Below are 72,089 nucleotides of genomic sequence, written 5' to 3'. Positions count from 1 at the left end.
GCCTTGTTCATTGTTTTCGTGTGCTCCATTCATTCCGATAGGATTCTAGTCCTATCCTCTGGTGCTCCCACTGAGTTCTCTTCTCCCACCGCTCGAGATGTCTTCGAGTACCGGCACCGGCGACGCAGAGACGCCACCCACAAGTTATTCCAATGAGGAATTAACACAGCTCTTACTCGATATGAAAATCAGGTATGCAAACCAGGACAAGAAAACCAGCTCTTACTCGATATGAAAATCAGGTCCTTTAATTTTTATTTTTAATTGTACGTATTTAATTTTGAATTCCTACTCCTGATAAATAGTTCAAAAATACCTGATAGAGATATTCACTTGCATGATTGATTAGTACGTAGAAATAAGATGTGACAAGATTTATACGTTTTTACTTTTCAACTATGTAGCAAGAATCAGTGAGAAATGATAGCATCCGTTATACATATTGCTACACTTAAAACGTTTAGTGATGATACCTTTACTTTTAATTGGGGGGGTGAGGAAATTAAATACTCTATATGTACACTATTTAAAAAATTAATTTAACTTGAGACTTACTTTTTAAAAATCGTTAGACTTTGCGAAGAAAAGTGAAATAAAAGAGTTAGTGGATGTAGATCTCATTTTTGTTTCGGAGTATTAGTTTTAATAGATTGTGAATGAAAAAAGTTAATGGAATATGAGAACCAAAAGTGAAAAATATAAATAAAATTTTAAATTGTGAACATTCCCGACTGGCAAAATGAATTTTAAATCATGGACGGAGGAGTAAGAAATATAAACACACTTAGGAATAATGTGGGAAAACGATCACTGCACATGCTTCTGTTAACTAGTTGTTCACATGGTATGTTTGACTATTTAGAAACTATAGTATTCTTCTCATCTTTTAAAAGTATGAACTTTTTATGAGGCGCGAATTTTAATGTACAATTACTAAAATAAGAGAGATACGAAAAGAAAAAAGTGTATGAAATTATATGGAGAATGAGTTGTACCTCATCAGAGAGGAAAAATGTTTTCTGAATTGAAAAGTTCATGATTTTAATAGATAGACTAAAAAGAATATATTTAAGAGATAGAGAGAAATAGCATTTTAAATTGAGTCATACTACTATATTTTCAAAATTCGAAAATAGACGTGTTGCGATTAGGTTTACCTAAGTCAATTACAAACAAAAAAAAAAACTATAGCACTCTGTTTAAAATTTCCAAATACTCTCATTAAAAATTCCAACACTCTTATAATAAACTACGTACACGAAATTTAAAACTAGTAGTATCTAATTAGCTTGTTCAATTTTCGCAAATTTCAAGGTCAAGCGCAAATGGCAAATTATTTCATATTTCATGTGGCCTTACATAATAGTACTAGTAGTACTTAGCCTGATTAAATAATTGTTGTACAAAATTAAATGCAACGTACTAATATGTGAGCTCATGGACCTGTATGCATTCTTCAAAGTGCACTTCAATTTTTATAGTATAATTAAAGAAATGAAAAGTCAATAGAACAAAATTGATGACGTCAAAATTGTAAATATTAATAGGCTTGGTGACATCGAAGCTATATAGTTTTGTATATCCTGAAGTCAGGAAATTAGTCTAGAATTAAAGAGCAAATATATAGAAAATGGAAAATGTTTTAAAATTGATGAATAAATTAATATTACATCTATCCCTTAAAAGTAGAAATTATTTCCATTTTTGTCCGTCCCTTATAAATAGAAACTTTTTAAATTTTCTAATTTAGGAAATAGACCTCACAATCCACTGACACTACTCTCATTCTTTTTTCTCTTCATCTCTCTTACTTTATCAGTTCATCTTATTTATTTTACCAATTGTGCATTAATACATGTGTCGTTTTAAAGGTTTCTGTTTTTAAAGAATGAAAGTAGTATTTAATACTCTCTCCGTCCCAATAAATATGAAACGGTTTTTTTTTGGCACGTGATTTTATGTAGTGTTGTTTTGTGAATTAGTGAAGAGAGTAAGCAAGAAAGAGGAAAAAAGCGTTTCATTTTTTATGGGATAACCTAAAAAAGAAAACATTTCATAATGAGATAGATGGAGTACATATGTACATAAAGGGATGGGTTTGTGTTAAAATGACAACACCATTTAAGATGACACTGTACCACCAAGGATAACCCTTAGATTTAGGAGCAGATTCAGCCTTAGCCTGCTACGTGGCAGACTTGCTTGCCTATGTATCGTAGATTACTTGATTATCTATGATTTCATATCACAAATTGTTTGAAACCATATGTTGAGTTGTTTGCTTATATATCGCCGAATGATTGCCTATGTTTCGCATATTGCTTGCATAGATTGTCATTTTAACTATGGTGTCACCATGCTCTGATTTCGTATCTCATATTGTTTGGAATAATATGCCGAATTGTTTGCCTATGTATCACATATTGCTTGCATATGTATTGCAGATTGTATGTTACTTGTTATCACGTTGTCATTTAAAAAGTGATGTCACACTAATGCATCCCGGGATGCTATAGGGATGTATTTAAGTATATAACAGTATCATATATAATAATGGTGCCTAAAACTGGATCGCTAGACTTAGGGCATGGAGCGCTGAGATTAACTTTTGAATTTTAAAGAATATGAGTACTTATCCACACTTATTTGTAAATTGATTCACTTTGATATATATATATATATAGTGATTCGTGTTGAATATATGTACTAATCTCATTGTGTGTACCTTGATTCATGCTTATTCATGTAAAAATTCGCGTTGATTTGTGTAGAGATCAATGTTGATTTGTATACTAATGCATGCTTACATGTATAATGATTCATATTTAAATCTATATACCAATATCATGCGCACTTATATACTAATCCATGCTGATTTATACACTCCGTACCAAATTTTGTATAATTTCTATACAGTTACATATTTTCGTTCTTTCATATTTATGTATAAAACGTTCATCTGAACATATACAATTAAAATTTTGTTGAATCCTTATAAAATTCTCTTTTATTTGATTATGTTAAAATATATTCCATCTGTCCCCTATTAATTGACACCGGTTGACTTGACACAAATTTGAAGAAATATAATGAAAAGTGGGTGAAAAAGTTAGTAGAATGTACGGCTTACTTTTATATATCAATTTTATAATGAATGAGTAGAACGTTGGGTCTATTACTAAAAGTAGTAAAAAGTAAACATATCAGTTAATTGTGGATATAAAAAAGGGTAAAAATAAAAGTGGATTCTTAATTATAAAGTAATCAAAAGGGTAAAAACGCACACATAATGAGAACATAGAGAGTGTCTATTTCTAATGATGCTTAATAAGATTACATATAATATTAATAAGATCACTAAAATATTATGTATATAGTTTTAGGGCACTGATATGACCGTGCAACCGATTATGGACTTTTGTTTCTATTCAAATGTATCTAGCTGCTCAAACGTCGGCTTCCCCTCATTTTGTCGAGTTTTCACACTCCAAAGTCACAATCATTCAAATGTAACTAGGACACGTAACTTTATGAAGTGCCGATCTACCTCCACATGTTTCGTCCTATCGTGTTGAACCGGGTTCTCGGAGATACTTATAGCTGCCTTATTATCACAGAACAATTTGCAAGGGTGGACCGAGCGAAGATCCAATTCTGTCATGAGTCTCCGCAACCATAGAATCTCAGTTAATCCACTCTTGATTCCTCTGAATTCAGCCTCTGCACTTGAGAGCGCTACCACCTTCTGTTTCTTGCTTCTCCATGTAACAAGGTTACCTCCTACAAAGGTAAAATATCCTGCAGTTGGCTTCCGATCATTCGGGTTTCCTGCCCAATCTGCATCAGTGAAACCATGTATCTCCCGATGTCCGTGTTTTCCGAACACAAGTCCATGCTCCGTTGTTCCCTTCAGATACCGAACAATTCTCAAAACTGCTTCCCAATGTTTCTCCTGTGGTGCGTGCATAAACTGGCTTATTACTCCAACTGCATACGCAATATCTGGTCGAGTATGAGATAAATAAATGAGCTTCCCAACTAACCTCTGATATCTCCCCCTGTCGGCCAAGTTAGCTCCCTCCCTTATCTGTAATCCGTGATTCTGCACCATTGGAGTATCTGCTGGCTTGCAGTCGATCATTCCTATTTCTGCGAGCAAATCTAGTATATACTTTCTCTAACTTATAAAGATTCCCTTTTTCGACCTTAGTACCTCTATTCCTAAGAAGTATTTAAGAAGACCAAGGTCTTTCATCTCAAACTCATGAAACAAATTCTTCCTTAGTTCGGCTATTTCCTCCTCGTCATCTCCAGTAATGATCATGTCGTCTACATATATGATTAAGCACGTGATCTTTCCATTCCTTTTCTTGAGAAACAGAGTATGATCTGAGTTACTCTGTCTGTACTCATACTTCTTCATTACTTCTGTGAATCTCCCAAACCAAGCTCGTGGTGACTGTTTCAGTCCATATAATGTCTTCTTGAGCTGACAGACTTCCCCATCAGAAAACTCTTCTGTGAACCCTGGCGGTGGCTCCATGTATACCGGTTTTGACAACTCCCCGTGTAGAAAAGCATTTGTCACATCGAACTGGTGAAGAGGCCAGTCCTTGTTGGCTGCGATGGAGAATAGTACTCTCACGTTATTAATTTTGGCGACTGGTGAGAATGTTTCAGCATAATCCACACCATAGGTCTGGGTGTATCCCTCCGCTACAAGTCGTGCCTTATATCTCTCGACAGTTCCATCTGGCTTTCGCTTAATTGTGAACACCCATCTGCATCCGACGGTTCTAGCTCCCTCGGGAAGTTTCTCCTTAACCCACGTACTGTTTTTCATCAATGCCTTCATTTCAACAAGCATTGCTTCCCTCCATTTTTTATGCTTCATTGCTTCTTCTACTGACTGTGGTATTTCCTCTTCTTCGTACAGTGCAGCTTCAAAAGCTCGAGCCATTTTAGTCAGGTTGCCCTGAACAAAGTTTGCACCTCCTTACCGACTCTTCTTCCCTATCTTCTCAGGGGAGTATCTCTTTGGTGGAATTCCCCTTGTACTTCTGTGAGGGAGTACATATCTCCCCGTGTCTCCATCCACAGTGTTATCTTCTTCTTGGAGATCTGTATCTACTAGATTAGTAATAACCGGACTTTCAATAGCACAAGGTTCAGGAACTACCTCGGATACCATCATAGAGGGATTGCTTGGGGGCGGATGAGATGACTCTTGTGGTGAGGCTGGCTCGGTGGCAGTGACTGTCACTGGATCTGTTGGACCCCCAATCGAGGAGCTTGGCAACGACACAACCCAACTTAGATAGTCCTCGGTATTGGAATTATCTAGGTCCTTCTCCCCCTGACTACTAAGGTGGGTATCATAGAAGAATTCGGTTTCAAGGAAGTTACAGTTCATAGTGGTGATAATTTTACGAGTGTGGGGATCGAAACATCTGTATCCTTTTTGGTTTACCCCATACCCTACAAAGACACATTTGGTTGCACAGGGGGACAATTTGGTTCTCTCGTGTTTAGGGATATGGGTGTAGACGGAACAGCCAAAAACTTTGGGCTGGAGGTTCAAGTGTTCGGGTATCTTGGCCTGTTTGGAGAGTGCATCAAGAGGGGTTTTCATGTTCAAAATCTTGGTAGGAAGACGGTTCATGAGGTAGACAGATGTAGCAATTGCTTCTGGCCAAAAGGATTTGGGAACTTTAGAGTCAATCATCATAGCTCGAGTCATTTCTAGGATTGTCCTATTTTTCCGTTTTGCTACCCCATTTTGTTCAGGTGTATAAGCACAAGAGGTTTGGTGAATTATACCTTTTTCCTTGCAAAACTGGGTCATATCACTGTTAACAAATTCCCGCCCATTATCTGACCTAAGGGTTTTAATAGTGGTTTGGAATTGTGTTTGGACCAATTTGAAGAAAGAACTAAATCTATCAAACACATCAGATTTGTTTTTCAAGAAATATATCCACGTCATTCTAGTGCAGTCATCAATAAAAATCACAAAGTATCGAAAACCATTCCCACCAACAATTGGTGCAGTTTGTAGGTTTAAATGACTGTCTGTGGCTCTTGGCCAAAACACAAGTTTCACAAGAAAAATCAGAAGGAATTGAAAGGTTCGGATAAAGTAATTTAAAGTAACCAGGAGAAGGGTGTCCTAGTCTTCGGTGCCAGAGCCAAGTTTCCTGTTTCGTGGATCCGTGAGCCAACATTGCACTGCCGGTTTGAGCTATCTCGTCCACGTAGTAGAGTCCATGCTTCTCAGTGCCACGCCCAAGAATCCTCCTCGTCAGAATATCCTGCAAAATGCAAAAGTCGGGTTGCATTAGAAGTGTGCAATTTAGTTCTTTAGTCACGTGACTAATAGACATCAATCTCTGGGATAACGTGGGAACATATAAACAATTTGTGAGCCGGAGAGTAGGTGATATTTCAATAGTGCCTGCCCCCATAATGGTGATAAATTCCCCACTCGCAGTCTTAATATAGGATTTAGTAACATCATGCAAGTCAACAAAATCACTCCGATAAGGTGTCATAGTGTCAGTTGCCCCGCAATCAAATATCCAACCAGTTGTACTTGTATTACTAGAAACATGAAACGCAGCGGAAATATCTCTTAGGGGTGCAAATTGATTAACATGCACAAAATTGGGGCAGTTATATAAATTCTGGGTATCTGGTGTTTTCAAATTCCATAAAATTGGGGGGCCTGATTTGAATAGAGTGGGGTTTATTTTTAAATTTCGAAAACTTGAGGGCTGGGGGACCAAAATCATATATGAAATTGATTCTAGGGTTTGGCTCAGAGCCAAACCCGTTACCTCTCCCGCCGCCAATCGGTTCCGTCCACTCTGCGAAATTCCCGGCGCCCCGTATGTTGTTGCCGGCCGGCGGACTCGCCTGATGCTTCCCAGATCTTGTCCCGTCGTTTCCCCATGGTTGTCGGTCTCGATTCGTCGCAGTGCTCCGTCACTGTTCACCCCGACAGCCATTTTCGCCTGAGCTTGGGCAGCCCTAGCCTTCTGTCTGTCCTCCCACCATTCCGGTAACCTAATCGCTTAAAGCAGGTCTCCCATGTGTGTTTTTGCTTCCCACAGTGGGAGCACCACAATTTCGAAGTATCTGGGTGATTTCCCGTCGGTCGGCTAGTGGCTGCGGAGCGCGGTGGTGGCTGGCTGTTGCGGTGTGTCGGGCGGTTGCTCTGTGCGGCGAGACCGTGGCCAATTTCACTCCCAAATGATGAATCGGTGTTTCCACCGTTGGCTTCTCCGGTGGGTGAGGGCGACGTCGGTGGCATGATGCGACGTCGAGCCGCCTCCGTTTTCACCCACCCATATGCCGCTTCTACTGATGGGGCTGGGTCTTCCTTGAGGATATCACGCCGGATCGAGTCATACTCTTGATTCAATCCGGTCAAGAACTTGATTAGTCGTTTCGAGTTCGAATGGGTTCGAAATTGATCGATCTCCTTGTCACAGCAGTCGATAGGTTGTTTCTGACAGCGATCTATATTGATCCATAGCCCATGAATCCTTCGATAGTATGTTTCTAGGTCGAGGTTGCCTTGTTTGATGTTGATTGCCTTTTCTTCTAGGTCGTAGATGAGGTAGCGGTCTGCCTTGTTTTCGAACGTGACCGCGAGGATGTCCCACAAAGCCTTCGACGTGAGGTGGTGTGCGAAATCGGCGACAATTTCATTCTCGATGTTGTCGACGATCCACGAGAACACCACAAGGTCGTTCTCCTCCCACTCGTCGAACCCCTTGCTGCCCGATTCTGGTGGTTCGTTCCTGATGTAGGAGTAAGCTCCTCTTCCCCCAATCTTGACTTTCATTAGTCGAGACCATAGGGGGTAATTCTTGCCATTCAATTTGAATGCTACGGTGATGCTCTTGCAGTTTCGTAGACTCTTTGTCTGATCTGGATTGGGTTTCTCCTCCTCCATGTCTGACATGTTTTGATGCAGGTTTCTGGATTTGGTTTTTGGTCGGAAAGTCGGGAATTGGTATTGGTAGGTTTCTGGGCTTGATTCTGGTCGGAAAGTCGAGAATTGGTATTGGCAATGATGAAAATTTTCTGAGCCTAGGATCGTTATTCCTGCTCTGAGGCCATGTAGAAATCGGTATAGGGTAATTTCATTCTATTGTATTCACTAAATTGTATTACATAGTTACACCTTTATAGGCTAATTCCATCCTATACAAGGTAAACCTAATTTACAATTAAGGCACTTCTATTCTTGGCAAGATATACTCTAAATCAATTACATATCAATTCCTGATTTTAGGGAATATTATTCTAACATCGACCACTTTGGGTATGCACCGATAGATCCGTCCATGACCACACACACATAATGAGAATATTATATACCTTAAGACAGATCAAACTATTTACAAGTTTCTTAACAAGTCATACTATTAACCATTTTAATTTAATAATATTCATTAAATATTGAATATCAAAAGCGTTAGTTTTGGTTGATTTAGTGAAACTAGTAAACTTGGAATCCAAATGGAGAGCCACTTGGCCCGAGTCCAGTGTGGTCCTTTAATTTTTAATTTTAATTGTACGTATTTAATTTTGAATTCCTACTCCTCATAAATAGTTCAAAAATACCTGATAGAGATATTCACTTGCATGATTGATGATTAGTACATAGAAATAAGACGTGACAAGATTTATACGTTTTTACTTTTCAACTATGTAGCAAGAATCAGTGAGAAATGATAGCATCCGTTATACATATTGCTACACTTAAAACGTTTAGTGATGATACCTTTACTTTTAATTAGGGGTGAGGAAATTAATAATCTATATGTACACTATTTAAAAAATTAATTTAACTTGAGACTTATTGTCGTTAGACATTGCGAAGAAAAGTGGAATAAAAGAGTTGGTGGATGTAGATCTCATTTTTGTTTCGGAGCATTAGTTTTAATAGATTGTGAATGAAAAAAGTTAATGGAATATGAGGACCAAAAGTGAAAAAATTAAATAAAATTTTAAATTGTGAACATTCCCGATTGGCAAAATGAATTTTAAATCATGGACGGAGGAGTAAGAAATATAAACACACTTAGGAATAATGTGGGAAAACTATCACTGAACATGCTTCTGTTCACTAGTTGTTCAGATGACATGTTTTGAAACTATAGTATTCTTTGCATCTTTTAAAAGTATAAACTTTTTACTAGGCATGAATTTTAATGTACAATTACTAAAATAAGAGAGATACAAAAAGAAAAAAAAGTGAATGATATTATATGGAGAATGAGTTGTACCTCATCAGAGAGGAAAAATGTTTTCTAAATTGAAAAGTTCATGATTTTAATAGATAGACTAAAAAGAATTATATTTAAGAGACAGAGAGAAATAGCATTTTAAATTGAGTCATACTACTATATTTTCGAAATTCGAAAATAGACGTGTGGCGATTAGGTTTACCTAAGTCAATTAAAAAAAAAACTATAGTACTCTGTTTAAAATTTCCAAATACTCTCATTAAAAATTCCAACACTCTTATAATAAACTACGTACACGAAATTAAATACTAGTAGTATCTTGTTCAATTTTCGCAAATTTCAAGGTCAAGCGCAAATGGCAAATTATTTCATATTTCATGTGGCCTTACATAATAGTACTAGTAGTACTTAGCCTCATTAAATAATTGTTGTACAAAATTAAATGCAACGTACTAATATGTGAGCTCATGGACCTGTATGCATTCTTCAAACTGCACTTTAATTTTGATAGTATAATTAAATAAATGAAAAGTCAATAGAGTAAAATTGATGACGTCAAAATTGTAAATATTAATAGGCTTGGTGACATCGAAGCTATATAGTTTTGTATATCCCGAAGTCAGGAATTTAGTCTAGAATTAAAGAGCAAATATATAGAAAATGGAAAATGTTTTAAAATTGATGAATAAATTAATATTACCTCTATCCCTTAAAAGTAGAAATTATTTCCATTTTTGTCCGTCCCTTATAAATAGAAACTTTTTAAATTTTCTAATTTAGGAAATAGACCTCACAATCCACTGACACTACTCTCATTCTTTTTTCTCTTCATCTCTCTTACTTTATCAGTTCATCTTATTTATTTTACCAATTGTGCATTAATACATATGTCGTTTTAAAAGTTTCTACTTTTCAAGAATGAAAGTAGTATTTAAGACTCTCTCCGTCCCAATAAATATGAAACGGTTTTTTTTTGGCACGTGATTTTATGTAGTGTTGTTTTGTGAATTAGTGAAGAGAGTAAGCAAGAAAGAGGAAAAAAGCGTTTCATTTTTTATGGGATAACCTAAAAAAGAAAACATTTCATAATGAGATAGATGGAGTACATATGTACATAAAGGGATGGGTTTGTGTTAAAATGACAACACCATTTAAGATGACACTGTACCACCAAGGATAACCCTTAGATTTAGGAGCAGATTCAGCCTTAGCCTGCTACGTGGCAGACTTGCTTGCCTATGTATCGTAGATTACTTGATTATCTATGATTTCATATCACAAATTGTTTGAAACCATATGTTGAGTTGTTTGCTTATATATCGCCGAATGATTGCCTATGTTTCGCATATTGCTTGCATAGATTGTCATTTTAACTATGGTGTGACCATGCTCTGATTTCGTATCTCATATTGTTTGGAATAATATGCCGAATTGTTTGCCTATGTATCACATATTGCTTGCATATGTATTGCAGATTGTATGTTACTTGTTATCACGTTGTCATTTAAAAAGTGATGTCACACTAATGCATCCCGGGATGCTATAGGGATGTATTTAAGTATATAACAGTATCATATATAATAATGGTGCCTAAAACTGGATCGCTAGACTTAGGGCATGGAGCGCTGAGATTAACTTTTGAATTTTAAAGAATATGAGTACTTATCCACACTTATTTGTAAATTGATTCACTTTGATATATATATATATATAGTGATTCGTGTTGAATATATGTACTAATCTCATTGTGTGTACCTTGATTCATGCTTATTCATGTAAAAATTCGCGTTGATTTGTGTAGAGATCAATGTTGATTTGTATACTAATGCATGCTTACATGTATAATGATTCATATTTAAATCTATATACCAATATCATGCGCACTTATATACTAATCCATGCTGATTTATACACTCCGTACCAAATTTTGTATAATTTCTATACAGTTACATATTTTCGTTCTTTCATATTTATGTATAAAACGTTCATCTGAACATATACAATTAAAATTTTGTTGAATCCTTATAAAATTCTCTTTTATTTGATTATGTTAAAATATATTCCATCTGTCCCCTATTAATTGACACCGGTTGACTTGACACAAATTTGAAGAAATATAATGAAAAGTGGGTGAAAAAGTTAGTAGAATGTACGGCTTACTTTTATATATCAATTTTATAATGAATGAGTAGAACGTTGGGTCTATTACTAAAAGTAGTAAAAAGTAAACATATCAGTTAATTGTGGATATAAAAAAGGGTAAAAATAAAAGTGGATTCTTAATTATAAAGTAATCAAAAGGGTAAAAATGCACACATAATGAGAACATAGAGAGTGTCTATTTCTAATGATGCTTAATAAGATTACATATAATATTAATAAGATCACTAAAATATTATGTATATAGTTTTAGGGCACTGATATGACCGTGCAACCGATTATGGACTTTTGTTTCTATTCAAATGTATCTAGCTGCTCAAACGTCGGCTTCCCCTCATTTTGTCGAGTTTTCACACTCCAAAGTCACAATCATTCAAATGTAACTAGGACACGTAACTTTATGAAGTGCCGATCTACCTCCACATGTTTCGTCCTATCGTGTTGAACCGGGTTCTCGGAGATACTTATAGCTGCCTTATTATCACAGAACAATTTGCAAGGGTGGACCGAGCGAAGATCCAATTCTGTCATGAGTCTCCGCAACCATAGAATCTCAGTTAATCCACTCTTGATTCCTCTGAATTCAGCCTCTGCACTTGAGAGCGCTACCACCTTCTGTTTCTTGCTTCTCCATGTAACAAGGTTACCTCCTACAAAGGTAAAATATCCTGCAGTTGGCTTCCGATCATTCGGGTTTCCTGCCCAATCTGCATCAGTGAAACCATGTATCTCCCGATGTCCGTGTTTTCCGAACACAAGTCCATGCTCCGTTGTTCCCTTCAGATACCGAACAATTCTCAAAACTGCTTCCCAATGTTTCTCCTGTGGTGCGTGCATAAACTGGCTTATTACTCCAACTGCATACGCAATATCTGGTCGAGTATGAGATAAATAAATGAGCTTCCCAACTAACCTCTGATATCTCCCCCTGTCGGCCAAGTTAGCTCCCTCCCTTATCTGTAATCCGTGATTCTGCACCATTGGAGTATCTGCTGGCTTGCAGTCGATCATTCCTATTTCTGCGAGCAAATCTAGTATATACTTTCTCTAACTTATAAAGATTCCCTTTTTCGACCTTAGTACCTCTATTCCTAAGAAGTATTTAAGAAGACCAAGGTCTTTCATCTCAAACTCATGAAACAAATTCTTCCTTAGTTCGGCTATTTCCTCCTCGTCATCTCCAGTAATGATCATGTCGTCTACATATATGATTAAGCACGTGATCTTTCCATTCCTTTTCTTGAGAAACAGAGTATGATCTGAGTTACTCTGTCTGTACTCATACTTCTTCATTACTTCTGTGAATCTCCCAAACCAAGCTCGTGGTGACTGTTTCAGTCCATATAATGTCTTCTTGAGCTGACAGACTTCCCCATCAGAAAACTCTTCTGTGAACCCTGGCGGTGGCTCCATGTATACCGGTTTTGACAACTCCCCGTGTAGAAAAGCATTTGTCACATCGAACTGGTGAAGAGGCCAGTCCTTGTTGGCTGCGATGGAGAATAGTACTCTCACGTTATTAATTTTGGCGACTGGTGAGAATGTTTCAGCATAATCCACACCATAGGTCTGGGTGTATCCCTTCGCTACAAGTCGTGCCTTATATCTCTCGACAGTTCCATCTGGCTTTCGCTTAATTGTGAACACCCATCTGCATCCGACGGTTCTAGCTCCCTCGGGAAGTTTCTCCTTAACCCACGTACTGTTTTTCATCAATGCCTTCATTTCAACAAGCATTGCTTCCCTCCATTTTTTATGCTTCATTGCTTCTTCTACTGACTGTGGTATTTCCTCTTCTTCGTACAGTGCAGCTTCAAAAGCTCGAGCCATTTTAGTCAGGTTGCCCTGAACAAAGTTTGCACCTCCTTACCGACTCTTCTTCCCTATCTTCTCAGGGGAGTATCTCTTTGGTGGAATTCCCCTTGTACTTCTGTGAGGGAGTACATATCTCCCCGTGTCTCCATCCACAGTGTTATCTTCTTCTTGGAGATCTGTATCTACTAGATTAGTAATAACCGGACTTTCAATAGCACAAGGTTCAGGAACTACCTCGGATACCATCATAGAGGGATTGCTTGGGGGCGGATGAGATGACTCTTGTGGTGAGGCTGGCTCGGTGGCAGTGACTGTCACTGGATCTGTTGGACCCCCAATCGAGGAGCTTGGCAACGACACAACCCAACTTAGATAGTCCTCGGTATTGGAATTATCTAGGTCCTTCTCCCCCTGACTACTAAGGTGGGTATCATAGAAGAATTCGGTTTCAAGGAAGTTACAATTCATAGTGGTGATAATTTTACGAGTGTGGGGATCGAAACATCTGTATCCTTTTTGGTTTACCCCATACCCTACAAAGACACATTTGGTTGCACAGGGGGACAATTTGGTTCTCTCGTGTTTAGGGATATGGGTGTAGACGGAACAGCCAAAAACTTTGGGCTGGAGGTTCAAGTGTTCGGGTATCTTGGCCTGTTTGGAGAGTGCATCAAGAGGGGTTTTCATGTTCAAATCTTGGTAGGAAGACGGTTCATGAGGTAGACAGATGTAGCAATTGCTTCTGGCCAAAAGGATTTGGGAACTTTAGAGTCAATCATCATAGCTCGAGTCATTTCTAGGATTGTCCTATTTTTCCGTTTTGCTACCCCATTTTGTTCAGGTGTATAAGCACAAGAGGTTTGGTGAATTATACCTTTTTCCTTGCAAAACTGGGTCATATCACTGTTAACAAATTCCCGCCCATTATCTGACCTAAGGGTTTTAATAGTGGTTTGGAATTGTGTTTGGACCAATTTGAAGAAAGAACTAAATCTATCAAACACATCAGATTTGTTTTTCAAGAAATATATCCACGTCATTCTAGTGCAGTCATCAATAAAAATCACAAAGTATCGAAAACCATTCCCACCAACAATTGGTGCAGTTTGTAGGTTTAAATGACTGTCTGTGGCTCTTGGCCAAAACACAAGTTTCACAAGAAAAATCAGAAGGAATTGAAAGGTTCGGATAAAGTAATTTAAAGTAACCAGGAGAAGGGTGTCCTAGTCTTCGGTGCCAGAGCCAAGTTTCCTGTTTCGTGGATCCGTGAGCCAACATTGCACTGCCGGTTTGAGCTATCTCCTCCAAGTAGTAGAGTCCATGCTTCTCAGTGCCACGCCCAAGAATCCTCCTCGTCAGAATATCCTGCAAAATGCAAAAGTCGGGTTGCATTAGAAGTGTGCAATTTAGTTCTTTAGTCACGTGACTAATAGACATCAATCTCTGGGATAACGTGGGAACATATAAACAATTTGTGAGCCGGAGAGTAGGTGATATTTCAATAGTGCCTGCCCCCATAATGGTGATAAATTCCCCACTCGCAGTCTTAATATAGGATTTAGTAACATCATGCAAGTCAACAAAATCACTCTGATAAGGTGTCATAGTGTCAGTTGCCCCGCAATCAAATATCCAACCAGTTGTACTTGTATTACTAGAAACATGAAACGCAGCGGAAATATCTCGTAGGGGTGCAAATTGATTAACATGCACAAAATTGGGGCAGTTATATAAATTCTGGGTATCTGGTGTTTTCAAATTCCATAAAATTGGGGGGCCTGATTTGAATAGAGTGGGGTTTATTTTTAAATTTCGAAAACTTGAGGGCTGGGGGACCAAAATCATATATGAAATTGATTCTAGGGTTTGGCTCAGAGCCAAACCCGTTACCTCTCCCGCCGCCAATCGGTTCCGTCCACTCTGCGAAATTCCCGGCGCCCCGTATGTTGTTGCCGGCCGGCGGACTCGCCTGATGCTTCCCAGATCTTGTCCCGTCGTTTCCCCATGGTTGTCGGTCTCGATTCGTCGCAGTGCTCCGTCACTGTTCACCCCGACAGCCATTTTCGCCTGAGCTTGGGCAGCCCTAGCCTTCTGTCTGTCCTCCCACCATTCCGGTAACCTAATCGCTTAAAGCAGGTCTCCCATGTGTGTTTTTGCTTCCCACAGTGGGAGCACCACAATTTCGAAGTATCTGGGTGATTTCCCGTCGGTCGGCTAGTGGCTGCGGAGCGCGGTGGTGGCTGGCTGTTGCGGTGTGTCGGGCGGTTGCTCTGTGCGGCGAGACCGTGGCCAATTTCGCTCCCAAATGATGAATCGGTGTTTCCACCGTTGGCTTCTCCGGTGGGTGAGGGCGACGTCGGTGGCATGATGCGACGTCGAGCCGCCTCCGTTTTCACCCACCCATATGCCGCTTCTACTGATGGGGCTGGGTCTTCCTTGAGGATATCACGCCGGATCGAGTCATACTCTTGATTCAATCCGGTCAAGAACTTGATTAGTCATTTCGAGTTCGAATGGGTTCGAAATTGATCGATCTCCTTGTCACAGCAGTCGATAGGTTGTTTCTGACAGCGATCTATATTGATCCATAGCCCATGAATCCTTCGATAGTATGTTTCTAGGTCGAGGTTGCCTTGTTTGATGTTGATTGCCTTTTCTTCTAGGTCGTAGATGAGGTAGCGGTCTGCCTTGTTTTCGAACGTGACCGCGAGGATGTCCCACAAAGCCTTCGACGTGAGGTGGTGTGCGAAATCGGCGACAATTTCATTCTCGATGTTGTCGACGATCCACGAGAACACCACAAGGTCGTTCTCCTCCCACTCGTCGAACCCCTTGCTGCCCGATTCTGGTGGTTCGTTCCTGATGTAGGAGTAAGCTCCTCTTCCCCCAATCTTGACTTTCATTAGTCGAGACCATAGGGGGTAATTCTTGCCATTCAATTTGAATGCTACGGTGATGCTCTTGCAGTTTCGTAGACTCTTTGTCTGATCTGGATTGGGTTTCTCCTCCTCCATGTCTGACATGTTTTGATGCAGGTTTCTGGATTTGGTTTTTGGTCGGAAAGTCGGGAATTGGTATTGGTAGGTTTCTGGGCTTGATTCTGGTCGGAAAGTCGAGAATTGGTATTGGCAATGATGAAAATTTTCTGAGCCTAGGATCGTTATTCCTGCTCTGAGGCCATGTAGAAATCGGTATAGGGTAATTTCATTCTATTGTATTCACTAAATTGTATTACATAGTTACACCTTTATAGGCTAATTCCATCCTATACAAGGTAAACCTAATTTACAATTAAGGCACTTCTATTCTTGGCAAGATATACTCTAAATCAATTACATATCAATTCCTGATTTTAGGGAATATTATTCTAACATCGACCACTTTGGGTATGCACCGATAGATCCGTCCATGACCACACACACATAATGAGAATATTATATACCTTAAGACAGATCAAACTATTTACAAGTTTCTTAACAAGTCATACTATTAACCATTTTAATTTAATAATATTCATTAAATATTGAATATCAAAAGCGTTAGTTTTGGTTGATTTAGTGAAACTAGTAAACTTGGAATCCAAATGGAGAGCCACTTGGCCCGAGTCCAGTGTGGTCCTTTAATTTTTAATTTTAATTGTACGTATTTAATTTTGAATTCCTACTCCTCATAAATAGTTCAAAAATACCTGATAGAGATATTCACTTGCATGATTGATTAGTACATAGAAATAAGACGTGACAAGATTTATACGTTTTTACTTTTCAACTATGTAGCAAGAATCAGTGAGAAATGATAGCATCCGTTATACATATTGCTACACTTAAAACGTTTAGTGATGATACCTTTACTTTTAATTAGGGGTGAGGAAATTAAATACTCTATATGTACACTATTTAAAAAATTAATTTAACTTGAGACTTATTGTTTAAAAATCGTTAGACATTGCGAAGAAAAGTGGAATAAAAGAGTTGGTGGATGTAGATCTCATTTTTGTTTCGGAGCATTAGTTTTAATAGATTGTGAATGAAAAAAGTTAATGGAATATGAGGACCAAAAGTGAAAAAAATAAATAAAATTTTAAATTGTGAACATTCCCGATTGGCAAAATGAATTTTAAATCATGGACGGAGGAGTAAGAAATATAAACACACTTAGGAATAATGTGGGAAAACTATCACTGAACATGCTTCTGTTCACTAGTTGTTCAGATGACATGTTTTGAAACTATAGTATTCTTTGCATCTTTTAAAAGTATAAACTTTTTACTAGGCATGAATTTTAATGTACAATTACTAAAATAAGAGAGATACAAAAAGAAAAAAAAGTGAATGATATTATATGGAGAATGAGTTGTACCTCATCAGAGAGGAAAAATGTTTTCTAAATTGAAAAGTTCATGATTTTAATAGATAGACTAAAAAGAATTATATTTAAGAGACAGAGAGAAATAGCATTTTAAATTGAGTCATACTACTATATTTTCGAAATTCGAAAATAGACGTGTGGCGATTAGGTTTACCTAAGTCAATTAAAAAAAAAACTATAGTACTCTGTTTAAAATTTCCAAATACTCTCATTAAAAATTCCAACACTCTTATAATAAACTACGTACACGAAATTAAATACTAGTAGTATCTTGTTCAATTTTCGCAAATTTCAAGGTCAAGCGCAAATGGCAAATTATTTCATATTTCATGTGGCCTTACATAATAGTACTAGTAGTACTTAGCCTCATTAAATAATTGTTGTACAAAATTAAATGCAACGTACTAATATGTGAGCTCATGGACCTGTATGCATTCTTCAAACTGCACTTTAATTTTGATAGTATAATTAAATAAATGAAAAGTCAATAGAGTAAAATTGATGACGTCAAAATTGTAAATATTAATAGGCTTGGTGACATCGAAGCTATATAGTTTTGTATATCCCGAAGTCAGGAATTTAGTCTAGAATTAAAGAGCAAATATATAGAAAATGGAAAATGTTTTAAAATTGATGAATAAATTAATATTACCTCTATCCCTTAAAAGTAGAAATTATTTCCATTTTTGTCCGTCCCTTATAAATAGAAACTTTTTAAATTTTCTAATTTAGGAAATAGACCTCACAATCCACTGACACTACTCTCATTCTTTTTTCTCTTCATCTCTCTTACTTTATCAGTTCATCTTATTTATTTTACCAATTGTGCATTAATACATATGTCGTTTTAAAAGTTTCTACTTTTCAAGAATGAAAGTAGTATTTAAGACTCTCTCCGTCCCAATAAATATGAAACGGTTTTTTTTTTGCACGTGATTTTATGTAGTGTTGTTTTGTGAATTAGTGAAGAGAGTAAGCAAGAAAGAGGAAAAAAGCGTTTCATTTTTTATGGGATAACCTAAAAAAGAAAACATTTCATAATGAGATAGATGGAGTACATATGTACATAAAGGGATGGGTTTGTGTTAAAATGACAACACCATTTAAGATGACACTGTACCACCAAGGATAACCCTTAGATTTAGGAGCAGATTCAGCCTTAGCCTGCTACGTGGCAGACTTGCTTGCCTATGTATCGTAGATTACTTGATTATCTATGATTTCATATCACAAATTGTTTGAAACCATATGTTGAGTTGTTTGCTTATATATCGCCGAATGATTGCCTATGTTTCGCATATTGCTTGCATAGATTGTCATTTTAACTATGGTGTCACCATGCTCTGATTTCGTATCTCATATTGTTTGGAATAATATGCCGAATTGTTTGCCTATGTATCACATATTGCTTGCATATGTATTGCAGATTGTATGTTACTTGTTATCACGTTGTCATTTAAAAAGTGATGTCACACTAATGCATCCCGGGATGCTATAGGGATGTATTTAAGTATATAACAGTATCATATATAATAATGGTGCCTAAAACTGGATCGCTAGACTTAGGGCATGGAGCGCTGAGATTAACTTTTGAATTTTAAAGAATATGAGTACTTATCCACACTTATTTGTAAATTGATTCACTTTGATATATATATATATATAGTGATTCGTGTTGAATATATGTACTAATCTCATTGTGTGTACCTTGATTCATGCTTATTCATGTAAAAATTCGCGTTGATTTGTGTAGAGATCAATGTTGATTTGTATACTAATGCATGCTTACATGTATAATGATTCATATTTAAATCTATATACCAATATCATGCGCACTTATATACTAATCCATGCTGATTTATACACTCCGTACCAAATTTTGTATAATTTCTATACAGTTACATATTTTCGTTCTTTCATATTTATGTAAAAAACGTTCATCTGAACATATACAATTAAAATTTTGTTGAATCCTTATAAAATTCTCTTTTATTTGATTATGTTAAAATATATTCCATCTGTCCCCTATTAATTGACACCGGTTGACTTGACACATATTTTAAGAAATATAATGAAAAGTGGGTGAAAAAGTTAGTAGAATGTACGGCTTACTTTTATATATCAATTTTATAATGAATGAGTAGAATGTTGGGTCTATTACTAAAAGTAGTAAAAAGTAAAGATATCAGTTAATTGTGGATATAAAAAAGGGTAAAAATAAAAGTGGATTCTTAATTATAAAGTAATCAAAAGGGTAAAAATGCACACATAATGAGAACATAGAGAATGTCTATTTCTAATGATGCTTAATAAGATTACATATAATATTAATAAGATCACTAAAATATTATGTATATAGTTTTAGGGCACTGATATGACCGTGCAACCGATTATGGACTTTTGTTTCTATTCAAATGTATCTAGCTGCTCAAACGTCGGCTTCCCCTCATTTTGTCGAGTTTTCACACTCCAAAGTCACAATCATTCAAATGTAACTAGGACACGTAACTTTATGAGAGACGGAGGAAGTAATTTATTTCACTAATTTTTTTATATAATTTTTGTTTTATTAGACCCTTGAACCAACGTAGTAATATGTTTTCTTATTATAATAGTACTCCCTCCATTTCATGTTACTCGCACTTTTCATATTTACTACGTAAATTTAAACTTAAGTAATTAGCGTAATAAAATTAGCATTTCAAGTATTTTAAGTAAACCCTTAATAAAGGAAAACTTAACTAACTCTAATATCTTAATTAAATACCCTAACTTTTACTTAAAAATAATAGTGCAACTAGGGGACGGAAGGAGTATATTTTTATTTAATGAGATTCTTATAGTAATACATTTTGATTTAAAATATTTTATTTTTTAATTTCATTGAAGCTTTATTTAGTTAACTTCCGATTTTAATTAATTTATCTTGTGTTAATTAAATTTTTTTCTGTTTTTTAAAATTAGTTTAATTATAACATCGACTCAAGAATCATTCAAAAATGAATATTTTATTATTATCCGGTATCAACTTATAAACCAACCAAAATAACAACTTTGCTGACAGAAATTTCCGTCGGTAATACTAACTTTTCCATTGGTAAATACTATTCCGTCGGTAATTTGTTTTTATCTACTTCCAACTGAAATGCCGTCGTCGGTAACTCCGCCGGTTATTTATCAAATCTGTTGGTAATATTATTTCCGTCGGTGATCGAACCTTTTTTTGTAGTGTAAATTTTTTATTTGCTCATAATTCTTGAGTAAACAAATATATAGTTAACATAATAAAAATTAATTAAATTCCATAGCCCATTCAATAAAATATTGTTTTATATTAAAATGCATTTATATAAAAAATCTAATTGAAAGGAGTGAAGAAAACAAATTGATTCCTTTGTTCGCGAAGGTAAATAAATACACACACCATCCTGTTTAATCCCTTCCCCTCACCATGGGCCTCCGCTGAGAGAAGTTGAATTTTGTGATTTGGGGGTGACCGATGTATTTTGGGCTTGTCAGTTTTCTCGTTTAGGCCAGATAGTAATTTAAAGTTTTGGGCCCAGAGCAAATAATTGGGGAACTTTAGTTTGGGCTATCTTTAATCATATGCTGGGCTAGTTTTAATTTAATTAAGTAGGCTGATCTTTCGTTAATTTATGGGGTTTATGCTGATAATTAAATTATTAGGTAAAATTATATTAATTCCCGAATGGTTTTATTAAGGTATGGAATTATCTAAAGTTCCAGAATAATTAGTTTGAGAGTTTAATTAGGGAGTTTTAATCACGCGCTTAAATTCAATCTTGGGACTTATTCTACCCTTATTTTTCTATTAAGTAGTACTCCATCCGTGCATAATTTAAACATCCATTTTGATTATGCATAAATTTTTTAGAAATTGTTTCTTTAATTTTTGGATCAATAACCAAAATAGTACTACTACTACTACTAGCATTTACGGATAGTAAGAATGCAATAAGAAGTTTACCTTTATATCTGATGTAGACATCATTGTCACAATAGTAAATTTAAACAATATTAATATAGAAAATGTATAATTTGATGTATTAATTATGATTTATTTTTTCCAAAAATGAATATATGATATTATTTGAACAGATAAAGAAAAACATGATATCTACTTTGGAACAAAAGATAGTTTGATTATAATATCCTCAAGTTTAATACTACTCCTTTATAGTAGTTGTATAAAATAAAAACTAATCATAATGTAATTAGTATGTATTGCATTATTTCGATATTTTAATTACATACCGGATATATACTTGGCTGTACATTTTATAGCATTCCAAACTCAAACTCTCAATTCTCAAACTCGCCGCTATTAGGCCTTCTTCTCCGCATGGTGGAACTGAAAGACCACGCGACGACATCGTTAACGGCAGCCAAACCCCGGTGGCAGCAGAGATTCCGGCTTGAACTTGTTTAGGTAGAATGGTGCTCAAATCGTACACATAACTGACCTCAAAATGCCATTAACCCTAATCAAATTCGTGGCCGCATTGTAGTCGATACGGGCACTCACCTCCTGCCCCAATATCGCGTCGTCGACCGTCGTCACGTTTCTGGACTCCTGAGACTGAGTGTCGATCCCTACATGGATAAAACTCGGACCCATTCCAGAATAATTAGTTTGACAGTCTAATTATGGAGTTTTAATCACACGCCTAAATTCAATCTTGGGATTTATTCTACGTGTACTTTTCTATTAAGTAGTTCCATTCGAATAATTTAAAGATCCATTTTTATTAGGCATAAAATTTTAGAAATTGTTTCTTTAATTTTTGGATCAATAACCAAAATACTACTATCGTTTACGGATAGTAAAAGATAGGCAAAAAGAATTTTACCTTTGTATTTGATGTAGACATCATTGTCAAAATGGTAAATTGAAATAATATGAATATAGAAAAAATATAATTTAATGTACTCCTAATGGCTAATAGTATTATTTATATATTCAAAGGATGAAAAATGATATTTTTTGGAACACAAGGTAGTTTGATTATAATTGTATAAAATAAAAACTAAATAATAATCATAATGTCATTAGTATTTATTGCATTATTTCGATATTAATTATAATATCGGATATATACTTGATTAAACATTTTTATAGCATTCCAAACTCAAACTCTCAATTTTCAAATGTGCTCGTCGCTATTAGGCCTTCTTCTCCGCATGGTAGAACTGAAAGACCACGCGACGACGTCGTGAACGGCGGCCAAACCTCCGGTGGCGGCAGAGATTCCGGCCTGAACTTGTTCCGGTAGAATAGTGCTCAAATCGTACACATAACTGACCTCAAACCCCTTTGCACCGACGCTGCCGTTAACCCTAATCAAATTCGTGGCCGCATTGTAGTCGATGCGGGCACTCACCTCCTGCCCCAATATCGCGTCGTCGACCGCCGTCACGTTGCTGGAAACCCGAGACTGAATGTCGATCCCCACGTGGCGAAAACTCGGATCCCATTCGTTGCTGAAGATGTCGAACTCAACCGCGAAAACTGACGCCTTATTTCCGGTTAAATCGAAGACCCCGAAGCTCCCGCCGCTTGCATCGGGGGTGGAGTTTACGGGGGCGAGGAAAAATACGAGGCCATCGGCCGGCGGATTGGTGTCGCCTCGGTTGGGCGTGATGACGAATCTCACGTTGGATTCGAAGCTGGCTCTCACCCGCCGCCGCCTCCCTTCCAAGAATCTGATGGGGTTGGAGTACAAGACTCGGCCGGCGGTGTTCAGCTGTGCGTTTCCGAAAACGTCGGTTTTGGTGAGGCGAAGGCGGGTCGCTCCCGGAGGGAAGTAGGCGTCGCCTTGGAAGGTGAGTTCCGATGGCCGCGAGCCGTTGAAGGTGAAAGTGAAGGAGGTCCTTCTGGGAGGCGGACGAGGTCGCTGAGCTTCCGCCGCCGTGAGGAGCAAAGCTATGGTGGCAAGGAGAGGAATTAGGGTTTGGAAGGAAGTAGCCATTGCTTTTGATTAGGGTTTTGTTTTGAATAATGTGATTGGTAGCGTTAGTGGTTATTTATACTACAAGTATGAAGGTCATGTAATATGTTGAGTTATACTCAAGTTCTTCGTTTCTTACAAAAGAAGTATGAAAATAGAAAAAGTTATTTGAATGTATAATTTGAGCTGCATGACATATGAATGAAACGAAAATATTGCAACTAATGTAACTTTATAAAGTTTGAGACATGTGAAGTCACGGTATATAGTCAGTTAGTCACTCTAGTTTTCCAAAGCTTGTAAGTAAACTTAAAAGCACTTTGCGGGCACACAGTTTGTGATCAAGGTATAAGCCGTATAGGAGTTTAAGCTTCTACCACCTTAACTTTTTAGTAATTTTTTTTATACTAATTTTTTATCCAAATTTTATGTATATTAATGCAAAAGCTTATATAGTGGAGTAGTACTTCAAAATATTTTTAATATAATATAGTTTCAAAAAATCTGGCCCCTGTTCGTATTTGTTTATGTGTCCGTCCACCGCGGCTTAAAAGCAGGAGATTGGATCACTTCACATTATTTAGTATCAGGAGACCACAATGGTTTGTGGGAGTGATGTTTTAACTGGAAATTTCAAAAATATTAAATAATTTTTCAACTAAAAGGGAAAAAAATTAGCCCAGACCGAGCAATTCATCTTCAATAAAGTTTAAAATGAGCCCAACCCAACCTAATTAACTACAGCAAAATCAAATTAATCGTATCATTTGTGCCAAGATCATTCGACCAAGCAGTGTTGTTATGGGCCCAAGACCAAGCAATTAATCTGTAAATAAGTTTAAAATCAACCCAACCCAACCTAACTAGAGTCCCTGGCCTCCCTGCTGGAACATCAAGTGGTGCATCCATATCTGAGATCTCTCCCATGAGGAACGCTCAACACCGCCTCATAAATCATTTTGGGCTTTCGTTGATGTTAACTCAACAACTTCAAATTTTTGTTGCCGTTGTGAGAAGAGATGCATGCATGATAGGCGTTGAAGATTTGGAGTCTTAATTTCTCCAATTATTGTTGAAACTAAGAAAGATAAAAAATTTATATCCCTTGATTCCATTGCTATTGGTCTTTTACCTATCGTGACTGCATCTGTTGAAAAGTGTTTTCTGTTATGAAAGTTGTCAAGAAGGAACAACGAAACAAGATTAGAGATGACTGGTTGAACGACAATTTGGTGACATTCATTGAAAGATCCATCTTCACTATGGATCCAAATGAAAGTATTTTGAAGTTTCTTCAAATGAAATGTGGCCTATATGGATAATGACATGTAAAAAATATAAAAATGGGGAGATGCTTTTGCATTGCTCTTTCTTAAAGTCGAAATAAAAGATCTTTTCACATATTTATTAGATCCAATTAATCTGGCTATATTATTGTGTTAGTTTGACTTCCTTAATTTATTCTTTTACATATTATTAGATCAGAGTAGTGTGTATCACTTTACACACTCATCGTCGGTGCCTAACATAATATTTTTGTGTGACATTCGTTGTTACAACTTATTAGTATCTATTAAGCTCAATCTCATTCCATCATAATAGATTCATTTATTAAATTTGTTTTGGAGCATAACTAGTTTGGGATACCAAAACAACACTACAAAAATTATCGAAATATCGAATTATTTCTATGATTCCCAAATAGTAATTAAATTGGAAATCAGAATGTACTTACTCTTTTCCATTTTTTATTAATTAAACATATATCAATATGAATATTAGCAACTTGTCCAGGTCAACTTGACATATACTACGCACTCGCTTAATTACAGCTAACCCTAAATTAAATTAGTGACACGGAAACCTATTTACCAATCTGAACACATTTATTTCAGGTTTTGATGTTTTTTTAATATGATAAAAATCAAATGCATAAACTGGTCTTAGGATAATAAATTTCGAAGCTTCGAAGTCAACCCAAAAAATCTGAAGTCCATTAATACTGCTGTGATTTTATCGCCGAAAATTCTAAAATAACATTATATATATAGAATGAAAATAGAAAACTCAATAATCATAGTACAGAAATCAAGTATTCAAGACAATTAAGCATACAGAAAATAATTGATGGACAGAAATTAAATCAAAATATCATAGTTAGACAATTTAATAGCAGTATCAAATATATATGCAAAACAAAATATGATGAATACAAACTAGTTGCTTATGTGATGTTTTAACACTTTGGTAGGCTTATGAATGACTGCAATAGTAAAAATCAAAGAACTGTATGGAATAAAATCGACGATAAACTGAGAACAAATTTTGCTTTGAAAGTGTTAAATCTTCTCATATCAACTTAGTAAATATCCTTTCTAATCTATATAAGTGTAGATAACTTTTACCCCTAATGAGGCATTTTCTAGGGTGAATGACACATTTCTAACATGGTATCAGAGTAGATCCAAGTCTTTGATGAATTTTATATCTAGGCTTGCCTACCGGAGTGATGGAAGTGCGATCAACTTGGTAAAGTTGAAATCTCTTTAATTCTGTCTCATTCCGGCCCACACGTGTGGGGATGTGTTAAAATCTCTTTAATTCTGTCTCACATCAACTTGGTAAAGATCTCATCTAATCTATATAAGTGTGGATAATCCTCCTACCTTATGAAGACTTTTGAGGGGTGAGTGAATCATTTGTAATATACATATCCTCAATAATATGCAAATAAATTTTTTTAATGGATAAATTCCATGCATATACAATTTTTTTAATGGATAAATTCGGACATTGTGATAGAAGTCCAAATGAAAAGGACTTGATTTCAACAAGAAGTAACTAATCTAGTCAAATGAATTTCTTCATGGTGCCATCTGTTTTAGTAGAACTGATTTATTAAAAAAAATTTAAATCTTAACTCCAAGTAAGTTATTTTAGAAAGCAAGTAATGAGCAATTCTTAGATAACATTAACAACATTGAAGTCTATATATATTATGACTTTTTCGGCATATTATAACATTAACAGCAATTTCGGCATTGAAGTCCATATTATGACTTTTTTCGGCATAGGAGTAGATTATAACTAATCTATAATATAATCTACTCCACTTAATATGTACCAAACCCGGATGTATTATTTGATGCCCATGGTGTGTGAATAATACAACAATAGAAAACATAGTATTATTGGTAATATAGGAGAATGTCATGTATATTTTCTTAATGACATCAGCATTTTACAAATACATTACGAAACAAGTAGACTTTTAAGAAAAGAAACATTACATTTTATATAATTCCTGACTTATTTGCGATACAAACTAAAACAGTGATACGATTCCCAGGCAACCACCGCATCAACACAACGCCGAGCTGCGCGACGCCGAGCTGCACGATGCCGAGCTGCGCGACGCCGAAGAGCACAATGCCGAGCTGCATGGCGACGCCGAAAATCTGCATGGCGACGTCGAGAGATCGGAGGGAAGATCAGCGAGAGGCGAGAACGACATGCAGACGTCGGTCGCGACAACAAGGGGAAGAAGAGTTCGGCGCGCGCCTCTCCGATTCGGCGATTACGTCGCGAAGTAGAATTAGGATTCTCTTTTTCCTTTTAGATTTTATTTCCTTTTTATGTCTTTCTTATTTTTGGTAACTTAGTTATTTTAATGAGTCGAGCATATCTATAAGCTCCGTTTCGGGTTTTCTTTGTTGGTTCTTTCCCGAGATGCATTAGGTTTAGAAGTCGAACCAACCCTAGGGTCCTTAGTCTATAAATAGGGCTTTGTTTATCAAGTTACGGATGAATAAGAATTACAATATTTGCCCACAAAATACGTGAGTTTATCTAAACCTAGTTCGCCGCTGCCCGACGGAGAATCCTCCGCGCACAGCCGCTGCTAGAAGACGCCGCCGATCCTGTGTAGGACGCCGGAGTTATCGTTGGATCGCCGCGCAACCCCGCCGCCGATCACGTTGAGGTAATAAGGCCTTAACATCTGGTGCTTTCATCCAGTACTCATGAAAGGTTTCGACAATAACGGCAAGGCCGTTTGGGGGGGGGGACACAACGATTCCTACCCGCCATACAGATTCGGGGGTCGTCCGCCGAGGACGAACCGCCGCGACGGTGGGGGTTTCCACCGACAACATGGGGACGACGGCGAGGGGGAGATTCGCCAACCCGAGGAGTCGCGCAGGGAAGAGACCAACACTACTACCTTGGCTCAGGTTTTGGAGAGGTTGGAACGTTTGGAGAAATTCGATTCAGCGAGGGAAGATCCGGATCGCCGCGGCGGGAATCTTGGAAGTTCTTGGTCACGCGGAGCGGTGAATCCGCCAGAGTATGACGACGAAGACGATTGGGGATTTGATGAGACACGTCGCATGCGCAACGGAGGGACATTTGTTCGGGGTAAAAACCCTAATTGGGGTTTACGCGAGGGGCAACCCGACACGAGGCTGAGACGCGATCAATGGGGTCGCCATGGTCCGGGATGGACGATGCAGGGAACCCCCAACTCGAGGCTGGCGCCCGGAGGGTTCGATCAATCATACGACCGGCCTCCGACATGCTGGGACCCCCCCCCAGCGATATCAGGGTACCGTGCCTGGTTTCGTCAGACCACCGGGGGTAAAGATGGATCCGCCCAGGTTCGACGGGTCAGACGCGACTAATTGGATCGCAAGAGTCCAATATTATTTCAATCACCTTATGATGCCCGAGGCTCAACGATTACATTACGCGGTGATGCTGTTTGATCAACCTGCAGCTGAATGGGTCTTTAATTACTGCGCGAATAACGAATTCGTCACGTGGAATGAGTTTCTGGGGGACGTTCGCCACCGTTTCGATAGAAAGAGTTTTCAAAATTACTTTGGGTTGTTGGCCAAACTCACGCAAACGGGATCACTTTTGGAGTACCACAATACATTTGAAAAATATTTGAATCGGGTCCATGGAGTCCCGGAATCAGAGTTATTCACTTTGTTCGTAGCTGGCCTCAAACCGGACATTCAGGAGCGCGTGAAGTTGCACAGACCGGAATCATTGGCAGCCGCGATGGCCTTGATTTTGGAGTGGACGGAGGAGATACATGACCGTGGGGCACAGGCAGCCTTTTCAACCGTGCCTCGTCGCGCTTGGCAGAATCGTGATGGACGGGGGCAGTCAAGTACCTCGGCAGCACCGACATCCGCATCGGTCACAACCGCCGTGGGCCAGACCACGGGTTCAGTGGGTCGCAGTGGGGAAAGGCCGCGACCCGGCATGATACGGGTATCCCAAGCGGAAAAGGCGGAGCGAGCTCGTCAGGGTTTGTGTTATTATTGCCCCGAGAAGTGGATTGTAGGGCACGTGTGCAAACAGCGATTGCTATGCTATGCGGAGGAGGACGATGAGAACGACGGTGTTGCGGAGGACCAAGCGGTTGATGAGTCTGTGCCAACAGATATTTCGCATATTCACGCGATGGACGGTGGTCGTCGTTCTCGTCCGATGAAGGTCGTGGGATGCATACAGGACCACGAGGTGTGTGTCTTAATTGACACGGGTAGCGACAGGGATTTTCTACACCCTAAGATTGCGGAATCGTTACACTTACCCCTCTCGCCGATAAGGCCGTTCAAGGTAGTTGTAGGCAACGGGGGGGCCTTACTGTGCACTCACGTGTCCAAACAGACGAAGTTGGAGGTACAAGGGTCGGTGTTCTTGGTGGATTTACATATACTGCCTATTCACGGCCCAGATGTAATTCTAGGAATGGATTGGCTGGAGTCGTTGGGCAAGGTGACCGCAGATTTCGCAGGAAAAACTTTGGAATTCACTCACAAGGAGCGACCTATTACTTTGAAGGGGGTGGTACCACCGCCCCGCAAGATAGACAGAACGTCCTTGGCTGCTTTGATGTCTCCATCGATCGGGTTAGAGGTTTTTGAGATCATGCTCTTGGAACCGGAAACCACTATTACCACACAAGATGTCCGGGAGGATTTTCCTGCTGATCTAACACCACCCATCACGACAGTGTTGGAGACCTTCCGACCGGTGTTCAACATGCCATCCGGGATGCCTCCGTCACGCCCCTATGATCACCGGGTACATTTGTTGCCAGGCACGAAGCCAATCAACGTCAGGCCGTATCGCTATCCCTACTTTCAGAAAAACGAGATAGAGCGGCAGGTCAAAGAGATGCTCGAGCAAGGTATCATCCAGAGAAGCAACAGTCCGTTTTCTTCACCGGTACTCCTTATTCGTAAGAAAGATGGTACCTTCCGCTTCTGCATCGACTATCGTGCGCTGAACACCGCCACAGTGCCGGATCATTTCCCTATCCCGACAGCGGACGAGCTTTTTGATGAATTGGGTAAAGCTCGTGTTTTCACCAAGCTTGACTTGCGATCAGGTTACCATCAGATAAGGATGCATGACGAAGATGTATTTAAGACGGCTTTTCGTACCCATGACGGACATTTCGAATTCTTGGTGATGCCTTTTGGGTTGACGAATGCCCCGTCTACATTCCAGGCGGCAATGAACGCGATTTTTCAACCTATGCTACGAAAGTTCGTCATTGTCTTTTTCGACGACATACTGGTTTACAGCCCGACTATGGAAGTTCATGAAGAACACTTGTCCGCAGTATTGATGGTTCTGCAGACCAATAGTTTCGTCGTCAAATTATCAAAGTGCTCTTTCTGCAAATCGACCGTGGAATATTTGGGACACTTGATCAGCAATGGATCCCTTAAAGCAGACCCAAATAAAATTAGTGCAATGACGGCTTGGCCGAAACCAAAGAATGTGAGACAGCTTCGCGGGTTTTTGGGATTAACCGGCTATTACCGCCGCTTCATAGCCGGATACGCCTTGATTGCGTCTCCCTTGACGGATCTGTTGAAAAAGGATGCCTTTGTATGGACCCCGGAAGCAGATTCGAGTTTCTTAGACCTGAAAGGAGCAATGACGACAGCCCCCGTACTTCGTCTGCCGGATTTTGATAAGACTTTCTGCGTCGAGACGGATGCCTCGAACACGGGCATTGGGGCAGTGCTACTCCAAGACAATCACCCAATTGCATTCTTCAGTAAGAAACTGGGTCCGCGACGACGGGTCGCGTCCACTTATCACAAGGAATTATATGCCATCGTCGAATCAGTGCAGAAATGGCGTCAGTATCTGTTAGGGAGGGAGTTTGTCATTCGGAGTGATCAGAGGAGCTTGAAAGAATTGCTCCATGCGATAGTGCAAACGCTGGATCAGCAGCTGTATGCGCGCAAACTCATGGGATATAAGTTCCGTATTGAGTACAAGAAGGGGAGCACAAACCGAGCAGCCGACGCGTTGTCCCGCCGCGAGGAAGCCGAGCAGCCTGACCTGCACGAAGACGCGTCCTCGACAGCCGAGGCGAACCTGGACACAGACACGACCTCGGACGCCGACGAGGGCGACGAAGCAGCGCACGCGTGCGCCCTCCTCACAGCAGCGTCCCATCCTATTCCGCACCTTGTGGACTTGCTTCGTCGGGAAACATCTTCGTCCCCGGAGATGCGGGAGATCACGAGGGACATAAAGGAGGGGCGGGCCCTACCGCATTTATCATTGGTGAACGGGCTGGTATACTACAATCGTCGAATATTTGTGAGCTCACGATCATCGGCACGGACGCCTATATTGATCGAATACCACAGCTCGAAATCAGCGGGCCACCCTGGGTTCGAGCGTACCCTGCGTCGCGTGACTGCGGATTTTTACTGGCCGAATATGAAGAAGGAGGTAAAGCAGTTCGTCGAAGCTTGCGTGGTGTGCCAGACGACGAAGTACTCTACCCAGAAGCCTGCAGGGTTGTTACAACCGCTACCAATTCCGTCCCAAGTGTGGGAGGATGTCTCCATGGACTTTATTACGGGTTTGCCGCAATCACGGGGCTACACTGTAGTCATGGTGGCCGTGGACCGTTTGTCTAAATATGCACATTTTGCCCCATTGCCGACGAATTTTGATACGATAAAAGTGGCCAATGTGTTTATTGATACAGTTGTTCGCCATCACGGTTTTCCGAAGACGTTGGTCTCGGACAGGGACTCGGTGTTCTTAAACCAATGTTGGAAGGATTTGATGCGGCTTAGTGGCACGAAATTGAACTTCTCAACGGCTTACCACCCGCAATCGGACGGTCAGACGGAGGTACGGAACAGGGGATTGGAGCAGTATCTGCGAGCGTTCACTGCCGATCGTCCATCCAAGTGGTCAAATTTTCTACCTTGGGCGGAGCTGGCTTTGAATTGTTTCCATCATGCGGCCTTGGGAATGTCTCCGTACAAGGCCCTCTATGGCCGGGACCCACCGAGCTTGATTTTTGCGGAACCTTCGAGGTCGACGCCACCGGAGGCGGCGGAATTGATACGCCAACGAGGGGAGTTATTGGTGGAGTTAAGGCGAAATTTGGAACGCGCACAGCAGCGTATGCGCGAATCCGCTAACAAACATCGTCGCCACTTGGAGTTTAAGGTGGGTGACTTGGTCCTATTGAAGCTCCAACCATATAGGCAACACTCGGTGGCTCGTCCACGGTCGGCCAAGCTAGCTCGTCGCTACTATGGCCCGTTTGAGGTATTAGAGCGTATTGGACCAGTTGCATATCGATTGCGCTTGCCGGAAGGGAGTAGGATCCACAACGTATTTCATGTGAGCCTCCTTCGCGCGTTTGTGGCAGGCAACGACTCAGGAATGGGCATGGACCTGCCGTCTGAATTCTTTGGAGATCGGCCGGTTGTCTATCCGGTCCGGGTGTTGGACAGACGCATGTTATGGCACGATGATCGACCCTTGGAGCATGTGTTGGTTCGTTGGTCCGATGGAACTGAGTCGCCGACGTGGGAACCGCTGGAACTAGTGCAGCGCAAGTTTCCAAATGTGCTCCTTGAGGACAAGGAGGTTGCTATGGAGGGGGGAGTTGATACGATTCCCAGGCAACCACCGCATCAACACAACGCCGAGCTGCGCGACGCCGAGCTGCACGATGCCGAGCTGCGCGACGCCGAAGAGCACAATGCCGAGCTGCATGGCGACGCCGAAAATCTGCATGGCGACGTCGAGAGATCGGAGGGAAGATCAGCGAGAGGCGAGAACGACATGCAGACGTCGGTCGCGACAACAAGGGGAAGAAGAGTTCGGCGCGCGCCTCTCCGATTCGGCGATTACGTCGCGAAGTAGAATTAGGATTCTCTTTTTCCTTTTAGATTTTATTTCCTTTTTATGTCTTTCTTATTTTGGTAACTTAGTTATTTTAATGAGTCGAGCATATCTATAAGCTCCGTTTCGGGTTTTCTTTGTTGGTTCTTTCCCGAGATGCATTAGGTTTAGAAGTCGAACCAACCCTAGGGTCCTTAGTCTATAAATAGGGCTTTGTTTATCAAGTTACGGATGAATAAGAATTACAATATTTGCCCACAAAATACGTGAGTTTATCTAAACCTAGTTCGCCGCTGCCCGACGGAGAATCCTCCGCGCACAGCCGCTGCTAGAAGACGCCGCCGATCCTGTGTAGGACGCCGGAGTTATCGTTGGATCGCCGCGCAACCCCGCCGCCGATCACGTTGAGGTAATAAGGCCTTAACAAACAGTAAAAGATCTCAATTGTGCTTCTTGCGTCCCAGGGTAGAAGTGAAAGACCAAGAGATGAGGTCGTGAATGGCGGATAATCCTCCAGTAGCGCCAGAGATCCCGACTTGAACCTGCTCAGGAAGAAACGAGCTCAAGTCATACACCTAGCTCACCTCAAAAGCCTTTCCACCGGCGCTGCCGCGAACTCTTATCAAATTGGTGGCTGCATCGTAGTTGATGGTGGCAGTCACCGCCTGACCGACGATCGCATCGTCGACGGCGGTAGTGTTGCTGGATACCCGAGATTGGATGTCGATCCCCACGTGACGATAGTTTGGATCGAAATCTTCATTGATGAAGATGTCGAATTCCGTTGCGAAAACCAAGGGGGTTTCGCCGGATTCATCAAAGATTCCGAAGTTGCCACCGGGCACTTTGACTGTAGAGTTGGGGGCCGTGATGAAGAAGACGAGGCCGTCGGCCGGTGGGTACTCGTAATTGGTGTTGGGTGGGACGATGAATTTCACGGTGGATTCGAAGTTAGCTTTCTCTCGTTTCTCCCAAAATGGTACGGGCTCGGTGTACAAGACACGGCCGGCGCTGTCTTCCACTGCGTTGCCAGCATAGTCGGTTTTTGTTAGGCGGAGGTAAGAGTCTTGGGATGGGAAATGGGCGTCGCCTTGGTAGGTTAGGCCAGTTTGTTCCCCACCGTGGAAATCGTATGAGAAGGAGACTGATACGAGTCTTATACTATTATTATTTAGTTTAGATATATTAGGGATTTGCATATCTTTTTCTATATCTTTGTTTTTCTTGTTCATTAAGTCAATAGCATTATAAATAGGAGTTATTGTTATCACTTTATTTATTCAATCAATATATGAAATTATCATTTTTTTGCTCAATTGAGTAGCAAACAAGAAACATCTCCTAAGGTTGCCGACGAGGCTGATCTCGCGCCCTTGATTTTGTGTGGATATCGATGTTGAGGATTTAGGTCCTTAACAGAGACCATCCCTTTGGGGGGCGGACGCTTCGCGCTTGCCACGGTGAGGACTAAGGCTGTGGTGGAGAGAAGAGAAATTAGGGTTTGGAGGGAAGTAGCCATTGCTTTTGATTAGGGTTATGCTTTGAGTGTGGTGGTGATGGAATGAAGTGCTCCTATTTATACTAGTGTTTGCTCATGTATGAAAGTAAACAATAATACTGTTACGTACTCCTTAATAATACTAAATTTTTTGTGATGAACCTCGAGATGTGCACTAGCTAGTGGGTGCATTTTATAATTACTTGTGTTTATTGTTATTGTAAGAAATGGTTAGTTATTAGGAGGACTGTGTTTGGTTTGATTTAAGGATTCTATTGTTTCCGTAAGTTTGGTTAGCTCTGACATAAAATCTAGCAATTACTTTGACTGATAATATACGATAAATTGGTATAAGTTTATTTTCTCCATTCTATTATAAGTAGCTTTAATGTTTTTTTCGATTGTTCTATTATAAGTAACATGTTAATATACTCATACACAAAACGTAGGAGAAGAAGGTCGTGGAAGTGTGGCGGCCGCCACTACTGTGGTGGAAAGAAGAGAAATTAGGGTTTGAAGGGAATTAAATTAGGGTTTGAATTCAAACCCTAATTTCTCTTCTTTTGAATGTGGCGGTTTTGAATGTGGCGGTGGATCGCTGTAGCTTTTTTTAGTTAATACTCCCTCTGTCCCCAAAGAATATGCACATTGAGTTTTAATATAAAATTGGTAAAGTAAGAGAGATGTAGAGAGAAAATGTAATTAAAATACTCCCTCCGTCCACTATTTAAAGAGTCATTTTGACTCGGCACGGGTTTTAAGAAATTATTTTGACTTTGTGAAGAAAAGTAAAGGGAGAAAGTGAGTGGAATGTGTGACTCATTTAAAGTAGTATTAGTTTTAGTATTAGATTGTGAGTGTAAAAAGTTGATGTGATGTGAGATCCGCGTACTAAAAGTGAAATAAAGTAAATTGTTCTATAAATCGTGGACAAACCAAAATGGCAAAAGGGTTCTTTACATAGTGGACGGAGGGAGTATTTGATCTTGGAGAATGGGTCCCACCTTATTAGAGAGAAAATTTTTTCTAAAATTAGAAAGTGCATAATCTTGTGGGACGGACTAAAAAGGAAAGAGCGCATATTCTTGTGGGACGGATGGAGTAGTTTGTTTGCCCAAGAATGAAAGTTAACAATAATATTAAGAGAGTATATTTACGTACTTCGTAGATCAAGTTTGAGGTGATGAACCTCTAGATCTGTACTAGCTAGTGGGGATTATATAATTATTTTGTGTGTAATATTAATGTTAGAAATCCTATTTAACTATATGTGGATTTTGTTCGGTTAGATTTTAAACATGGTTAAGAGAGAATTTGAGAAATAAAGAGTGTTCCCTTGTTTTCCCACATCACCAATTTCTCCTAAAACATTTCCCACATATTCCACCCATTGTCCCCTCAAATATTTCCTCCAAACTAAAATACTCCTCCAATATATTTCCTATATTCCAACAAAGTGGTACCAGAGCCATAAGTTCCTACCTATAGCATGGCTAACTTGCCGTCGTTCCAAGTCCCCATGCTCAATAAGAGCAATTTCGATAATTGGAGTATTAAGATGAAAGCGTTATTGGGAGCCCATGACGTTTGGGAGATCGTGGAGAGTGGCTATGAGGAGCCACAAGATGAGACCGCTCTATCCCAACAACAAAGGGATAGATTGCGAGATGCGAGAAAGAGAGACAAGAAGGCTCTCTATCTCATCTACCAAGCTCTAGGTTACGACGATTTCGAGAAGATCTCGAGTGCAAGCACCGCCAAAGAAGCGTGGAAGAAGCTCCAAATCTCGTGTATTGGAGCGGATCGAGTAAAGAAGGTACGTCTCCAAACTTTAAGAGGAGAATTTGAATCTTTGCATATGAAAGAGTCCGAATCAATTTCGGATTACTTTTCAAGAGTCTTGGCGGTGTCAAATCAAATGAAAAGAAATGGTGAAAAATTGGAGGATGTTAGAATTATGGAAAAAATATTGCGTTCTCTAAATCCTAATTTTGAGCATATAGTAGTTACAATTGAAGAAACAAAAGATTTAGAGGAAATGAGTATCGATCACTTATTGGGATCGCTACAAGCATATGAGGAGAAACAAAAGAAGAAACAGGAAATTGAGGAGCAACTTTTAAAGTTGCAAGTGAGCCCAAATGAGAAGGAAGAAAGTTCGGGCAGTGGTGGTGGTCGACAAGGAAGAGGTCGCGGACAAAGACAAGAGCGCGGTCGTGGCCGAGGATATGCTCGTGGACGTGGACGAGGATATTTTTCGAACTATGAAGAAAGAAAGGAGTTCCCAAATAAGGGACGAGGAAGGAGTTCCCCACAGTCGAGGTACGATAAATCTTCAATAAAGTGTTACAATTGTCATAGATATGGGCACTATGCTTCCGAGTGCAGAGATGCAAAATCAAAAGTTGAAGAGAAGGCTAATTACGTGGAGAATACGAATGAAGAAAATGGTTGTGTCCTTCTAGCTTATAAAGGAGAAGCTGGGAGAAAAGATGATACATGGTACCTCGACACAAGAGCGAGCAATCATATGTGCGGGAACAGAAGCATGTTCGTGGAGCTTGATGAATCAGTAAGTGGTAACGTCTCCTTTGGTGATGAATCTAAAATTCCAGTTAAAGAGAAAGGCAAGATACTAATTCGTTTGAAGAATGGAGCTCATGATTTTATTTCTAACGTATATTACGTGCCCAATATGAAAAATAATATTTTGAGTCTTGGACAACTCTTAGAAAAAGGTTATAATATTCATATGGAGGATTATAGCCTTTCAATAAGAGATGGCAAAAATAATTTGATCGCCCAAGTGCCAATGTCCAAGAATAGAATGTTTTTATTAAATGTGCAAAATGATGTGGTGAAGTGTCTTCAAGCATGCTACAAAGATAAGTCTTGGTTGTGGCATCTTCGATTTGGGCACCTGAATTTTGGTAGCTTAAAATTGCTATCAAATAAAGAAATGGTACGAGGATTACCGCCCATCAAGCACCCCGATCAACTCTGTGAAGGATGCTTAGTTGGGAAGCACTTCAGAAAGCCATTCCCAAAGGAGTCAAGTTCGAGAGCTCAGAAACCATTGGAGTTAATCCATGCAGACGTGTGTGGACCAATCAAGCCAAGTTCCCTCGGTAAAAATAATTATTTCCTCCTATTTATCGATGATTTTTCAAGAAAGACGTGGGTATATTTCTTGAAGCAGAAATCAGAAGCATTTGATGCATTCAAGAGGTTCAAGGCTGCCGTAGAAAAGGAAAGCGGTCTAGAGATCAAAGCATTGAGGACCGATCGAGGTGGAGAATTCACATCCGGGGAGTTTCAAGAATTTTGTAAAGAAAGAGGAATTCGGCGGCAATTAACGGTTCCAAGATCCCCCCAGCAGAATGGAGTGGCCGAACGAAAGAACAGGACTATCGTTGAGATGACTCGGAGTATGCTAAAGATGAAGAATTTGCCCAAGGAGCTATGGGCAGAAGCGGTGGCGTGCGCTGTATACCTGTCTAATCGGTCTCCAACTAGAAGTGTGTGGGGAATGACTCCTCAAGAAGCTTGGAACGGAAGAAAGCCAGGGATCGCTCACTTGAGAGTGTTCGGGAGCAAAGCTTATGCGCATGTACCAGATCAAACGAGGAGTAAACTCGATGACAAAAGCAAGCCATTCATCTTCATCGGGTACGACTCTAACACTAAAGGCTATAAGCTATATGATCCAACTTCGCAGAAAACAATGATTAGCCGAGACGTGGAGTTCGATGAAGAAGGAGTATGGGATTTCGGCTCGGACAATGACACCACTTCCATACCTCCATTTGGAGATCCAAGAATAGACGAGCAAATAAGAAAGGAGCAACAAGAACAAACAACTCCACCTGCATCTCCTGCTACATCTGTTGGAGGCTCGCCGCCATCTTTCTTGAACGAAAGAGCCACACAACGCGCACGAAATTTGGCTGAAGTGTATGACGACACTGAAAGGTTAGAAGATCTTACCTTATTCTGCTTATTTGCTAATTGTGAACCAGTCAACTATAAAGAAGCTGCAGAAAGTAAAAATTGGCGAGTCGCAATGGATGAAGAGATTAAGGCTATAGAGAAGAATGATACGTGGGAGTTGGTGACACTACCAAAGGGACACAAGGCCATTGGAGTTAAGTGTGTATATAAAATTAAGAAGAATTCCAATGGTGAAGTTGAAAGATATAAAGCAAGACTCGTCGCAAAAGGATATAGTAAAAGAGCCGGAATCGACTATGATGAGGTATTTGCTCCCGTTGCTCGCCTAGAAACTATTAGACTAATACTCTCTCCTGCAGCTCAAAATAGATGGAAGATCTATCAAATGGATGTAAAGTCGGCTTTCTTGAATGGATTCCTTGATAAAGAAGTCTACATCAAGCAACCTGATGGCTACGTGGTGAATGGCCAAGAAGATAAAGTTCTAAAGTTGAAGAAAGCCTTGTACGGGCTAAAGCAAGCACCAAGGGCATGGAATAGCAGGATCGACAAGTATCTTGAAGATAACGGCTTCACCAAATGCCCACATGAACATGCACTCTATGTGAAAAGTAAAGGAAATGATGTCTTAATAGTGTGCTTGTATGTGGATGATCTCATTTTCACATGAAACAATCCAAGCATGTTCGAGGAATTCAAGAAGGCCATGACTGACGAATTTGAGATGACGGACATTGGGCTGATGGCATACTACCTCGGTGTGGAAGTGAAGCAACTTGAAGATGGAGTATTCATCACACAAGAACACTATGCAAAGGAGATTTTGAAGAAATTCAAAATGGAGGATTGCAAACCAATCAATACACCGGTAGAGTGCGGGGTCAAGCTATCTAAGAACGACAAAGGAGAAAAGGTGGATCCGACACTATACAAGAGCTTGGTTGGAAGCCTACGGTACTTAACTTGCACAAGGCCGGATATATTGTACGCTACAGGGCTCGTAAGTCGCTACATGGAGAATCCAACCACTACCCACTTCAAGTGATAGTGATTGGGCTGGAGACACTGATGACCGAAAGAGTACAAGTGGATATGTGTTCTATATGGGAGACACTGCCTTCACTTGGATGTCTAAAAAGCAGCCCATTGTCACATTATCAACCTGCGAAGCCGAATATGTGGCTGCCACCTTCAGTGTTTGTCATGCAATTTGGCTCAGGAGTTTACTATCGGAGCTCGGGTGGCCACAAAAGGAGCCAACAACTATTTGTGTGGATAACAAGTCGGCCATTGCGCTCTCCAAAAATCCAGTATTCCACAACCGAAGCAAGCACATCGACACCAGCTACCACTACATCAGAGAATGCATTGCAAATCAAGAGATTCAAGTCGAGTATGTGAAATCGCAGGATCAAGTTGCCGATATTTTCACAAAGCCACTCAATCATGAAGACTTTATCAAGATCAGGACATTGCTCGGAATGACAAATCAAGTTTAAGGGGGGGTGTTGGAATAAAATAATTAAACTTGATTTTGTAGTAGAACTATCTAGATATGATAAATATCTAGATATTATCAAGAATTCTCTAGAATAGATATTATGTAGAATTCTCTAGAATTAGTAGGCATTAAAATAATCTAGATATTTTAGGAGAAAATTCTAGATATTTAGAATATAAAAAGAATTAAGTAGAGAATTCTAGAATGAGTTGTGATGCCTATAAATAGGGGTGAGTTGTAACATTTTGTATAAGTTGAAAAAGTTGAGAGGTTGAGAGAATTTGAGAAATAAAGAGTGTTCCCTTGTTTTCCCACATCACCAATTTCTCCTAAAACATTTCCCACATATTCCACCCATTGTCCCCTCAAATATTTCCTCCAAACTAAAATACTCCTCCAATATATTTCCTATATTCCAACATATACTTAGCTCCATGACACTAGATTTCAACGAGAAAGGTTTCAAGATGTTATCTACTATCTTGTCTTTTAAAAATAGCAATTTTGAATTAATACGAGTTTTATTGAACATTGGTAAAATAAAAGTTATTAAATTATTGTTAATGGAGAATAAGTCTTACTTGATTAGAGGGAAAAAATTTGAAAATGGAAAATGTGAATAATTTATGGGATGGATCCAAAGAGAATAATTGTTATGTTTAAGGGATCGTAGGTAGTATTACGGTTTTGAGAAAGGTTTCTGTTTTATTGCTGACTGATATTTGGGGAAATATATAAAATGGACGTTTGGAGACACTGGATTTCTTTAGGCACTACAAAAAAAATCATTCCATCGTAATAACTTCATATAAATTCATTTACTACTAAATTGTGGTGTTGCATTAACGAGTTTGAGGTACCAAAACACGAATGAAAAAAATCTAATAATTCTATAATCCAAAATCGTAAAGGGGAAGTTTTTTAAATTAGTTATTTGAAGAAGTTAATTACTCTTTCAATTTTTTAATTGATTTATTAAAACTTTATCAATATAAATATTAGCAACTTGTACTGGTCAACTTGCCATATTTAAATTTAGTTACACATACAGAACCTTAATAATAACAATCTGAACTCATTTATTTCAGGTTTTGAAATTTTTATATTTCACGTGCATAAACCGGTTTTAGGAATAAAAAGAATAAATGAAACGATTTCAAAAATTTTATTGTGGGGTGGAAGTCAACCCCTAAAACTTTGATTTCCTTTTACTATAACTACTACTACTAAATATGCTACTTTTTAGGGATAGAGAAAAAAAACGAATATCAGCCCCGAATCAAATCAAAATTTGAAATTCGATTTGTTTTTTTTTTCAGTTCAATTCGATTTAAAAAATACTTCATCCGTCCATATTTTTCTTTTTAGAATGTCTCACTCTAAATGACACATTTCTAAATATAGAAACACCACCCTCTCTACTTTTTCCATCTCCCTTACTTTATTCTCTTTACTTACTCACAAACCAACACTACATAAAATCTCGTGCCAAATTAGATATGCTCCGCTCAGAGAGGGACGGAGGGAGTATAAAATTTTTTATTCTTCAGTTCAGTTCGGTTAGGTAAAATAAAATTAAAAAATTGAAAAACCAAATTGTATCTTAATATAATATAATATATTACATATATTCTATTAATTTAATATATTATTATATTTTATATATGTTAATATAATATATAAAAAAATAAAATGTACTATATTAAATTAATATAATATATATAATATATTATATATTATACCATATAAAATATATATAGATATATGTTTTTTTTCGGAATTTAGGTTTTTCGATTTTTTAAAATTTTATATAATTTGGGTTTTTCGGTTTAGTTCGATTTGAAGTTTGGTTTTCGATATTTCGGTTTCGGTTTTTTGAATTTTTCGGGTTCCGTTCGGTTTCAATTTTGATTTGAACTCAGTTTTTTGGGTTCTGTTCGGTTTGAGCAAAAAACCGAACCGAAACCCGAATGTTTATGCCTAGCTACTTTAGCTCATTTGAAAATTAAAAAAGTAAGTTGTCGTTAGATTTCATAATAGGGTTATGCATTACTCATAGTTTTGTACTTCCTCCGCCCCCCAAAAATTGGGACCTTTGAAACGACACAAATTTTAATGTAAAATTAGTAAAGTAAGAGAGAGATATTAAGAAAAGTGTGTTAGTGGAAAATGGGTCCCACCTCATTAGAGAGCTAAATATTCCTAAAAAGGAAAGTTTTATTTTTAGGGGATGGACCAAAAAGGAACAATTTCTATTTTTAGGGGACGGAGTGAGTAATATAATGTGAGGGGAAAATGAGTTAATGGAAGGTGAGGTTCATTACCAAAACTAGTAAAAGTGAATTAGGACAATTAATATGAAACCGACCAAAATGAAAATTTGAGACGCATAATGGAGGACAGAGGGAGTATACTTAAGTACCTTGTGTGGGACGAAGCCATGATTTTATAAATGTACAAAAGGAATTTAATTTTTCTACTTGAAAATAAAATTGGACGGGCGAAATTATATTCTTGCGAATGTAAGTGAAAAAAATATTTATGTAAATGACAATAAAAGGAGAATACTTTGCAATGTCTAGCCTTGGATCCGCCCCTACCTCTGTGTCGATGGCCAGAATTCATTTGATTTAAGGCTTTTAGACATCTTAGTATTTTATCTTGTCTTTTCATTTTTCCATTTAGGATTTGGATTCTTTTCAAACTTGTGTTTGCTTTTAGGTAGGGATGTCAATCAGGTCAATGCGTTCAGGTTTGGGCCTACCTAATCTGGTTATTGGACTATTCGGTTACGAGTCATTTGGGTTACAATTTTTTCAAGTATAAATTGCGAACATCAACCCTAACTTTCGGTTTAGGGCTAATCCGCCCTGTCAATTGGACTAGAAAATTGTTATGGTATTTTTAATTGATATATTTATTCTAGTAATTTCATATCTATTCGATATAGGGTCATTTGAATTGTTGTTTTTCTTTTTTTTCATCGATTTTCAATCATAACCCTATCAAATTGTTGAGTTATTCGGGGTAACCTATGGATTTTGGGTTTGATGTCTAAATTTTATGGTCTATGCAAATTTAAGGTGATGTTTATGAGGCATGTGTTGATATTAATTTCGCTATTTTAATAAAGTATCTCTTTCTTTAAGTAGTGTTTTGTCAGTAATTGGCTAGCAAACAATCCCAAGTGGATTTGAATTCAACTACTAAACGTGCGAATAATAAAACTAAGGTAACTGATGATTCCGCGAATTTCTGATGTTAGTAAATGCAGGAAAATACAGATCACGACACAGAGAATTTTACGTGGTTCGATTTACTGAGGTAAATCTACGTCCACGGGAAGAAATGGGGGCAGGTTTGTATTGCTTGATCTGCGAATTACAGCTTACAACACAGACTTGCTATATGACTTTTTCTCTAGAGAGATTCTAACCCTTGTCTATCTGATCTTAGTTCTATTTATACATTGAACTAAGATCGTGGCTTACATCATCACTCTAGGTCGTGGATGTAGTGTAGGTCATGGCCTCAGATCGTGGCCTGAGTTGACACCACGTGGTAGTGGGTATGTTGGAAGTCGTGGAAATCCTGCATGGGTCCACTAACTCCTTGTTCGGTCGAAAACTGAGACCGAACTGCTTTGGTTGCCGATCTGAGAGTAGAGCTTGATGCCGACCTAAGAGCAGAGCTTGATTGGTTGGCTTTTGCCGAGCTGTAGGCTGAGGCCGAACTCTTACTGAGACCGAACTGCTTTGGTTGCCGATCTGAGAGCTTGGTGCCGACTTGAGAGCAGAGCTTGATTGGTTGGCTTTTACCGAGCTGTAGGCTGAGGCCGAACTCTTTGGTAATGCCGAACTCATACTCTTCCTTGGGCTTTGGGCTGATGGGCCGTCACTGCTGTTGGGCTTGTTTAGTCCGTACCCCATCACTACCCCCCCCGAAAGACGAAGTGAATCACTTCGGCGAAGCGAGTCACTTCGGCATTCTGGATAAAGGTACGGGGGAGGCTGACGTCAGGGGACGTGCCGTGCACGTGACTGCATTAAATGCGACAGTAAAATCCGGCCGTTGAATCCTGAAAAGGTGGGATTCGAAACGGTGTGACGATTTTGAAATCTTCGCCGAATCTGATAAATACCTCCCTTCTTCATCGTTTGAACACCTTTGCTATTGGCTTCTTCTGCACTCTCTATCTTTTGCGTGAAAGATTTTCTTCCGCTTTCAAAAATTTCCTCAGATTTTGCAAAGAGTAAGGACCATGTCTGCTTCTTCTTCGTCTGAGTCTGGTAGCGGTGGTGAAGGGGGTAAGGGGTCTTCTAGCCGGAAAGAATCCGGGGAGAAGACCGTAGAGTATTTTCACAGTATCTTGAGTAAGGATACTGTGATATCCCTTCACGAAAAATACTCTTTTCCTGGGGGGAAGGTTGCGATTCCCGACGACCTTTATAGGGCGGACTCGCCGCCGGAAGGTTACGCCACCGTCTACGAAGCCGGCTTAGAATGCGGGCTTCGTTTCCCCCTTCCCCCTGCCTTTGTAGAGTTGCTAGATTTTTTTCAACTCCCTTTAGGTCAGGTGACTCCGAACTCTTGGAGGCACTTATCGGCTTTTGCTGCCGAACTGCGTAGGCTAGATAAGGATCTGTCTCTGAGGGCAATCCTTAATTTTTTCCAGTTTAAAAGGAAGGGATCTTGGTTTTACTTGGTCCCTTTACAGCCTTTTAGGGCCTTTTGTAAAACCAAATGGCCGAAATGGCAAAATCGCTTCTTTTTTTATAATAGGACTGCGGCTCCTAGTTTTCCCTGGAGAGGGCCGAAGTCCGTTATCCGTCATCCTCGGCCTGAACCGTTGGACGAGCTCGATGGCGAGCTCAACAAGATTCCCATAGTTAGGAAACAATACACGGAGTCTGAGCTCGTCAAGGGCGACGTCGTGTTCGACATCTCGTCTTCGGACGAAGAGGCCGAGGGTGAGGATTTCTCTTTATCTTTATGCTCTACTGCTTTAACGAAGAAAACTAACCTTGCTTTCTTGCTTTTTGGCAGTGTACATGCTGAACAAGGCTACCCGAAAATCTTCGGAGTCCAAGGAGCCGGAGAGAGAGAAGGCTACCAGCTCGGCGCCTGATGCCGAGAACAATCCGAAGAGGCAAAAGACTTCCTCGGGTCCAAAGAAGCCGGAGTCGACTTCGGCAAGTAGGAAGGGGAAGACCCAGAAGCCCCCGAGAGCGCCAGAGAAAGACGTGGTCTTGGCGCCTCCTTCGGAGCATATCTGTGAGCCATTTTTATGGCCCACGGACTTCGCCGAGGTGAATTGTCTTCTTGATTCTTTGGCTTGGCTTCTGTCCTGTATTTTTGGTGCCCTCTGTTGACTTTTTTCCTTATCCATTTTCAGAGGAACGATATGCTCTCCAAGCTCGTCGCCGTCGAGCTCTCCAAAGCGTCCAACGACTATGCTGAGATGCAGAGGAAGTTGGTGGCTGCTTGTCACCGGGCCGAGCAGGCTGAGGCAAACTTTGAGAAAGCCAGAGCTGCTAGGATTTCGGCCCAGGATGAAGCTCAGTTTGCCAAGAACCAGCTCGTCATCCAGCGAGAGCAGACGAAACGGAGTGATGCTGCCGCCGTGGTTGCCCAAGGAGAGGGTCTCCGTGTTTACACGGAGAAACTCTTTTTGAACAGCCAGTTCTCGGCCTTTGTCGGTAGTCTGGTAAGGCTAATTGCCGATAAGGGCGAGCAGGGGGCCGACGTCGTGCTACCTCTGTACAGCCGAGAGATAGCAGCTCGGCTTCAGAATCTGCCGCTCCTTGAGGAGCTCGCTTCATCCTCGGTCCTGCTTTCTGCAGACCGAGTCCGGAGTTGTCGAGCTGATCGGGACGAGAACCTGGAGGCTATCTTTGCCTCTGTGGGACCCGTTTCACCCGCTTCGACTTACAACGGAGAGGGTGAGGCCGAGCCGCTGGAGCTGGAGGCCGAAGTCGAGCGGGCCGGGCATCCGGAGAAGGAGGCCGATCAGGAGGCGGAGGCGAGGCCGGCAGGAGGCGAGGCCGAGGCTGAGGTAGCCCAGGAGAAAGAAGCTGTACCAGACCGAGGAGCCGGAGACGAAGCTGGCGGAGTATGATTTCGTCTCCCTTCTCTTAGTCTAGTTTCTTCCTTGTAAAATGGCCTTGAAGCCCTAGTGTAAAAAAAAAATTTTCCTTGTGAATGAAAAATTCTCTACACTTGTCTTCGTATAGCTTTTCGTACTCGCCTTTATTCCTGTTGTATTTTACTATCTGCTCGGTACAGCTGCCGAACTAATATAGCTGCTTTGTACCCAAGGAGATGGAGATACTTCACTGGAAACGGCTGTACTCTTCGGCTTTGGACGAAGCTGAGAGAAGAGCTATAGCCGATCAGACGAAGAATGACGAGCTTCTGGCTCGTTTAGTGAAGCTGGATGCCGATAATAAGGACTTAGAGTCCGATAAGAATGATCTGGAGGCCGAGCTGAATACGACCATTGCTGAGAGGACTGCGTACGAGGATTACATCCGTGTGCGCGGGGGAATGACCATATCAGATGTTCAGAGTCGAGTTGACGAACTGTGGGAGGAATATAATGTACTCCGGAGGAACAATGCGCTGGAGAGTTCGGCTTGCCAACAAATCGTGACATCATTGCGGCGCTGGGCCTCTCGGTACGACATAGTTCTTGCCCGGCGTCCCTCAATTGAGAGATTCCTCCGGCATTTCCCGCCAACAGATGCTAGTACTCCAGCTCAAACCTCTGATTCACTTGCTCAAAACCCTACTCCAAGTCAGCAACGAACTCAGGGACAACCGGAGACGTCAAGTCGAGGACGGACTGAAGTTCGCAGAGGAGCTGTGGTTATGAGTGAGCAAGATCGGCAAATGCTTCGTGAAGAGACTCTTCGCCGCCGAGGTGCTAGGGCTTCCCGGGCTCAGAGAAGAGGTGGCAGGTCGATTAGGGCATCTCGTCGACCTGCTTATTCTGCAGCTGCCTGGAACGCCCGAACTCAGCTTCACGAGGATTTTGTGAATAGATGGCTCAACTTTAGCAACCCTGGACAGTAGAATAGTCCTTTGTAATAGCGTAATGCCATCTTGTAGGGTAGCGGAGTTGTGTGCCGAACAAGATTTGAAAATGAAATTTTGTTTTTCTTTTCGCTTCTAACACTGGGTATTTACAGCTTAGCGAAAAAATTTCATCGTACTTGTCCTCGGTCTTATGAAGTAGACTTCTTTGACCGGACTCGTCTTTGGTCTGATGAAATAAACATCTTTGACCGGACTCGTCTTTGGTCTGATGAAATAAACATCTTTGACCGGACTCGTCTTTGGTCTGATGAAATAAACATCTTTGACCGGACTCGTCTTTGGTCTGATGAAATAAACATCTTTGACCGGACTCGTCTTTGGTCTGATGAAATAAACATCTTTGACCGGACTCGTCTTTGGTCTGATGAAATAAACATCTTTGACCGGACTCGTCTTTGGTCTGATGAAATAAACATCTTTGACCGGACTCGTCTTTGGTCTGATGAAATAAACATCTTTGACCGGACTCGTCTTTGGTCTGATGAGATAAACATCTTTGACCGGACTCGTCTTTGGTCTGATGATATAAACATCTTTGACCGGACTCGTCTTTGGTCTGATGAAATAAACATCTTTGACCGGACTCGTCTTTGGTCTGATGAAATAAACATCTTTGACCGGACTCGTCTTTGGTCTGATGAAATAAACATCTTTGACCGGACTCGTCTTTGGTCTGATGAAATAAACATCTTTGACCGGACTCGTCTTTGGTCTGATGAAATAAACATCTTTGACCGGACTCGTCTTTGGTCTGATGAAATAAACATCTTTGACCGGACTCGTCTTTGGTCTGATGAAATAAACATCTTTGACCGGACTCGTCTTTGGTCTGATGAAATAAACATCTTTGACCGGACTCGTCTTTGGTCTGATGAAATAAACATCTTTGACCGGACTCGTCTTGTGTTCTAATTTGGCGATTTTTGTCGCCGGGATTGAACTTTCCCTTGTCCTAATTCGGCGAGTTTTATCGCGTGGATCGGACTTTCCCAGTTAACCGAAGTGGTCTTATGCAGTAAACCTCTTTGACTAGACATGGTCGTCCTCGGTCTTATGAGGTAAACTGCTTTGACCGAACTTGGTCGTCCTAATTCGGCGAGTTTTATCGCGTGGATCGGACTTTCCCTAGTCGTAATTCAGGCAAGTTTTATCGCGAGAATCGGACTTTTGTTGCAGTTCGTTTCAGACGAAGTGCTTGATTTTTAAGCAGAATTGTGGTCTTGTATCCTCTTTAGAAGCTTTGACACACAATCTTTGGCTTGTTGCAGCTCGTTTCGGACGAACTGCTTGTTTAAGCTGAATTGTGGTCTTGTATCCTCTTTAGAAGCTTTGACGCACAATCGTTGGCTTGTTGCAGCTCGTTTCGGACGAACTGCTTGTTTAAGCTGAATTGTGGTCTTGTATCCTCTTTAGAAGCTTTGACGCACAATCGTTGGCTTGTTGCAGCTCGTTTCAGACGAACTGCTTGTTTAAGCTGAATTGTGGTCTTGTATCTTCTGTAGAAGCTTTGACTCACAATCGTTGGCTTATATATGTTCTAAGAAGGGGATCAGCCTTCGAAGAACAAGATACCTCAGTAACATTTGTAAGAGACGACACGTACCGAAACAGACAAAACACACAGACAAAACGCACAGAGACAAATAAAGACCAAGCAAACCAAAGAAAGCACATTGACCGGACTGTCTCTTACAAATGGAACTTTTTGAGGTTGGAAACGTACCATGTTCGGGGTACTTGTGCTCTTGACACGTGAGTCAATTTGTAAGACCCTTTGCCGAGGACTTCTGACACCCGATATGGACCTTCCCATGTGGGTTCGAGTTCGCCCAGCTTTTCTGCTCGGCTTACTTCGTTGTTTCTCAAGACGAGATCTCCCACTTGAAATTGCAGCTTCTTCACCCTTTGGTTGTAATACCGGGCTACTTGCTCCTTGTACTTGGCTGCTTTTATGCAGGCTAATTCTCTTCTTTCCTCGGCAAGATCTAGTTCGGCTCTCAGTCCGTCACCATTCATTTCTGAGGAGAAATTGAGTTCGGGGACTGGGTATGCCAATCTAAACCGGAATCACAGCTTCAGTGCCGTACACCATTGAGTTCGGCTCCGGTGTGACTTCGGTCATTTCGCCTGCCTCTGACTCCGGCTGCTGTGATTGCTATGCTTGATGGTGCCGAACTGATTGCTCGGCACTTTTAAGTGCAATCTGCGAACACACTTGCTCTTTTTCGATCACCTCGGATGACCGCTATCCCTCCTTTGGTGGGGAAGGTGTTCGGCGAGGAAGCCTCTGATCGCTATGATCGGGCTTCTTTTCGTCTCCTCTAGATGAGCTGTCTAAAGACCGTTTTCGACGGTCTGCCTCATCGGCTCGGGAGAACTGGTCCGCAATGTCCCACATCTCTTGAGCTGTTTGCGGACTGCATTCCACGAGCTTTCTGTAGAGAGCTCCGGGCAGGATTCCATTTTGGAATGCCGAAATGACAAGTAGATCATTGAGATTATCTACTTGTAGGCATTCCTTATGGAATCTCGTCAGGAAGTCGCTGATCTTTTCGTCGCGACCTTGACGTATAGAAAGCAGCTGAGCCGAAGTGCTTCGGGCTTCCGCTTTCTGAAAGAACCTCCTGTGGAAAGCATCCATTAGATCTCGGTAGGATCTAATGCTGCCTTGAGGAAGGCTGTCGAACCACCTTCTGGCGTTCCCGATGAGCAGCTCGGGGAACAGCTTGCACATATGGACCTCATTGAGACCTTGGTTCGCCATATTATGCTGATAGCGTCCCAGGAAGTCATGAGGATCCACGAGTCCGTCATAGGTTATCGACGGAGTTCGGTAGTTCTGTGGAAGGGGAGTTCGGGTGATATCGTCCGAGAACGGAGTCTTCAATGCTCCGTACATAGCGAACCCGACATCTCTTCGGTATGGAGGAGATGGAGATCTCCTGTGATTCCGGTACCGAGGAGGAACAGGAATGTGTCGGGGTTGAGGATTCTTCTTCCTGGAAGACACGGTACTACTGCGGTAGTGACTTTCATGTCTGGACGAGGAAGGAGAATCTACCGTTTTCATCTTCGGCTGTTGGCTCTTTTGCAGGAAGGCTAAGAACTCATCCTGCTTCTCAGCCAAGAACAGCTTGACAGCCTCATTCAAATCAGGCTGCTGGGAAGACTCGGTGGGACGATTTTTGGAGCGGCTTGTTCCTTCGCCATGAGAACTGGTGGTGGATTTATCCCTAGGCTGTTTTCCAGACCTGTGGGGTGGATTGGCTTCCTCCTGGTTCTCACGGGCGGGAAAACGGGTACTCTGCGATCTGGTATGCATTTTTTGGGTGGAAAAAATGGATCAAAAATTCGCTTTATCACAAATTTTGTTCTCTGGTTCCCACAGACGGCGCCAGTGATGATTCCGCGAATTTCTGATGTTAGTAAATGCAGGAAAATACAGATCACGACACAGAGAATTTTACGTGGTTCGATTTACTGAGGTAAATCTACGTCCACGGGGAGAAATGGGGGCAGGTTTGTATTGCTTGATCTGCGAATTACAGCTTACAACACAGACTTGCTATATGACTTTTTCTCTAGAGAGCTTCTAACCCTTGTCTATCTGATCTTAGTTCTATTTATACATTGAACTAAGATCGTGGCTTACATCATCACTCTAGGTCGTGGAGGTCGTGTAGGTCATGGCCTAAGATCGTGGCCTGAGTTGACGCCACGTGGTAGTGGGTATGTTGGAAGTCGTGGAAATCCTGCATGGGTCCACTTACTCCTTGTTCGGTCGAAAACTGAGACCGAACTGCTTTGGTTGCCGATCTGAGAGTAGAGCTTGATGCCGACCTAAGAGCAGAGCTTGATTGGTTGGCTTTTGCCGAGCTGTAGGCTGAGGCCGAACTCTTACTGAGACCGAACTGCTTTGGTTGCCGATCTGAGAGCTTGGTGCCGACTTGAGAGCAGAGCTTGATTGGTTGGCTTTTACCGAGCTGTAGGCTGAGGCCGAACTCTTTGGTAATGCCGAACTCATACTCTTCCTTGGGCTTTGGGCTGATGGGCCGTCACTGCTGTTGGGCTTGTTTAGTCCGTACCCCATCAGTAACATTCCCACTCATTGTACGCACCCATATTTTGAAAGAGTTAAACTATCATTCGACTTTTGTATTGGAATTTTATGCAATACGTGTCATGCGTTTTTGCTAATAAGCCGAAGCCTAATGAGTGTACTCGATGACCACGGCATGTATGAATAATACAACCATCGAAGATATACTACTATTATTGGTAACATAGTCATGCACATTTCTTAATGACATCAGCATTTTACAAATACATTACGAAACAAATAAAATTTTATGAAAAGAAACACATTACATTTTATATCATTCCTGACTTATTTAGAGCATACTCCATCTCTATAGTCCTTATTTGCGACACAAACTAAAATAGGAAAAGATCTCAGTTGTGCTTCTTGCGCCCCATGGTGGAAGTGAAAGACCAAGAGATGAGGTCGTGAATGGCGGATAATCCTCCTGTGGCGCCGGAGATTCCGACCTGAACCTGCTCAGGAAGAAACGAGCTCAAATCATACACATAGCTCACCTCAAAAGCCTTTCCACCGGCGCTGCCACGAACGCTAATCAAATTGGTGGCTGCATCGTAGTTGATGGTGGCAGTCACCGCCTGACCGACGATCGCGTCGTCGACCGCGGTAGTGTTGCTGGATACCTGAGACTGGATGTCGATCCCCACGTGGCGATAGTTTGGATCGAAATCTTCATTGATGAAGATGTCGAATTCCACTGCGAAAACCAAGGGGTTTTTGCCGGATTGATCAAAGACTCCGAAGCTGCCACCGGGCTCGTTGACGGTGGAGTTGGGGGCCGTGATGAAGAAGACTAGGCCGTCGGCCGGTGGGTACTCGTAGTTGGTGTTGGGTGTGATGATGAATTTCACGGTGGATTCGAAGCTGGCTTTCCCGCGTCTCCCCCAAAATGGGACTGGCTTGGTGTACAAGACTCGGCCGACACTGAGTTCCACTGCGTTGCCGGAATAGTCGGTTTTGGTTAAGCGGAGGTAAGAGTCTTGGGATGGGAAATTGGCGTCGCCTTGTAAGGTCACGCCAGATGGTTGGACACCGTGGAAATCGTACGAGAAGGAGACCGTCTCTTTGGGGGGCGGACGCTTCGCGGTTGCCACGGTGAGGATTATGGCTGTGGCGGAGAGAAGAGAAATTAGGGTTTGGAGGGAAGTAGCCATTGCTTTTAATTAGGGTTTTGCTTTGAGCGTGGTGATGTATTGCGGTGTGTGGTGGATCCTATTTATAGATGGTTTTGGTCATGAATGAAAGTCAACAATGATAAAATATATAGTTACTTACTTCTTAGATCAAGTTTGAGGTGATGAACCTCGAGATCTGTATAACCTAGTGGGTGTATTATATAGTTACTCGATTGTGTTTGGTTCGATTTAAGGATTCTGTTGTTTCCGCAAGTTTGGGTAGGCTTCTGACATGAAACCTATCGGTACAAAATTAGTCTTACCAAAAGAAGGTTTCCTCCACTCAACTTACAATTATTTTGTTTTGTTTTATTATTTTTGTACAAATATTATATTCATTATGTTCTAGATAATTTCGTCGATTATAATAGATAGAGTATGGACCATGGGAGGAGACACTTTAAGGAGTATGAGGGGCAAATGCTCACCCTCAATATATTTTATTTATACCATTTTGTTCTGCAATTTGTTTTCGAATTTTCAATTTCTTCCATAAGTGCACGTCCCATTTTAAACTCTAACTCCCTCCGACCCATAATAGATTTCATATTTGGGCAATGACATTGGAGTTTAGGAGATATTGTTTTGTATTTTACATAGTGAGAGAAAATATACTTTTATATATTGATGTGAGAGACAACTTGTTTCTATGAAAGGAAATGTTAACTAAAAAGAAAAGTGTGATGACATTTACTCTGAGACAGATGAAATACTATGTTTGCCTCTTCTAAATTGATTCATGCTCTGCCACTGGTATCGACTATAAAAGTCATAGGTTTACACATATTTTTAACATAGTTATCTAATAATACAAATCCTTAATATAGTTTGCGGAAGGACCCTGGCCTGGTAATGCCACCCACAGACAATCTCATTTTTTCTTGCTCTTTGTATTTTATGCGCTTATTTTTCTAACAATGTGATCTGTAGTATTTTGTTATTTTTATGAACACTTATCGCATGTGTTGCTTTTATAAGAGCATCCACAATAGTGCCTAGCGCACCGCCTAGCCGAGCGCCGGCGCTAGGCGGTGCGCTAGGCTATCTATTGCAACCGCCTAGCGGATTTCGCGATAAAAAACAGCCTAGCGCTCGGCGGTTCCGCGGCGCTAGGCGGTGCGCTAGGCGATCCGCTAGGCGCTATTGCAGCGTCCGGATCGCCTAACGCACCGCCTAGGGCGAATTTTTTTTTTTTTTCCGAAACACTATATATACGCGACTTGCTTGTCATTTTCATTCGCACCCCTTGTATTAACGAGTACTCTCTCTATCTAAATTTCTATACAAGATCAACAACGGTAAATGGATCTCAACAACGAGCCTACTTCAGGGAGTAGCGCGTCTCAAACTCCCCCGAATCAGGGTTGCGGTCTCCCGATTTTCGGGCTTGTACACCAACGCCCTCCGCATGATGAGCAGTGGGCAAACTGAGGACGACTGCAGGAGGATAGCGGAGAAAGCCTTCCCCCTGAAGGGGGTGTACAAGGACTTCACCTACTGGAACTGCTATCTTGTGCTGAACGACTCCGAGAAGTTCCGAGTAGGTGTCGACTCTAGCTGGCCGAAGAAGCAACGGCTGAACTATTCTGGTGATTTCAGCGGCAGTAGCGGTGGTTCCCACGACCTCCCTGAGACGGCCCAGGAGGTCCCGACCCCTCGTTCGTTTGCTCGTCGTACTGGCCCGGTTGGGCACAGGCGGGCTCAACGGGAGGCGAGGGGGGTCGCCGGGGGTTCACAGGAGGTCCAGTCAGCATCCCCCCTTGGCCAATCCACAGCGGATCTCAAATTCTTCGCGCGTCAACAAACGCGCGCTCAGATGGTCAAGACGATGGCCGAATGGCGGGCAGCGGTGGACCCCGTGGAGAAGAGTTTGCTTCAAACATTGCTCCTGAGCATGCAGGAGGATTTGGAGGCGGCACGGAGGGAAGCTGCCAGGAGTAGAGGCGACGGCGACGGAGGCGAAGGCGATGGTGGCGACAGCGACGGAGGAGATGACGACGACGACGAGGAGTGAATTATTGTACTTTTTTTAATTATTGTACTTTTTTTTAATTATTGTAATATTTTTAAATTATTGTACTTTTTAAATTTTTAATAGTATTATTAATGTTTCTCGTATATGTCTCGTAAATTAAATTCCGTATATTGTGTGATTGTTAATTATGTCATTTTATATAATTGTTATTACTGATGTGGCTATTGATGTGGCTGGGCTATTTATGATGTGGCTAGGCTATGGCTGGGCTATTTATGATGTGGCAGGAGGATTTTTAGTGCTGATGATGTGGCAGTGGCTAGGCAATGGCTGGGCTATTGCTGGGCTATTCCTATTGTGGATGGCCTAAATTTTGGTGAGTCTTCCTCTACTATGGCTATAATTCTACTCGGATTTACAACCCGGGCCAACAAGCACAGATTGTTGAGATAACAGAGAAGATCGCAAATTTCAAGACAAGAACGTGGTATAATGTGATACATGGCCATAATGACCGGTAAATTAGGAAGATGCTTCTGCATTGCTCTTTCTTAAAGTCGAAATAAAAGATTGTTCACACCATCTCACTTTATCAAAATCTTAGTGTTAATTAATTTAGGTCTCATCCAAATCTAGCTAGCTAATTTTTAAAAGTTTGACTTTCTTAAATTGTTATTTTCACTTTTTTATTAGAGTAGAGTAGTGAGTGTCACTCCATAAATTCGGCGTGGGCGGCAGAAATAATAATTAGGGTGATATTCTTAGTTAGTCCTTACTCCTTACGGGTTGATTTTACAAATAATTATCAAATTGATTTCTAAATTTGATTTATTTCAAAATACATATTAAACTTTATATTTATATTATTTTTAGTTTTATTCAATTTGCATAATTACTTTATTCTATATAACAATTCAAATGTTACATAATATTTTTTCTACTTATATTAATTTTATAAACTGTTTACAATTCTTTCTATATTAATTTGACATAATTTCCTTTTAAAATAGAGAGGATGGATCATGACAGAATTCTTTTTAAAGTCAGAACACAAAACTATATTATTTCGCAAATACATAGATACCAGTTGAAATCACAAAATATATGTAGTTTTTTACTCAATATCAGTTCGCCGAATCTTAAATATCAATTTCGGACTCAATATCAGTAACTGTTTTTTTGGTGATGTCCACTGATATCAGAAAACTAATATGATTTTCAATTCTCAAAATTCTCATTTTTTAAAATTTTCACTATAACCACTCACTGGTTTTGATTCTTATTTGTGGCCAACACATTTAATAAGTTTATCATTTACAGCCAAAAATATTTAATGTGAATTTGCGTATTCGCACCTTTCCCCGTCAAATGAATTGTATAGCCATCACTCCAAAAAAATTACTAACTCTTATATGGATTTCTATTTTATATACTTGCTATAAATTTTATTGTTGGGGAACTGAGGGGAATTGATTCATGCGTCTTTTTAGGGGGAAGAAGGCCGCCTATTGGGCTTATTCCTTGTGATAGTATTACGTTGTTGGAGTATTGGGTTGTCGGGCCCAACTCAGTCTCAAATTTCAATACGCCTATTTAATTCCTTAATACAGTAGTAGTATTTTTTTATGAAATAATTAAGGTGTTCTATATTCTAAAATACTATATTACATTCTTCAATAAAATATAATAGTGTAATATGTTTTGATATTGCATAATCACACATTGATTTAAAATCTCACTTTGACACAATATGAGTTTTAGGAAATGTGAAAGAATATTGGTGAAAAAATAAATACAATATAAATCTCATTCTATACCTCGATTTTATAATGAAATGTGACATTAATAATTTTGTTTAGTGTGTGATTCACTTATCTAATTTGAAAAATAAAGAAATAAATAAGACTTTAATTGTGGATGCTTTGAAATGTCAAATGCAACATTTGGATGGTCGACTATTAAATGCTTCCAGGATCATGTCCCAATACATACATGTACATTATATATTTACCAGAACTTAATTTTCATGCTTTTATTTTGATACTATATAAATAAAATCTATATATATAGAGTGTAATATCATAGATTATTAAATATTACAAATTAAATGACCAAAAAATAAACTTATCTCGAATGTGCGATCTCAAATATTAGCTCATGATTTTATTACCCTCTAGACGAAGGAATAATATATAGAGTAAATGCCTAAATTGGTCCTGAACATATAGTCATTTTACGATTTTGGTCCTAAACATTATCTTTTGGATTTTTTGGTCCTGCACATATGGACATTTGATCATTTTGGTCCTTCGTCAATATTTCCGTTAAAAACTAACGGTCAACATTATCTTTTGGATTTTTTGGTCCTGCACATATGGACATTTGATCATTTTGGTCCTGCACATATGGAATTTTGATCATTTTGGTCCTCCATCAACATTTTCGTTAAAAACTAACGGTCAACGGCCGATTTTTGACTAAAACAATGGGTTGGGTCGGGTCGTGTTTGGGTCGGGTTTGAGTTATACGTTAAGAAAAAAATAATATTTTCTTAAAATCTAAGCATAATATTTTCGTTAAAATCTAAGCATAATATTCTTAAAAAATTAATTAATATTTTTTAATTAATAAAATTAAAGTATAGTATTTTTTAATTAATTTTTTCATGAATTTGAAGAAAATATTATGCTTAGATTTTATTAAAAATAATTTTTTAATTATTTAATTTTATTATATAGATTTAATATTAATATACTTTAATTTTATTATTTTGATTAAAAAATGATTATTTTAATTTGGTAATATTTTATTTTATTGTGTAATATCATGTTTAAATCGTATAATAACATCATGTTTTAGTCGTTATAATATTTTTAATCAACAAAAATAACTAAAAATTAAAGTTTTATAATTTTTTAATTAATAAAAAATAATTATTTTTTTTCTTAACGTGTAACCCAAACCCGACCCAAACACGACCCGACCCGACCCAACCCATTGTTTTAGTCAAAAATCGGCCGTTGACCGTTAGTTTTTAACGAAAATGTTGACGGAGGACCAAAATGATCAAAATTCCATATGTGCAGGACCAAAATGATCAAATATCCATATGTGCAGGACCAAAAAATCCAAAAGATAATTTTGACCATTAGTTTTTAACGAAAATGTTGACGGAGGACCAAAATGATCAAATTTCCATATGTGCAGGACCAAAATGATCAAATGTCCATATGTGCAGGACCAAAAAATCCAAAAGATAATGTTTATGACCAAAATCGTAAAATGGCTATATGTTCAGGACCAATTTTGACCTTTACTCTAATATATAACATACCTTGTTGTTTTGTAGATGAGTGAATGTACCCTTGTGTTTGGAGAGAATCCTAAAAAGGGATGAATGGTTTCAGAGAGTCAAGGAAATTGATGCCAGACATCTAAAACTAAAATCTTGAAAAAGAAGCAAAACATACCTGATTGAATCGTTGATCAATTCAAAAGGATTATCCCCTGAGTTAACAAACACTCCCTCCATTGCTTGTGCAGTCTCAACACTTCAAAAGAGCAACAGAATGGAACAGTATAAATAATGCTCTTTCTTGAGATGAAACCAACCACTTTGGTAGCAGAATTGAATGCAGTCCCTCGTCCAGCACAGCCAGCATGAGCACGTAGAATCTCTGCCCCATTGCAGGAGCTTCTTCTTCTGCCACGCCTAGCACTGAATCCTCCCCTACCTCCAACATAAGCATCTGAGTCTCCATTGGAATCTCACTCGCTGATCTCCCAACTCGCGCTATCCACCAAATCTTGGCTATAAACAAGCACATAAACTTGTAATCCCTATTCATAAAAAACAACAACAAAAGAACAAGAATTTAATCCCAATCATATCCTACAAATGTTGACCATATCTTGAACCTCTGAGATCAAGAAACTCACTCAAGAATCCCAAGATTGATGACATGGCAAGAGCTTGAGGTGGGGGCCTTGGCCCCAACGAAGGCTGCCCCCGAGCTTGCTGGTGAGACGACAACATTGTCTGGCACTCCAGTTAGGACAACCTTGCCTCTCACCATGAGGCAGCCATTCTTAACGACTGGAACTGCTGTGATCGTCGTTTTTCACAGAAGATTCTGCGTTGTTTTTCTCTTCTAACTGCAAGAAAACAAGAAAAACGCCATGAAATGTATACACAATGCATGAAAATAAGTCAATGGGATGTCAAAATGTTACCTAACTTTTGTAACAAACACACAAGATGTAAGAGGAGTGAGAGAGAAAGACCCAAATTTATAGCAAAATCTAGGCATAAGCATCCAAAACATACTTTAAGAATAATACCACAGGCATCGACGACCAATAGAAATTATTTTAAGAGATTGGAATTTGTTGTAATGTGGAAGTGTTGAGATGAAAAAGATTTTTGTTGATGATACCTGGGGCCAGTCCAAGCATGACTGACATGGAGATGAGTCAGCATTTGTAATATCTTTATTTCATATTAATAGAGCATATTTTATAAGCCACATTCAACCTTTCCACAGTTTATGGAGCCAAACCCCAACCCCAAGTGCACACAATTGACTCCATACTTCCCTACTCTCATTTTGAAACAGCCCCATCAACAAAAAAGAAAGCTAGAGTAAAAGTAAATACGAGCTCTCCGAATAAGTTGATTTTACAAGATTCTTTGAAACATGGCATCTTACCATATCAGAAAAAATAAAATAAAATTAGATATGCTATAAAAGCAGTTTGAAACACTCCAAATGGTTATATATATGTCCCATGTTATTCTTTGTGAAACATTTAATCACAAGGTATTTAATTACCTACTGGCCTGTTATGGTTTTGGGATTCTGAAAGCTACATTTTTATATTTCCTTTGACTAAATTTTTGTGAAGTCGTCGTATCATTATAAATTATAGTCAAAATTTTATGGTAATATAGTATTTTCTTTTTCTAGTATTATATTTTTGCTATGATCATATATACGACCAAAAAATAATTTCTAGATTTGGAAATTTTTGCTATGATCATATATACGACCAAAAAATAATTTCTAAATTTGGAAATTTTACGATGATAATCTAATTCAACATACAATGTTTATGCAATTTGAACTTGAACAAATCTACTAGCAAAACATGCATGGAATTTTCACCCCATGAGTTCATCTAATAGCTGGTTCTACCTAAGAGCAAATCTAGACCCCATTTGTGATTAATAATTTTACTGTATATATTTAATTTTGGGCTAAAATTGTTTAAAAAATCACCAACTTTCACCTAAATTTTGATTATAGATATATTTAAACCAATATTTTTTGGTTCCGATAGAATTGCGTATCATGAACTTTCTTCCTTGCAAACAAAAAAAAACTGATGTGAATTTGAATGCTATAACGAAAAAAAAGTCACATTAACGTCATTTTTATTGGTGACATATATACAAAAAACATGTCTTCTAATTTTAGTATAATGACAAATAAACTATTGGTTCCGTGGGGTCATAAATCATAATCGGAAAATTATAAAGTTGACTAGCCACCAAATTAGGATTTGGTAGATGTGGTCATTAATCACATGCTTAACTCTAATTATTATTGTTATTGCGTCAATTGTTAGTTCTGACTTAAAGTCCAGTCATTAATGCATCGCTCGTGGGCAATGATGTCTCTGTGATGAACTTTGATAAAATCAATGTATTTTAAAATTATTGGATGAGCTTTGAAATACCAAATAATGGAGTATAGTTAATTTGGTGGAATTATTTTAATACTAGCTACTTCATTTTATTAATTTGCTGAAAGTTAAAACAATATGTAATATTTGTAAGAGTTAAATATAACTTCTCAGGACAAAATACGTGTTTATTGGTATACAAATATGGTCTATTTCTGAAAAATAAATAAACTTTGGGTTAGAAAGTGATATTATAACTGTTTTTCTGCGTAGATATTATGTTAGTTAATGGAAGTAATAGTTTAGTGTCTCATTTTATATGCCTCACCTAATCTACTTGGTAGTGTTGGTCTTTCCTACCTACTTATTTCTCATATGCAAATATATTTGAATGAAATATTTTTTTATAATTGATATGTTTCCTTATTTACTTGGAGAAGTTATCACAAATTCACAATGACACCATAAATAGCACTACTGTCGTTGGAATGCCATACAATTCGCAAACTTTTACTTTTTGGACACTCATGTAAATTAATTCGCAAAATTTTACTTTTTGGACCCTCATGTAAATTCCAAATCACCAAAGTGACACGTTAATGTTTTTGTTTTTTGTTTTTTATATTTACGTGAGGACCATCAATTAATAATGGGGTCCCAAGAACTATCAAGACATACCACATTTTATTTGTGCATGGAATTTATTAAAAATAATACCTAGTTGACGCATTTTATAAAAGAGCAGTCTATACTTCTTCTCGTTTGTTAGGTACGAGACATTGTTAATTTGTTACTCACCCGGATTCTACTAAGTACCTTTTATGTAATATTATTGTTACTCCAATACGAAAATACTCTCACAATTAATTTGGCATCATTGAAGAATGACATACTATAGAATTTCTTAAAAAATCAACAATAGGCCACATTTCCGCCATTGAACTTGGTACATGCATATCCTTACAATAAGAATGTGAGACCACTTTTCAATCATTAGTCATTGTCTAACTTGTCGTAACATATATATATATATAGTTGTGATCAATGTCGAACTAATTTTAAAGACCGAACTAGAGACCAAATCTGGGCCATTAGATCTAGTTTTTTTTTTATGAGATGTGTTGTTGTGCAAATTTTTCGGTCTTCATTACAAGCTCATTTTACTTCATTGTATCGGTTTATTACTTCATTCCGTACATAATACCTTGAAACTACAACATGTTTTTACTTTCTTCCAGTAGGTTTTGAAATGATTCAACATATGTTTCATTTGAATTCATTGACCTGAGTTATAACTTTATTTACATTAAAAAATGCAATTTATTCAAGTGCGTTTATTACTTCATTCAGAAATGTTATTACTTCATTGGATAAGGTTTTTATTTCATTCCAGTAGGACTTCAAATGCTTATACACATACTTCATTCCAATAATTTATTACATCATTCCATGTGTTTATTACATCATATCAGCGTTGTGGCGGTGGTGATAGATATTATAGAGAGAAAGAACGGCACGCGACGGCGAAACCGCCTTTACGTACTGGAATGAAGTAATAATCCTACTGGAATGAAGTAAAAACCTACTGGAATGAAGTTAAATCTTTGTAACATGTTAGTATGACTTATTTACCTTCGGATGAATTAAAATAGGCTCGTGATGAAGGCGAAAATAATTGATAAATTTGTGTCTCTCATCCATAAAAAACTAGATCTAAAAACCCTAATTTGGTATGGTTCGGTGGTTCGGTCTTTAAGAGTGGATTTGTGAATAATGAGACTCGTTATATATATATCATGGAGTACTTATTTGTAGTAAATCTAAATAAATTCAGAAATACTAGCATGATGGTACATTCGATGCCCGTGATAATAGTAATAGTACTATATTCAAACATATGTATAAAGAACACGTAAACATTATAGCTAATTACTTTGAAGAACTTCAGAAGCAAATGGATAGTTAGTATTTAATACTACTATAAAATATATAGAAAATCTACACAAGTAAAAAATTGTAAGAAAATTATACTAGTATTAGGTACGATAAATGAACTGCTAAAACAAAATAAGTATGTCGGAACAATTAATACAAATATATATTTAACTTAAATGATATGCAACCAAATTTTAAAATAAGAATGGAGAAAGAGTGGTGCTAAATTACCATGTTATGACTACCGAATATTAGATTAGTAGTAGTAAGTAAATATAATAGGAGTATCAACCGTGGCGGACACAGTAAGGATGATGGGAGGGCTTAAGCCCTTCCCAAAGTGTCTTATTTCTTATGTTTTGTTTGTAATTTTATTGAAATTTTGGAAAATCATCTTCTTCAGCCCTCACAAATTCAATGGCTCTGAAGGTAAAATTGTTCGCAGTTGAGTTATTGGAGGGGCTGAATCTGATATTTTAAAACTACAGAACAAAGCAACAATGGCTGTTGACGGTTTAGGAAAGAAGAAGACAGTGAACAATTATTAGAACACTATTTAATAATATAAAATAGTAAAATATTATTGTATCTAAAATGTAGGAGGCGTGGCGTGGCCTTTCTAATAATTATAAAGATTATCACTTTTAATTTTTAGTTCATTCCTTAGTCTATTTTTTTCTATTGGTAATTTCAGTTTTCTTTTTAATTTATCTTTTCAATTTTACTATTATAATATTTTGTTTCATAATTGTTTTATTAGGAAAAATTGGTAATAAAAATATGCGAAAATTGGAAATTTTCATAATAGTTATTAGTAATGCACAAATGAGAACATGCTGAATTTAGCTCACTACTTCAGCAAAACATTTAAAAAATTCACACTCCGATATATTGTGATTTTTATGTAATATATTGTAATTTTTATACTATATAAAATATATACGTATAAATAGAGCCCCTTCTAATAATATTTTCTGTGTCCGCCACTGAGTATTAAAGATGTGTAGATTGCGAGAGTTTATAACGTTGGTGTACAGGAGGAGTATATAACTTAATGGATGAGAGGGGAGAAATTGAAAAAAAGCGATAACCAATAGTAGAACAAAAACTCACCACAAATAAAAAACTAAATTTGTTAAAGTTGAATCGAAATTTAAAGAAATTGTATTATTTTTGTGGACGTGCCTCAAGTGACCCTTGCACTACTACTATAAATACCATAAGCCATTCACCACATCAAACACAAAACACTCTCACAACATACATCGATATCTCAGTCAATAATACATAAGCCATGGCCTTCTTGAAAACCCTAAAGCCTCTGCTTTCTGCACCAGCCATAGCCCTGTTCGTCATTCTGGCAATGACTAACAAGGCCTACTCAACTTCCTTCACGTACGACTTCTACGGCTCCCAACCCACATCCCTAACCTACCAAGGCGACGCCTTCTTCCCACCGGACTCAACCTTCCTCCGTCTGACAAAGACCGACGCCTCGGGGATCCCGCAAACTGGCACTATCGGCCGAGCCCTCTACACGAAACCGATACTGTTCCGCACACAAGGGGCAGTAGCGTCATTTGAGACGACCATAAACTTTCAGATCACCTCAAGGTCGGGCGACAACAACCCGGCCGACGGGCTCGTGTTCTTCATAGCCCCCGTGGGGTCCACCTCCCCCTCTGGCGGCGGCGGGGGCAACTTCGGCGTGTACAACACTTCGGGGTTGGCTCCCAACGTGTTCGCCGTGGAATTCGACGTGTACGTGAACTCGGAGTGGGACCCGAACTTCCGCCACATCGGGATCGACCTCGGCTCGAGGACTTCTAGCAATGTGACGTCGTTTGAGGGCACCAACGGGCAGTATGTGTCTGCCAGCATAAACTACGAGGCCGCGACTAAAGAGATCACCGTCTACGCCACCGCAGCAGCGGGCAATTTCGAGGTCAGCTTGGTGTCCGACTTGGGTGCTTTGCTGCCCGAGCAAGTTCAAGTGGGGCTCGCTGCCGCGAGCGGGCTGCACGTCGCCGTCCACGACGTCGTTTCGTGGTATTTCAGCTCCACCCTCGTCCGTTAGTGACGTGACGCAGCAGCAAATTGTAATTGTGTGATTTCGTGTATCGTTTATGTATAATATGTGTGTGACATAAATAAGGGCTCGAGGTCGAACTTATAAGTCCGATGTTCGGGATGGAAATGAAATTTCTTAAAGATATATTTAATTCCACTAGTGTTCTTTTTTTTTACATATTACGATCTTAGATTTAGAATTAGTGTACAATAGAGAAAATGAATTTCATTTGCATATAATAGAATCAACAGAAATAAAATGGGAACCTCATGCCAAAAACATAAATTGAACATTTTTACACTGATTGATGGACATTTAATAAATAATAAGTAAACTTTTACATCTTAATAAAATACGGAGTAATAAACACTGGTAGTGATTTATTAACTAAAACTAAAATTGAGAAACTAAAAGATAATGCTATTATAAGATAAAGATCAACGGAATTATTAAGAAGGGATTAAATTTGATTTCAATTAAAATTGAAAAGAAAAAGAATCTAAGTGAAACTAGTGCGAAAGTTGAATAGCAAATTGAATTGACAAATATACAGAGATCTTGTTGCTCGCAATACTACTATGACTCAATCAAGTCGTATTTTCTCGAGAAGGCTAAATGGGGGGTTGTAACTAATCTACATTAGACATGATATGGTTGTCACTTAAGCTGTAAATAAAGAGAACGAACTTCCAATAAGAAACTCTAGGGGTTCGTTTGGTTGGTATGTTAGTCCTTGATAGTTCTATTTATCCATACTTTTCATATGTTTGGTTGTCATGTTACCGCTATCCCTAAGCCCGAAAAAAAGTGAAAAGCCGGTCTCGGCCCGATGGACTATCCATAAAATGGAGATTAGACTACACCACTAAAATGGTGTGATAGTCTACTGTTTCTTCCAGATAGTCAATATTGCCCCTTTCTCTTTCTCTCTTCACCCTCTTTCACCCTCATTTTCTCTCTCTTCTGCACAATTCTCTTCCTCCTCCTCCCGCCTTCCACATCCACGTTCTCCCCCTACCTCTCCTCGACGACGCTTCTTCTCAACTACCAAAACATACTAACAACTTTCAAAATAAAAATTCGGCACCCCTTACACCCCTTTTGAATTCCCCGTCGTCCCCGTCTCTCTCTTCTACAATTACCTCCTCCCCAGCCCCTTCCCCACTCACAATCTCGAAGACGCGCACCTCTTCTTCGTCCCCTTCTCCCCACATCTCACGCTCTCTATGGCTCGTGTCGTCGGAGACCTCGCATCGACTTTCCCTATTGAACCAAAACCTAGGCGCCGATCATTTCCTCGTCTTGCCTGCCTGCCGGAATTGACTACTCATCCGACCGGAATATTCTCGAGCTCAAGAAGAATTCCGTCCAAATTTCTATTTCCCCGTCTCCAGCTAATATTTCATTCCACCAGTGGCGGACGCAGAAAAAAATATTCGCAGGGGCTTTACTTTATACTCCTTTTGTCCGTAAAATATTGTTCATGTTTGACTCGGCACGAGTTTTAGAAATATGAAGAAAAGTAAGTAGAAAATGTTAGTAAAATGTAGATTCCATAATTATATACTCTCTCTGTCCCAAGATAAGCGAGTCATATTCCTTTTTGGATATCTCACTATAAATGAGTCATTTTCTTTTGGGAAAAAATCTTTTCTCTTTCTTTATTCTCCATGTACTTTATTCTCTCCACTCCTCTACTTTTCTCTCTCTCATACTTTATTCTCTCCATTTTAACTATTTAAATATCAATTCATTAAATTCCGTCCCCAAAAGAAACCATTCGCTTATCTTCGGACGAATTAAGTATTTGTTTTATAATAGAATATGAGTATAATGAGTTACTAGAAAGTGAATTACATCTACTAAAAATGAAAAAAAACAAATATGAACATTATTTTATAGATGGACCGAAATAACAAATATGCTATAATATTATATAGACAAAAGAAAGTATACTATATCTGAAAACATTAATATACCATACAAATAATCACAATTACAATAATAAAATACATAGTATCACAAAAACTAGTCTAACACCTTATTAAAAGAATAAAACATTTCATATTATAGGTGTGTTTATTTTCATGAAGTGATGACAATTAAATTCTATGTGTTCTCGTCTATTACAAAATTGATGAATTTTTTTATTATTAATAGTTTGAAAAATATCATTATTGATATTCACCATTAGAATGTCATTTTTTACTCAGCTTCCCTTCAATTTTAATACGAAGAATTTCTCAATAAAATTTGATAGACTTGACAAAAAAAAATTAAATCTTCAATTTCTCAATAAAATTTGATTGACTTAATAAAATATTAAATCTTCATTAATTTTTTGACTACTTCTTAAGGAAATAAGGTGTAACTTATTAAGAGAAAGAAGGTGTAATTTTTTGACTACTTATTAAGAGATAGAAAAACATTTAATAAAAACGCTATCCACTTGACGTTTCTTCGCTACTTTTTAACTTTTAATAATATTTTATTAGTTAAATTTTTGTTCTCTCTCGTCTTCTTCAAGCATCAGGCAGCCATGGCTTATTTTTCTGCAAAAAATTTAATTTCAGCCCCTCCACATCATTTAATTTCCTACAATTTAGTCTTCAACAATGTTAGATTGGTGAAGGCCGAAGGTAGTTTTCCAAACTTTCAAAACTTTTAGTAGAAAAAACAAAAAAAATTACTTCTTCGGAGGGGCTTAAGCCCCTTCCCTCTCCTTACTGTGTCCGCCACAAGGACATCGATTTTCTCGTCGCTGCCTCCTTCCGGCGGATCACCGCTCGACCTCTTCCACGAAGGCTTCGATTTTAGGCTACTTGCGATGGGACGGGAAGATGAAGCTGAATTTGGTCATCGAGTTGAAATTGGATTCGGATTTTGTAATAGAGGAGATGATGAAGGAGATTGAGTACAACTAAACTTGTGTGCCTTAATGAAGAATAATTATCACTGTAATGATAATAGCAGTAGTAACATTTAGTAATCAATCCTAAGTTATCAAATTTATTTAATAAACCAATAATATACGTAGCTAATTAATTAAAATTTATATGGAGTATTTAAGATCCATAAAACAAATTAAATATATAAGGGTATTTTTGTCCTTATAAAATTTATCTATAAAAACTATCTTGTCAATCAAATAACATCATAAAAATACTATCTGGCACTATCTCACTTTCGGCCCGAAAATACTATCTTAAGATAACTATCTTGTTATTTCCTAACATGGCAACCAAACGAGCGCTAGTAATATTGTCAATAGTGGCCAAGTCCGATATGGGGCCAGGCCATTTGAATGAAGTGGGTTTTGAGTTAAGTTTATTGGTTGAAATTAGCTCTAATTGGGTCACTCGTAAATAAAACAAGCGAGTCCAGCCCATGAAAATTAGAAACCCAACCCAGACTCATGCCCAGGCCCAGCCCAGCTTATACCCCAAATAAGACTACAACGAAAAATCCTATATTAAGTATAATTTATACTTCTAATCTGAATATAAATTTAATTATATTCATACTAATTTTTTTAGATAATTTATATTTTTAAAATTTCTTTTTACATTTGAATTTTCTCTTTAAATCAATAAGAGATATTTGAATGTAAATTTTTATTTAATAAAATATAATATTTCATGTGATTCTAAAATCATCCGTTCAATACAAATTAAAATGAAAATATAAAAAATTTATAAACAATTTAATTTTATAAATGTATTTTTTATGATATATAATAAAAATTTTAAAATATGTAAAAAAGGAAAAAGTGTATTGCACAACTCAAGCCACTAACTTCTTAGTTCTTACTAATTGGGCTTGTACTGGATTGGATATAAATTTCTATAAAGAAATCCAACCACTTCACTAGCATGAGCCTGAGCTAGGTTGGGCCCCCAAGTTTAATGACTCATGGCAGGTCTAGGTCGATTTAGCCCAATCTAGCTCATTTGACAACTCTAGACTCTGAATGTCGGATGTGAGTTGACCTCATTGCGTTCTAAAATTTTAATTAATTAACTAGCAAAATGACTAACAACAAGATAATTGTGCCTTGGTATTCACATTGTTTGAAACCTTGACATGGCGCTCTCTCCGTCTTCCACTAATTGGCATCGTTTGACTTGATAGGTTTTATGTGAGTTGACCTCATTGCGTTCTAAAATTTTAATTAATTAACTAGCAAAATGACTAACGACAAGATAATTGTGCCTTGGTATTCACATTGTTTGAAACCTTGACATGGCGCTCTCTCCGTCTTCCACTAATTGGCATCGTTTGACTTGATAGGTTTTGAGAATGAAATGTAGTGGAAAAAAGTCAGTGAAATATGAGTCATATTTTTATATATTAAGTAATTTTATAACAAAATGTGAACGGAATAAGTTATTGGAATGTGAGGTTAAGTAAAGAGTAAAGATGCCACTTAATTGCGGACAAACGGAAAAGGAAATTTGGTGGCAATCAACGGAGGACGGAAAGAGCGGTATATCTTATTGAGCACTAGGTTTGTCACGACCGCCCTTTAGGGATAATAACAGCGGGCGATCGTGATTAAAAGGACTTAATGTACAGACATAGAAGACTAGGGTTTCAATAAAAGTCTGACCAAGAATTTAAGTTTAATAAATAAAAAGACTAAAGGTTTAGCATTTATTCAAAAGATAATAAGTTTTCAAATATCCCAACAAACAGTTTCATAGTTAAATAAAAAAAATAAGTAAATAAAATATCACAGCGGAAGCATCCAAGAGAAGAGTGAAGTCATGTGTGAAAACACAACGACACTCGGAGTTTCAAAACAACCATAGTATATTATTAATTCTGCTCAACACCACCAGCCGCTCGTCGCCGCTCAACCTGCACATAGGGAAAACACATGCAGGGCTGGGTACTATAAAAATACTCAGTGGCTCATGCCGAAAACATTTTAAATAAGAGTATATGTTATCATGTCATACGTAAGTAACCATCGGGGTTTGAGCTTTAGAAAGGCCCGAGGCACCCAAAATATTTTCCATTGTTCAAAATACGACTGCGCAGTCATTTTCCCATAGACGTCAACCATATCTGTCAATACATGACTTTGAATGTGGCCACAAACCAAGCCACTAGACCGGCCAGCCCGTACGCTAGCACACTGTCTACCATAGGTGTACACTAATACACGTAGGGTTTGCGGCCCTACGAGGACCCGAATTCGATTTATATTACAGTGGCAAAAGTCACATCAGATAGGCACGTTAAAAAAAATCACGGCATGATAATCATAGAAATTTTTCATCAATAAAGCATTCAGGACATCTTCCTTATTTAAAAAAGAGCCCACCTCGACCGTTTAGGTTTCAAGTACTGCTTTCCCTTTGTTATCACGCTTCGCGCACGAGTTATCACCTTTAGATAATGTATATTATCAATCAGTCACAAACATCGACTTAATATTATGCATGTCCCTAACGTTTCCCTTTTTCCCCATCTTTGAATAACACATCACGTCATCACATATATAAATCATGTATATCACTTATAACAACATAGTTGTTTTTGTAAAGATAGAAATCTGGCAGCACTGCGCAACCATTTTATAGAAATTATTAAAAACTCACCCGACTTCCGTTGGGGCTAAAATTTTACCACAATGCAGTAGACTCATCAAATAACTTCCAGTTAAAAATTCATGTCAAAATAACTTCCAGTTAAAAATTCATGTCAAAATAACTTTTTTACCACAATGCAGTAGAAAACCTTTTTAGGTAGGTCGGTCGAGAAAATATTTTCCGGCAAAATTGCGCAGTCAACTTCAAAAATTCACCAAAAATTCATCTTTTGTCCAAATGAGTTGAAATTCACACACAACACAGAAGACATCACGAAGTTTACTCAAAAAAAAGAATCAAATAAAAAGGAGTTCATTTGGTCGGTTAAAAACATGGTGGAATCTACTGCCCGAATCCACAGTTTTCAATGCTTAAAAATTCGAATTAGGGTTTTATCCCCATTCATTCAAACACAACCTTTTCATGGTTTTAACACACAAACATGCTTAAAAGAGTCCTCACACTCATGTTTTCATATAATCATACATCATTCACCAATGATTCATTAAATCTTCATACAATTTCATTCAAAACGCATACACACATACAAATACAAATTCCCACCGGTTAAATCCTTAGATTTGAAATCCCTACACTCACTATATGCATGAGGGAGTCAAAAGAATGTTTAGATGGAGAGGAATGAAGAATAGAGGTTTGATTGTACCTTCTTCGAACGAAACAATCGGTAGAAACGAATATAACTCTTGATTCTTCAACAAACTCTTGGCGAATTGAAAGGATTTTGAGTAGAGTAGAAGAACAAGTGTGGGAGGAGTGGGGAAGAGAGAATGGGCGTGTGAGAGAGAGTGTAGGCGTGTGGGATTGGGTGGCTAGGGTTTAGGTTTTAGTTTAGTCTCTATTTATAGAGTTGAAAAAAAAAATATCCCACAATTAATTTGAAGATTTGGGAGAATAAATTAAATAAAGATTTGAGGGGATTTGAGGGAGATGATTGGCGTGAATTTGAGGGAGGAAATAAGGAGGAATTTTCGAAAATCTTGCCTATTTAATTAGCCTTTGATTTAATTTGGTATTTTCACGGAGCAGAATGAAATAATAAGGAGCAGAAAGTTAATAAAAATCCTCACAGATTATATGGTAGTAGGCGTGTGATTTATGAATAAAAATTTGATGGTCCTTCCATACCAAGTGGCATGATGATTTGGTATACCTCACCAATAATTCCTTGACAAATGGATATAAAAAATTGTCCACATGCCACATCTATTTAAAGTCAATTCCATAATCTAACGGTGTCATGAATCAATTTATGGAAAGTAGTATAATACTATTAAATAAGAATTATCATATCTTAGAATTGGCAATGTCATATAATACAATATATATGTATATTAACTTCTTAATATTTCACTCATAAAAAAGTAATCATAGTATTACATTCTTTCACGTCAAGAAAAAAAATTATACTATTATAATTGTTTAATAGTAGTATTTTTTCTTTATTTTATATTCATATATATATATATATATATAATTTATAAAAATAAAATTTATGACTATAACTTATATTTTATATAGCTTTCAATTATTAGTGTGTTAAAAATTATTAATAAAATTTAATATGATGATTCACTATCTTATCTTTATACAATTAAATTGAACTTATTAATAAAAGAAGAACTTCGATTATAAAATCAAAAGCAAAGAGTATTTTAAACAATATATTAAAAAAATACAATTAATAACATATTCCACTATCTATGTAGTCAAACAAACACATACATATATATTTTATAAAAAGCTTTGGATGAAAACTTACCCATGGAATTCAAAAGGAATGGAGAATTGAAAATAATTTCTTCTCTATATTGTATAAAAACACCGAATGAAAATTGAATAGACATAAGAATATTTTTTATTTTATAAGAGAGATATTTGAGTATATTTCACTCTAATTTTATGGTACGATAATTCCATATTTAATAGTATTATACTACTTTCTATAAATTGATTAATGAAACCGTTAAATTAGTGAATTGATGTTAAATAGATATGGCATATGGACCATTTTTAATATCCATTTGTCAAGAAATTATTGGTGAGGTATACCAAATCATCATGTCACTTGGTACGGAAGGACCATCAAATTTGTACTCGTGATTTATTTCTCCCACAAGGAATAATTTCCAAATCTTTAATAAATTAAGGTAAGGTAAATAAGGGATCAAAATAAACAATGAATAATTCCCACCTCCCAAAAATTGGGAGATTTCGAAATCCCCCTTAGAAAAATCATAGGGATCGATTTTTCCTCATGAAGAAAAAGGATAATTAGGCTTTGGATTTAATTTGGATAATTATCACAAGACAAATAATTAAATCCAAGAAAACAGAATCCCTCTCCAATAATTAGTAGTGGTCGAATTTTTCTCAATAAAAGGGCAAGGTAATTATTTATGATCCTAATTAAATCTCACTCCCCTTAAAATATAATTTACTGCAATATAAATCATTCCGCATTAATTAATTAAAGCCACATCATAAAATCAACGAATTTGACTCGGTCAAATCAAAATTAGGTCACCAAAGCAAACACATAACAATTCGTCATTTAATTCGTGACAATAAAAGAAAATAAATGCAATCGTCTTAGGGTTCGGAAATTAGGGTTCGAAATGTGGGGCGTCACAAGGTTGTTTGTAATTATTTATAATTATATACTGAAAAATCATATTTACTGAGCATAAGGCTACGAACCAAGTTAAATGATGTT

At 38.7% G+C, this 72,089-nt stretch overlaps 6 protein-coding genes across 7 annotated transcripts; 2 read left to right on the top strand and 4 right to left on the bottom strand.

Moving 5' to 3' along the window:
* Positions 1-22,768: 22,768 nt before the first annotated feature.
* LOC121754770 (agglutinin-2-like) lies at positions 22,769-23,593 on the bottom strand. Its single transcript, XM_042150081.1, has one exon. It carries the CDS (start codon positions 23,591-23,593, stop codon positions 22,769-22,771), a length of 825 nt encoding a protein of 274 aa, XP_042006015.1.
* A 9,749-nt stretch (positions 23,594-33,342) lies between these two features.
* LOC121754769 (agglutinin-2-like) lies at positions 33,343-34,286 on the bottom strand. Its single transcript, XM_042150080.1, has 2 exons — positions 34,211-34,286; positions 33,343-33,911 (listed from the first exon to the last, which is right to left on the bottom strand). Exons 1-2 carry the CDS (start codon positions 34,284-34,286, stop codon positions 33,343-33,345), a joined length of 645 nt encoding a protein of 214 aa, XP_042006014.1.
* A 1,468-nt stretch (positions 34,287-35,754) lies between these two features.
* On the top strand, positions 35,755-37,189 carry LOC121754768. Its single transcript, XM_042150079.1, has 2 exons — positions 35,755-36,942; positions 37,139-37,189. The coding sequence occupies exons 1-2, from the start codon at positions 35,755-35,757 to the stop codon at positions 37,187-37,189; spliced, it is 1,239 nt and encodes a 412-aa protein (XP_042006013.1).
* Positions 37,190-51,267: 14,078 nt separating this feature from the next.
* Positions 51,268-52,068, bottom strand: LOC121754767 (agglutinin-2-like). The gene has a single exon (XM_042150077.1). It carries the CDS (start codon positions 52,066-52,068, stop codon positions 51,268-51,270), a length of 801 nt encoding a protein of 266 aa, XP_042006011.1.
* A 5,225-nt stretch (positions 52,069-57,293) lies between these two features.
* Positions 57,294-58,316, bottom strand: LOC121755172 (probable galactinol--sucrose galactosyltransferase 1). 2 transcript variants are annotated; one of them, XR_006040648.1, is made up of 4 exons: positions 58,298-58,307; positions 58,004-58,219; positions 57,535-57,904; positions 57,294-57,447 (listed from the first exon to the last, which is right to left on the bottom strand). XR_006040648.1 is itself a non-coding variant. In XM_042150461.1 (3 exons), the coding sequence occupies exons 1-2, from the start codon at positions 58,138-58,140 to the stop codon at positions 57,610-57,612; spliced, it is 432 nt and encodes a 143-aa protein (XP_042006395.1). In that variant the 5' UTR covers positions 58,141-58,316; the 3' UTR covers positions 57,294-57,447; positions 57,535-57,609. The 2 variants fall into 2 exon arrangements, 1 of the variants encoding a protein (XP_042006395.1); XM_042150461.1 differs by having other exon boundaries at positions 58,004-58,316.
* Positions 58,317-62,978: 4,662 nt separating this feature from the next.
* LOC121754766 (lectin CPL-like) lies at positions 62,979-63,761 on the top strand. Its single transcript, XM_042150076.1, has one exon. The coding sequence runs from the start codon at positions 62,979-62,981 to the stop codon at positions 63,759-63,761; it is 783 nt and encodes a 260-aa protein (XP_042006010.1).
* Positions 63,762-72,089: the final 8,328 nt, after the last annotated feature.

The sequence above is a fragment of the Salvia splendens genome, chromosome 11 (genome assembly GCF_004379255.2).
Source record: "Salvia splendens isolate huo1 chromosome 11, SspV2, whole genome shotgun sequence".
NCBI classification, from domain to species: domain Eukaryota; kingdom Viridiplantae; phylum Streptophyta; class Magnoliopsida; order Lamiales; family Lamiaceae; genus Salvia; species Salvia splendens.
Note: the sequence above shows the minus strand (reverse complement) of the source record. Positions and strands in the feature narration are given on the sequence as shown.

What these genes read in the sequence shown, in the direction of transcription:
- LOC121754767 (XM_042150077.1), bottom strand. Translation starts at nt 52,068, where the DNA reads ATGGCTACTTCCCTCCAAACCCTAATTTCTCTTCTCTCCGCCACAGCC.
- LOC121755172 (XM_042150461.1), bottom strand. Translation starts at nt 58,140, where the DNA reads ATGGTGAGAGGCAAGGTTGTCCTAACTGGAGTGCCAGACAATGTTGTC. An exon ending in ATCAATCTTGGGATTCTTGA is followed by an intron (nt 57,905 to 58,003) that starts GTGAGTTTCTTG and finishes TTTTATGAATAG; the next exon opens with GGATTACAAGTTTATGTGCT.
- LOC121754766 (XM_042150076.1), top strand. Translation starts at nt 62,979, where the DNA reads ATGGCCTTCTTGAAAACCCTAAAGCCTCTGCTTTCTGCACCAGCCATA.
- LOC121754769 (XM_042150080.1), bottom strand. Translation starts at nt 34,286, where the DNA reads ATGGCTACTTCCCTCCAAACCCTAATTTCTCTTCTCTCCACCACAGCC. An exon ending in CACCGTGGCAAGCGCGAAGC is followed by an intron (nt 33,912 to 34,210) that starts GTCCGCCCCCCA and finishes GACTCGTATCAG; the next exon opens with TCTCCTTCTCATACGATTTC.
- LOC121754770 (XM_042150081.1), bottom strand. Translation starts at nt 23,593, where the DNA reads ATGGCTACTTCCTTCCAAACCCTAATTCCTCTCCTTGCCACCATAGCT.
- LOC121754768 (XM_042150079.1), top strand. Translation starts at nt 35,755, where the DNA reads ATGGCTAACTTGCCGTCGTTCCAAGTCCCCATGCTCAATAAGAGCAAT. An exon ending in CTCATGATTTTATTTCTAAC is followed by an intron (nt 36,943 to 37,138) that starts GTATATTACGTG and finishes AGTGTCTTCAAG; the next exon opens with CATGCTACAAAGATAAGTCT.